This window comes from Erinaceus europaeus, chromosome 15 (genome assembly GCF_950295315.1).
Source record: "Erinaceus europaeus chromosome 15, mEriEur2.1, whole genome shotgun sequence".
In the NCBI taxonomy this organism is placed as follows: Eukaryota; Metazoa; Chordata; class Mammalia; order Eulipotyphla; family Erinaceidae; genus Erinaceus; species Erinaceus europaeus.
The window spans coordinates 26,233,015-26,285,967 of NC_080176.1; the positions used below are offsets into that span (position 1 = coordinate 26,233,015).

Genomic DNA, 52,953 nt, shown 5'->3' on the forward strand with positions numbered 1-52,953 from the left:
TTCTGGTGGTTCTGGGGGACTGAATTGGGGACTTTGAAGGCTCAGTTCTAGCATATAGTGGTGCTGAGGATCCCACCTAGGGCCTCTGGGGTCTCAGGCAGGCAAGTCTGGTGTTACCTCCCCACCCCTTTAAGTAGATTTTTTGTAGTAGTTAGAGTGGAGAATCAGTTTTCTTTTTTAATTTTTTATACTTATTTATTTAAAAAAATATTTATTTCCTTTTTGTTGTCCTTTTTTTTTTGTTGTTTTTACTGTTGTTATAGTTATTATTGTTGATGTCGCCATTGTTGGATAGGATAGAGAGAAATGTAGAGGAGGGGAAGACAGAGGGGGAGAGAAAGCTAGACATCTGCAGACCTGCTTCACCATCTGTGAAGCGACTCCCCTGCAGGTGGGGAGCGGGAACTTGAACCAGGATCCTTAAGCCAGTCCTTGCACTTTGCGCCACGTGCACTTAACCTGCTGCGCTACCACTGGACTCCCCTTTTTTAAAATTTTTTTTTATATATATTTTTTAAATATTTATTTTATTTATTTATTCCCTTTTGTTGCCCTTGTTGTTTTATTGTTGTAGTTATTATTGTTGTCGTTGTTGGATAGGACAGAGAGAAATGGAGAGAGGAGGGGAAGACAGAGAGGAGGAGAGAAAGATAGACACCTGCAGACCTGCTTCACCGCCTGTGCAGCGACTCCCCTGCAGGTGGGGAGCCGGGGTTCGAACTGGGATCCTTATGCCGGTCCTTGTGCTTTGCGCCACCTGTGCTTAACCCGCTGCGCTACAGCCCGACTCCCTGGACTCCCCTTTTTTATATTTATTTATTCCCTTTTGTTGTCCTTGTTGTTTTATTATTGTTGTCGTTGTTGGATAGGACAGAGAGAAATGGAGAGAGGAGGGGAAGACAGAGATGGGGAGAGAAAGATAAGACACCTGCAGACCTGCTTCACCGCTTGTGAAGTGACTCCCCTGCAGGTGGGGAGCTGGGGGCTCGAACCGGGATCCTTATGCTGTCCTTGCCCTTTGCACCACCTGCGCTTAATTCACTCGCTGCGCTCCGCCTGACTCCTGGAGAATCAGTTTTCTGTGGCTGCTGTAATATTTATCACAAACTTAGCAGCTCAAAAGAACACAAATTGGGGCTGGGTAAAGCACAGGCCTTCGAACACTTGAGGCCCTGGGCTCAATCCCAGCAGCACGTGGGAGCACCATGGACAGACAGCACCAAGGGACTGGTGCTTCTCCAGACAGAACTGAACTTTGGTATCTCTCCCTCACTCTCTCCCTTTCTAGTCTATAGAAATATGGACTAATGTGGCCAGGGTGGTGGCACAGTGGATTAAATCAATGGGCTCTCAAGCATGAGGTCCCAAATTCAGTTCCTTGCAATACATGTGCCAGAGTGGTGCTCTGGTTCTTTCTCTCCTTCTAGTTCTCTCTAGAGAATAACTAACATCTTAAAAGAAAGACTGATGTGGCCTGGGAGTTGGCACAGCAGCTGGAGCACAAAATCCCTAGTCTATCTTGGGCGCTGCATTTGCCAGAAGGATGCCTGGCTCTCGTATTTATAGATACATCAGAGAGGAAGAGAGGGACACTGAAAGTCTGGTAAGGGAGGCGGCTTAGAAAAAAAAGACTGAAGGGGCCAGGCAGTGGCATAGCCGGTTGAGTGCACACATTACAGTGCACAAGGACCCGGGTTCCCATCCCCACCTACGGGGGAAGCAGGCCTGCAGGTGTCTCCCTGTCTCTACATAGATAAATAAATAAAATAAAATAGAGGGCCAGGTGGTGGTGTACCCAGTTAAGCTCACATAGTACTAAGTGCAAGGACTTGAAAGGATCTGGGTTCAAGCTCCTGGCTCCCCATCTGCAGGGGGAACATTTCACAAGCGGTAAAGCAGGTCTGCAGGTATCTTTCTCTCTCCCTCTGTATCTTCCCCTCCTCTCTCAGTTTCTCTCTGTCCTTTGTAATAAAATGGAAAAAATGACCACCAGGATCAGTGGATTCATAGTGCTGGCACCAAGCACCAGCGATAACCCTGAAGGCAAAAATAAACGAATTGAATAATAATTAAAAAAACCTCAAAAATACCTAGACAGGTTGAAAGATTGTGAAAGAAAGGAAAAGGAAGGAACTCTGTGTGTGTTTTCTTTTTTTTTTAAATTTTTTAAAATATTAATTTTATTTATTTATTCCCTTTTGTTGCCCTTGTTTTATTGTTGTAGTTATTATTGTTGTTGTCGTTGTTGGGTAGGACAGAGAGAAATGGAGAGAGGAGAGGAAGACAGAGAGGAGGAGAGAAAGATAGACACCTGCAGACCTGCTTCACCGCCTGTGAAGCGACTCCCCTGCAGGTGGGGAGCCCGGGTTCGAACCGGGATCCTTATGCCGGTCCTTGCGCTTTGTGCCACCTGCTCTTAACCCGCTGCGCTACAGCCCGACTCCCGTGTGTGTGTTTTCTATGAGTAAGAAGCTCTGCACTTTATTTTCCCCAAGCTTCACCACTCTGGGCTGACTTTTTCAGAGAGACAGATCATCAAGATCCCACAGCACCAGAGCTTCTGCTAAAGCAGTGGTGGCCAGGCTGGCACCTGGATGGAGCGCGGGTGAGTCAGGCCCACTACCCAAGTGAGCTGTCATGAGCATCGAGACCCTGCAAAGCCAGTGGCTAAGCCCTCATCCCAGAGGTTATCCAGCAGCCCCCAGCCCATGCTGGTGTTGGAGAAAGGGCCCTCCCTCTTTAGGCGCTTATGGAGGCAAAGGGCACTGGGTGTTTTCTTTAATGAGGTCCAGACCTCTCCAAAGGCCACCTGCTGCCACAGGCTTTCGCTCCCAGGGCTCTTGCACCACCTGATCCATCCAAGAGGTCCAGGGGCTGTGCTGACAGCGTGACCCCGGGTCACCAGTCCTTCCTAGCCTGTAGGGCCAGGGGTGTGGCTTCCTGTGGGCCGTGTGGACCCCCCCCCCCCGGGTTTTTAAATTTTTTTGGAGGGAGGCTCAGAAATTGTTATCGATGTTCCAAACGTCCCCGCTGAGTGCGTTGGCTGCCCCCTGCAGCGTCCAGGTGAGCAGGGCCAGCTGGCGCCGGAAGCGGCCCTCCTGGAAGTCCAGGCCGGGCACCTGCCTGGAGGAGGCGGTCTTGGGGTCTCTGGCGCCCCCCGAGCGCAGCAGCCGCGCGTGGTCCAGCAGGGCGCCTAGTGTGTGGTCCCCGTGGCCCAGGAAGATGTGGCGGAACGGCGAGTCGGCCGGTGACACGTACTGAGACAGGAAGTAGAACTCTACCTGCGTGGAGAAGGGCATCAGGTCAGGGCGAAGCCCCAAACTGCAAGTAGCCCAGCCAGGACCTAGTACATGCTCTGTAAAGGCGGGTGCAGCTTGAAGCCCCGCCCCTGGAGACCCAATTGGGAACGGCCTCTCGGTGACGTCACCCGTCGCTGGGCTGGCTGGGGGCTCCAGCTGGGTTCAGGATTCTAGGGCAGGGAACCCCCCCCCCACCTGTCCTGCTGTCACTCTTGATGCCAGTCTTTCCACCCCTAGTTCTTCTGCCTCAATTCCCACCCTCACGTCCACGGTAGAGTCAAAAGTCAAAGGGACAGCTCAGTCCTAATGAAACACGGACGGTCTTCCCAGAGGTGGCATCACCCCCAGCACTCTTCTTCCACCTTCCCATGAACCTCCAGTTCCTTCGGCTCCCACCCGCTGTTTTCCTCCCTTCCTCTTTCTGTTTCTGACCTGGCCCCTCTCACGTGCAAACCTAGTCAACGAATCCACAAATTTTCAGCCCTGGCTGCCTATTAGATCGAATCACTTGCTGACGGGTTTGAAATGGCCACTTAGTGGGGGAACTAGAATAATGGTGCCGCAAAAAGACTCATGCTCTAGACTCTGAAGTCCATGGTTCAACCCCCCCCCCCCTAATCACCACCACCACTAGCCAGAGCTGAGCAGTGCTCTGGAGTCTTTCTCTCTCATGAAAAAAATAAACCAATAAAATATATTTAGGCTGGGTAGTGGCACATCTGTCAGAGAGCTCACGTCACATGTGCAAGGTCCTGCTTCAAATCCCTGATCCCCATTTGAGGGGGAAGCTTCAGAAGCAGTGAAGCAGGTCTGCAGGAGTCTCTCACCCTATTTCCCCACCCCTTTCAATTTCTCTGTCCCATCAAATATAAGGAAAAAATAAGGGCCAAGTGGTGGTGCACCTGGTTGAGCACACGTTTCCAACTTAAAGGACCCGAGTTCAAGTCCCCGGTCCCCACCCGCAGGGGGAAAGCTTTGCGAGTGGTGAAGCAGTACTGCAGGCGACTCTCTGTCTCTCTCCCTCTCACCCCTTCCCTCTTGATTTCTGGTTGTCTCTTTCCAATAAGTAAAGCTAATTTTAAAAATCTGAAATAAATAAAGCAAAAAAATACTTTAAAAATAAAAGAATTTTAAAAAATGCCATTCATTGCTTGGGCACCCCCCAGCATCAGAGGTGACTACCACACTCCTGTCTTGGAAGCCTCCATCATTTATTGGCTTCAGTTAGGCTCTCTTAGAGGCAGTTGCCAAGTCTACCTCGAGATCTCCCACAGGCAGCCTGCCCTCCAGTTTGGGGACTCCAGGGTACCCCCAAGACCAGCCTGGAAGGTAAGTGACAGGGTGAGCACAGGCCACACATCTAGCCTGGCATCTGGGACACCCCATGTTTGAGCCCTGCCCTAGTCTCTGGTGCCTGTCTTCCTTCCTCTGTTGGGCTGTGCTGGTCCATACCTGCCCCTAAGATTGGGCTGATCTCACCACCACACCCCAATACTCAGAACCTTTGCCCCAAAATCTCCCTTTTGTAGCACCCCAAGTTCTGCTCATCCCTGAAGATCCATCGCAGAATCTAAAGCAGGGGTCAGCAAACCCTTCCGGCAAAAAGCCAGAGAGTAAATCAATCTTTCCAGGCTTTTCTGTCATAGCCAATCAACTTGAAAAACAGCCACAGGTGGTCCGGGAGGTGGCACAGTGGATAAGGCATCAGACTCTCAAGCATGAGGTCCTGAGTTTGATCCCCGGCAGCACATGTACCAGAGTGATGTCTGGTTCTTTCTCTCTCTCCTCCTATCTTCCTCATCAATAAATAAATAAAACCTTTTAAAAACAAGAATTTTTTTAAAAAAAGAAAAACAGCCACAGAAGTGGCACACAGTTTGTGGCTGTGTGCCAATAAAACCTTATTTACAGAATTGGCAGCAGGGCCACCTTGGCCTCTGGCCTCAAGTTTACTGACACCTGGTTGAGAGTCATATGTTCCCTGCATCTGGCTGGCCCTGTGTGTCAGTCTAGAAGTTCCATGTCTGAATCTCGCCCCTTACACACAGATCCCTCCACCCCTGGGGGTGGGAGTATGTTGGGGTGCATGTGCACCCCAGGAGTCTGGCACAGCAGGGCACACACGGGACTCTGTGGGCAGAACTCTGTGGGTGCCCCTCTCTCCTCTCGTGCAAAGTCTCCTGCATCTCAGAGAAGGGGACTGAAAGAAGAGGAGTGATGAGGGGGATGGAGAGGAGATGAGGGCATTAAGGAAAAAGAAGGGGGCATTACCATGCAAGAGGACGCAGGTTCGAGCCCCCACTTACCACTGGCAGAGGGATGCTTCACAAGAATGAAGCAAGTCTGTTGGTGTCTCTCTTTATCTCTAACTCCTCTCCTCTCTCAATTTCTCTCTGTCCTATCAGATAAATAGATTTTAAAAATGAGAGAGAAGTGGTCCAGGAGGTGGCGCAGTGATAAAGCTTTGGACTCTCAAGCATGAGGTCCCGAGTTTGATCCCCGGCAGCACATGTGCCAGAGTGATACCTGGTTCTTCTCTCTCCTCCTATCTTTCTCATAAATAAATAAAACATTTTTTAAAAAATGAGAAAAGGGACTGAGAAGTCAGGAGCAGCAGAGCAAGAGGGATGTGTCTACAAGCAGGGATTCCAGGGGGAAAGGAACGAGGGACCCGTGGTGGAGAAACTACATGAAAACAAACAGGGGCCTGCAGGGGCAGCTGTGCGCCCCCAAAAGGAGCCCATGAGCACTTAGGGCTCGCTGCCCACGGCCCACCTTGGAGTTTTGCCCCGTAGACCTCTTCCCATGCCCACAACCCCCACCCTTACATCCCCCCCAGTCTTGTGTGGTTGAATTCTTGGCAGAAAGAACTGAAAGGGAAGGGAGGGGCTGGAAGTGGAGGTGCGAAGTGGGTGGGAAAGTATCCTGAGCTAAGCAGGCGGGTTAGGCAAGTAAATACTATCTTGACTTGGCCACGCCACCTCCTCCAAGCAGTCTTACGGGACTTCATCCATCTCACTAGCAGAAGGGAGCTCTCCTCTCCCTAAACATCTTAAGAAGCCTTGTGCACCGCCTTGTACTGCAGGCCAGCCCTGCAGTGTTCTGTCCAGAGGGGTATGGAGATGGTGTGAGGGATGACACCCAGGGTACAGTTATCCCATCCTCCCACGCGCAGGCCAGGGAACTGTGCCCAAAGAACTGGCCTCCCTATCCGTCCCTTCGATAGCTCAGCTGGTAGAGCGGTGGACTGTAGAACTGGCCTCCCTGTCCATCGCCTCCCATGGCTGGTCCTGCCTCAGTGGTCAGAGTACGGAGCATTCCCAGAACAAGGCCCAAGGATAGCAGGGCGCATGCGCGGTGCCCAATGGAGGCGGGGCGAGAGGCGGGGCTTAGAGGTAAGGGGCGTGGTCGCGCGGGGATGGGCCTCACCCTCATGATGCGCACATTGTACATGCGCATCAGTCTCTCGTCACTCTCCTCGGAGCTGTAGATCTCCTTCCGCAGCTTCTCCGCTGCACGGATGTAGTCCCCCCGCGCCGAGTACACCCACTGCAGGGTCAGCCCACGGGCCTGAGGGCAGAGGGGTAGATTGGGGGAGCAGCGTTTGTACCCTCCCCCAAGCCTGGCAGGAGTGAGGAAGTCCAGGGTGGGAGGGAAGGGGGGGGTGCATAATACAGGGCGGGTGGAATGAATAGGGTGGCACCTCCTTTAGGTAGTCTGCCTGAATTTCATCTGCCTCATTGTCAATGCACTCCCCGATCGATCTGAATTGCTCAATAGGCCTGGGAAGTCCTGGGCCGTAGGGTGAGAGGGAGTACCAGCTGGATCCTAGGGGCTCAAGAGGACCTAGACCCCAGGGGAGACAGCCCCACCCCAGAAGCGGGGAGGCAGCGGGCAGGCGCAGACCTTGAGGTCCCCCGAGAACTCGTTGAGGCTGCCCATGTGGCGCAGCACCTCGTCCCCGTAGCGGCTGAAGTCGAGGGGCAGCAGGTGGTCATGGCTGAGCCGGATGAGCAGCTGGCCAGCCAGCTGGGCCACGGCCTGGGCCACGGCGGGCAGGCGGCCACGCAGTGCCCGGTGCAGGTTCTCGTAAGTGTCGTCCTTGGTGTGCAGGAACGGGTAGGCCTGGCCGTCCTGGGGGACCAGGGACAGCGAAGCTGGCGCAGGACCACCCGGGGCGGGGGGGGGGGGGTTGGCCTCGGGGCTGAGGAGGGAGGGGGCTCACCTCCAGGAAGGAGAACTCCACTGCAGGGACCCCCGCGAAGGCCGTGAAGGAGTAAGCGCTGCTGTCCATGGGCAGCGGGCGGACCCTGGGGGGGGCAGGTGGAGTGGTCTGGCGGGGCTAGGCTCCTGCACCCCACTCCCTGGTCGCCCCCACTTACACCTCCGCGTCCCAGCTCTGGTTGTGGGACACCACGTGCTCGAACAGGGTCTGCCCGCTGTGGTTGGGGGAGTCCACCTGGGGTGGCGGGGGAAGAGGGGTGCCGGTCAGGCTCTGCACCCCCAGCTTTTCTACACCCCTTCCCCATTCCCTCCCCCTTGCCTGCTTCAGAATGTTCTCGATGAGGCTGATCAGGAGGGGGCTGGTCTTGGCGTGGAACTTGTCGTCCCCTGCAGGGAAGGAGCAGGGAGTGACGCCAGGCTGGGGTGGGGGCTCACCCCAGTGATGTCCCGGGAACCTAGTGGGGATCTCCCTCACCCAGCACAGCGTTGTCCAGGCTGACGTAGACCACCGCCTTGAGGTGCAGCACACTGAGGTAGCCCTGCGAGCAGGGATGTGGAGTGTAAGACCCCCACCCCCAAGGACCCTGCACCCCACCCTGGGGACCCCACGTCACCTCCAGCCACTCGGTGGAGCCCACGCTCCCGAAGTCGCCTCCGTCCCAGCTGATGAAGAGAAGGCTTCTGCGGGGCCTGAAGCCTGGGGCAGAAGGGGAAGGGCGGGCTCTGCTGGGGACCAGCGGGGAGGCCCCCAGTATCCACTTCTCCTCTGATCCGCTAATCTCCCCTACCTGGCACCCAGCCCCCTCCCTCAGCCTTACTATCTGGTACCAGGTACAGGGACCCCCAAGTGGGGCCTCCTGCCTGAGCTTCATTGCAGCTGCACTGTTCTTACACTTCTATACTTTCTCCCTCCTTTACTTTTTTCATTTGATAGGACAGAGAGAAATGAAGGTCCCTACAGGTGGGGACCAAAGGCTTGAACCAGGCTTCTTGCACATGGTAATGTGTGCACTCAACCAGGTACACCACCACCACCATTTCTATTTATTTATTTATTTTCTCTCTCTCTTTCTCTCATTGCCATCAGGGTTATTGCTGGGGCTCGATGCCAGCATTACACAAACCCACTGCTCCTGGTGGCCATTTCTCTCTTTCTTTCTTTCTTTTTAAATATTATTCCCTTTTGTTGCCCTTTTTGTTTTACTGTTGCAGTTATTATCGTTGTTGTTATTGATGTCGTCATTGTTGGATAGGACAGAGAGAAATGGAGAGAGGAGGGGAATACAGAGGGGGAGAGAAAGACAGACACCTGCAGACCTGCTTCACTGCCTGTGAAGCGACTCCCCTGCAGGTGGGGTTCTCTCTTTCTTTCTATTTTTACTAAATAAGAAAGAAATTGATGCACCCAAGTAAAAGACTCTGGGGGGGCGTGGGGGGAGAATACAGGTCCATGATGGATGATACATGACATAGTGGGGGTTGTATTGTTAAATGGGAAACTGGGGAATGTTCTGCATGTACAAACTATTGTATTTACTGTTGAATGTAAAACATTAATTCCCCAATAAAGAAATAAATTTAAAAAAGAAAGAAAGAAAGAAAGAAATTGAGAGGGGAGTGGGGGATACAGAGGGAGCGAGAAAGACACCTGCAGACCTATTTCACTGATGGTGAAGTGTCCCCTGTTGAGGCTGGGAGCAGGGGCTCAAACCCAGGTTCTTTTGCATACTTAACTGGGTGCTCCATCTCTGGGCCCCCTTCCTTTCTTAAGCCCTGCTCAGCTCTGGCTTCTGGTGGTTCTGGGGATTGAACCTGGGACCTCAGCACCTCAGGCAGGAGAGTCTTTTGTAGAACTATTATGCTATCTCCTTCCTCCCCTCCCCTCTCGTTTTAAAGAATTTATTCATGAGAAAAATAGGCAGAGAAATAACCAGATATCACTCTCATGCATGTGCTGCTGGGGATTGAACTAGGTTCATGGTGGAGAATACAAGGCTTTATCCACTGTGCCACCTCTGGGACCACACAACCTTTTTTTTTTTTGCCTCCAGGGTTATCGCTGGGGCTTGATGCTAGCAAAACGAATCCACTGCTCCTCAAGGCCACTTTTCCCCCATTTATTTTATTGGCTAGAACAGAGAGAAATTGAGAGAGAAGGGGTGGGGGTACAGCATAATGGTCATGCAAAGAGACTTTCATGCCTGAGGCTCTCAAGTCCCAGGTTCAATCCCCTACACTCCCATAAGCCAGAGCTGAGCAGTGCTCTGGTTAAAAAAAAAAAAAGATAAAAAAAAAAAACTGAGAGAGAAGGGGAAGATAGAGAGGGAGAGACTGAAAGACACCTGCAGATCTGCTTTACTACTTGTGAAATGACCCCCGTGCAGGTGGGGAATGGGTGCCTGAACCTGGATCCTTGATCTGGTCCTTGCACTTCATACTTTGCAGGTTTAACCAGGCGTGCCACTGCCCCTCCCTCAGCTCTCTCAACTTTTCATTAAAGAGAAAAGCATTGTCTCCCCAGGGGGCAAGGAGGAATGAACCTGGGGCCTCCCCCAGTCGATTTTTCTCATTCTTTAATTTAGAAAGAGAGGGAGAGACTGAAAGGGGAGAGACACTACAGCACTGCTCTGCCATCCATGGAGCTCCCCCAGTGCCACCCACGGTGCTCCCATGTGATGCCAGGGCTCCAGCCCAAGGCCTCCTGCACGGTCAAGGGGGTGCCCTTCTGGTTGATCTTCCCGCCCCACCAAGCCAGATTTCCAGCTCTGGAGGAAGAAACAGAATAGATGAGGTATCTTGAGTGCCCAGGGCCACACAGCCAGGATGGAACTGCAGGCTTTTGTCTGGGGGAGCACTACCCTGCTGGCCCCAGTCTCAGGCCCCGCACCATCTGGCCCCGGTCCCACCTGGGCTGGCCCCCACCTTACCTTTGCTCACCATTGAGGAGAAGGTCCGAACCAGCTCCAGCAGGATGGCTGTGCCCACAGCCGACTTGGCCGCTCCTGGGCCCCACGCGTCCCTCTGTGCTCCGATGACAACATAGTGATCTGTGAGGGAGTGTTCAGGGGGGTTGCAGAGATGTTCAGGATTCACCTCTGACCCTAGGGGCAACTCCCTGAACTCTGGAAGAGTAGGTACTCAGAGGGTCCGTTCTCCAGGGGGAACTAATCACTGACTGACCCATCTCACTGGCCCCCAGGCTTCCCCTTCTAAATCTCTCACTCCCACTCCAGGATCTCAACCTTTCTGTGCCTCTCTCTCAGTGGGAATGGTCATGTAGGTGATCTGGCCTCTATTTATTTATTTATTTACTTACTTATTTAATTGCCACCAGGATTATCACTAGGGCTTGGTGCTGGCACGATTAACCCACTTTTCCTGGAGGCCTTTTTCCCCCTCCCTTCTCTTCTTTTTTCTTTGATAGGACAGATAGAAAATGAGAGGGGGGATGTCAGGTGGTAGCGCAGCAGGTCAAGTGCATGTGGTACGAAGCGAAAGGACTGGCATAAGGATCCCAGTTCGAGCCCCCAGCTCCCCACCTGCAGGGGAGTCACTTCACAAGTGGTGAAGCAGGTCTGCAGGTGTCTTATCTTTCTCTCCCCTTCTCTGTCTTGCCCTCCTCTCTCCATTTCTCTCTGTCCTAGCCAACAACGACAACATCAGTAATAACTACAACAATAAAACAACAAGGGCAATAGAAGGAAATAAATATTAAAAACAATATGAGAGGGGAAGGGAAGATATAGGGAAAGAGACACAGAGACACCTGCAGAACTGCTTCACCGCTCCTGAAGTGAGATGCTCGCTCCCTGCAGGTGAGGAGCAGTGTGTGCCATGGCTCAGCCCCCTCCTCTCATGTTTTAAACATCATGCGCATGCTTGATCCTCCCTGGAGCCGGCAAACTCACTAGCATGCAGAGCTGACCCACCTGCCTCCAGGTGGGACTGACCTCTCTGGCCATCACCCCTTGGGTTTAGCTCCCTGGCTCTCGGGCCTTCCACTGCAGCCCCAGCTCTGTCAGTCCCAGGAGCGGTGCCCTTGCAGGCCATGGGCAGGGCTGGCGGCTGCCCACCTGGCTCGGAGCGGCCCTCAATGCAACCAAAGATGTTACTGATGGGCGTGGAGACCCGGTGGTTGTTGACCGTCAAGCGCAGGCCTGGCCCGGGGCCCAGGCGGTAAGGGGAGTGGGGGAGGCGCCCCTGCCACTCCTGGGGGGCCTCTGGACCTTGGAGCTTCCTGCAGAGAGGGGTGAAGAGGCCCAGGCTGCAGAAGGGCCCAAAGACCCCTGGGCTCATCCCTCTCTCCTGCCCTCTGGCTCTCCGGGGGCTGCTTGGGATGGTTGAATAGATTGCCCACTGCTCACCCCTGAAGAAGGGTCACCTTCCCTGGCCCACCCAAAGGCAAAGGGCCCCTTACCTCAGCAGCTGCAAGGCGATGTCGGCGCTAATGGGCTGGGCCAGGATGCTGGGGAGCCCAGAGGACTGGACTGGAGGGAACTGGGTTTGATTGAAGGAAGGGAAACCCGGCGTGTAGGGGTCCCCTGTCCCCAAGTGCACCTGTGGGGAGAGGGGCAGCCACCTGGAAGCTGAGCAGGCTCCTGAGGACAGTACACCAGCCTCTTTGGGGGTTAGGGGGAGGCACCCTCAGACTCACGTGTCCATACACAGCACGGTGGCTGGGCAGCTCAGGTTTGTGGGGGTCCTGGGAGAGGTCTGCAGGGTCCGGGTATATGAGTACTCCCAGGGCCCCGAAGTCCTGTGCACTGGCCACCTGGGGGCATCAAGCAGTTGGCTAAGGGGCTCCTGGGCGGAGGGGCTGTGGGCAGTGTCTTCCTGCCCTTTCCCCACCCCACTTGCCTGTGCCTGCTCCCCACCCTCTCGATCCCACGTGGTTTGTCCTCTTCCCTGAAGGCGGACCCTCAGGGCTCCCCCCAGGGCACCCTCACCTTCTGCGCGAAACTGATGGCTCCCAGGCGCATCAGCAGGAGGCGCCCGGCCGGCTCCACGCCCAGCGAGCGCAGGTGCTGCAGGTCCCCAGGCCGCCCGTAGTGGGCGTACACCAGCGCCCCCTGCGGAGGGGGGCGTGAGGGGCTCCCCACGCTGCCCGCCCTGTCCAGGCCCCTTGTCCCCCCCTTAGTACCCCCGCGCTGCCCCCCCTTCCCGTCCAGACCCCACGCTGCCCCTCATTGTCCAGGTCCCTTGACCCTCCTTCCCCCCATGCTACACCCTCCCCATCCGGGCCCCTTACTCTCCCCCGCTGACCCCTCCCCGTCCAGACCCCCACTCCCCCCCCCCCCCCGCGTTGCCCCCTCCCGGTCAAAGCTCTACGTCCCCTTCCTGCTGCTCCCCTCCCCATCCAGGCCCCGTGTCCCCATGTCCACCTTTCCGTCCAGGTCGTTACATCTGCCCCTTCCCCGTCCAGGATCTGTGCGCCACCCCCCACCCCAGGCCCGAGGCTCACCGTGGCGTTGCCGGTGGCACTGTAGGGACAGTACACGTCTGGGTCCTCCAGCCGCAGTTGCCCCCCTGCTTCATCCACCCAGTGCAGGGTGTTGGGGTGAGCCCTGAGGAGCAGAGGTGGTCAGCATCCCCCCACCCGCTCCTGTCCGGTGGCCCTGCACCTGCGCACTCACGGGTCTGGAAACTGCAGCCCCACGTAGTGCGTGTCCATCCACACGTGGTCCAACTTCTGGCGGGACAGGGCCTGGCGGATGTCCCCAGCCAGGGCGGCCATCCCAGCGGAGCCCGCCACCCGCTCCCGAAGGCTGGTCTGTCTGGGCAGGGGGAGACAAGAAGAGACACCTCAGCCCCTCTTCTGGGTGTGGGGCTCCCACGTGGTGCAGGGGCTAGAACCGGGGTCCCTGCACACCAAAAAAAGGCTGCAGTTACCAAGTGAACCAATTCCCAGCGCCCCACGCTTATTTATTTGATCCAGAACATCACTCTGGCACATGTACTGCTGGGGATTGAACTCAGAACCTCATGCTTGAGGGCCCAGTGTTTTTATTTTATTTATTTTCTTATTTTATAAGACAGAGGATAATTGATAGGGGAGTAAGAGATAAAGAGATACCTGCAGCCCTGCTTCTCCACTCATGAAGCTTCCACTTCCTGCTGAAGACCCAGGGCTTGAACCTGGGTCCTTGTGCACTGTGATGTGTGCGCTCAAACAGGTGCAGCACCACCCAGCCCCAAGAGAAAGCCCAGTGTTTTAAGCCCCTCTGCCACCTCCAGGGCCTCTCATGTCCTTGTCCATTGAGGCCTTTGGTTCCTGGCTCATTTTCCTCTGCACATCAGGGTCCATGCTGCTCGAATCTCAGCTCTGGGCCAGGTGGTGGCACACATCAGCATGTGGAAAGACTTTGGTTCAAACCCCTGCTCTCCACCTGCAGAAGGGAGGCTTCACCTCTAGCAAATAAAGTCTCTCTCTCTTTTAAGTAGTAACAGGCAGAGAGAGATACAGAGAGACCACAATACTGCTTTGTGTACGTGGCAAAGCTGTGTACTATCCAAGTTAAAATAAATCTTCAAAGATAAAAAACAAAGTAAGGCCAGAGGTATAGCTCAGCAGTGAGGGAACATGTGGTATCTCTCCTCTCTCTGTCTCTGAAAATTAACAGCCCGAGAGTGACAGAACCTCACCTGAGTGAGACAAGGATCAGCAAGAATAAAATCAGGGAGTCGGACGGTAGCACAGTGGGTTAAGCACACATGGTGCAAAGCGCAAGGACTGGAGTATGGATCCCAGTTTGAGTCCCTGGCACCCCACCTGAAGGGGGTTCGCTTCACAGGCGGTGAAGGAGGTCTGCAGGTCTTTCTCTCCCCTCTCTGTCTTCCCCACCTCTCTCAATTTCTTTCTGTCCTATCCAACAACAATGACAGCAATAACAACAACAACAATGATAAAACAAGGGCAACAAAAAGAAAAAATAAATAAATAAAAAGAATAAAATCAAAGTAACCAGTATGTCAACCCAACCAAAGAAAGGCCCTCCATGGCCTGCTGTCTCCAGCCCTCTCAGCTCTTCCCTGCTTCCCCTGCTCCTAGTCCATCCCTGACTCAGCTTCATTGCTGGTCTGTCACCTCCAAGCTCAGGGCCACAGCCCAGCCCCAGACCTGTCAGACCTGCCAGCTGCTCAGCCTGCACCCAGCCAACTAAGACTTGCTCAAGAAACTCCTTGAAGGGGCACTGGCGCACACACATTACAGTACACAAGGACCCAGGTTCAAGCTCCCAGCCCCCACCTGCAGGGGGAAAGCTTCATGAGCAGTGAAGCAGAGCTGCAGGTGTCTGTTTCTCTCCATATCACCTCCCCTCAATTTCTCTCTGCTGCCTTCTCACATCAAATCAACATATAAAAAGGTAATTTGGGGGGCTGGGTGGTAGTGCAGCAGGTTAAGCGCACATGGTGTGAAGTGGAAGGACTGGCGTAAGCCCGGTTCAAGCCCCCGGCTCCCCATCTGTGTGTGGGGGGGGTCACTTCACAAACAGTGAAGCAGATCTGTCTTCCTCTCCTCTCTCAGTTTCTCTCTGTCCTATCCAAAACAATGACAGCAATAAAAAGGGCAACAAAGTAGAAAAAACGGCCTTCAGGAGCAGTGGATTTGTAGTGCAGGCACTGAGCCCCAGCAATAACCCTGGAGGCCAAGAAAAAAAAAAGTAATTTCACTAAAAAAAAAAAAAAGAAAGAAAAGAATCTTCTAGAGCCTTGACTGTTGTGGATGGTGTATGTGTCGGGGCGGCGGGGGGGGGGGGGGGGGGCTTCTAGTGCAGCTGGCCAGCAGGGAATCGGAGCGCTAACACATCCTGATCAGTCCAGCCTTGCTCTCCTGAAGCCCAGGAGTATAGAGATCAAATCACAGCATAAGATTCAGAGAAGAAATCATGTGTTCATCACGGTACACTCTGGAGGAATGTCTGCAAAGAAACATTCTCAGGGCTATCTAGATAGCATAATGGCTACGCAAAAAGGAGGAGGAGGAAAACTGGGGAATGATATGCATGTACAAACTATTGTATTTACTGTTGAATATAAAACATTAATTCCCCAATAAAGAAAAAACAAAGAATGAGGAAGAGAAAGTGGAGGAGGAGGGGAGAGGGAAGGGGGGAGGGAAGGAAAAAGATTGACTCAGTCAATGAATTGGACTCATAAGCCTGAGGTCCTGAGTTGGACCCCAGATATAACATGAATAAGAGGGGTGTTCTAATTCTCTCCCTCCTCCTCTTTCTCATAAAGAAATAAAATCTTTTTAAAGTAGCCCAGGAGGGAGTGCACTGGATAAAGAATTGGACTCAAGCATGAGGTCCTGAGTTCAATCCCAGGCATTGCACTTACCAGTAATATTGTAGCTCTAGTTCTCTCCCTATCTCCTTCTCATTAATGAATAAATGAATTTTAAAAATATTTATTTATTTCCTTTTGTTGCCCTTGTTGTTTTATTGTAGTCATTATTGTTGTTGTTATTGATGTCATGGTTTTTGGATAGGACAGAAATGGAGAGAGGAGAGGAAGACAGAGAAGGGGAGAGAAAGATACACACCTGCAGACCTGTTTCACCGCCTGTGAAGCGACTCCCCTGCAGGTGGGGAGCCGGGGGCTCGAACCAGGATCCTTACGCCTGTCCTTGCGCTTTGCGCCACTTGCGCTTAACCCACTGTTCTACCGCCCAACTCCATAAATGAATTTTTTTTTAATTCTATATCTGGGGTAGAGGAGACAGGATAATGGTGATGCAAAGAGACTCTCATTCCCTGAGGCATCAAAGTCCTAGGTTCAATCCCCCACATCACTGAAGCCAGAGCTGAACAGGGGTCTGGTGTGTGTGTGTGGTGTATGTATGTGTGTGTGTGTGTGTGTGTGTGTGTCTATCTTTCTCTCTGTATCTCTCATTAAAAAAATAAAAATATTTTTTAAAAATTCCATATCTGTTTCTCCTTTCTTGATGGTTAAAAAAAGAATCAGCCTCAGAAAGCTAGGAAAGGAGCGACCTTCTTGTGGCTGCTGCTGGTGGTGGCGGCGGTGGGGAGCAATCAAACTCAGGGCCTTGGGGTATGAGGTCCTGAGTTCAACCCCGCACTGCGTGTGCTCCAATCTTGCCCTGCTTTCATCCCTTCCTCTCTCTCCTTCTCTCATTAATAGATCAGCGCTTTTAACTGTGTGTGTGTTTAAAAAAAATAATTTATTTACTAATTTATTCATGAGAAAGACAGGTAGAGAGAGAGAGAGAACCAGGTATTATTCTGGTACATGTGCTGCTGGGGACTGGACTCAGAACCTCATGGTTGAGAACCCAATGCTTTATCCACTGTGCCACCTCCAGACCACTCTTTCAAAAAAATTTTTTTAATCTTTATTTATTTATTGGCTAGAGAAAGAAATTGAAAGAAAGGGGAGATAGAGAGGGAGAGAGACAGAGAGACACCTGCAGCCCTGCTTCACCACTTGGAAGCTTTCCCTGTGCAGCAGGTGGGGATTGGTGTGTTGAACCTGGGTCCTTGTGCACTGTAACATGTGCATGCAACCGAGTGTGCCTCCACCCAGCCCCATCTAACTGTGCTTTTCAATACTTATTTTGTTTATTGCTATTCGAGTTCCACGTGGGGCTGAGAAAAGGAGAAAAAGATGGGCCAGGTTGTGGCGCACCTGGTTGAGCACACATACTACAATGCCCAAGGACCTGGGTTCAAGGCCCCAGTCCCACCTGCAGAGGGAAAGCTTCACGAGTAGTGATGCAGTGTTGGTAGTGACTTTCTGTTTCTTTCCCTCTCTATTGCCCCCTCCCCTCTCAATTTCTGGCTCTCTTTATCCAATAAATAAATAAAAATAATTTTAAAAAATTTCTTAAAAGAGTAGGAGAGAAAGAGAGAGAAGCCAGACCCCACCCTGGGGGACCGAACCAGCGCCCTCAGCCGTGAAAGTGTGGTATTCTACTAGTCGAGCTGTTTCTCCTGTCATTAACTTTTTTTTTTTTTTACCTCCCTCCCTTGATTTTAGGTGTTTCATGCCTGCTTGATTCTACTGCTTAGACTTTTTTTTCTCTTTTTTTATATTTATTTTATTTATTTATTCCCTTTTGTTGCCCTTGTTGTTTTATTGTTGTTGTCATTGTTGGATAGGACAGAGAGAAATGGAGAGAGGGAGGGGAAGACAGAGAGGAGGAGAGAAAGATAGACATCTGCAGACCTGCTTCACCACCTGTGAAGCGACTCCCCTGCAGGTGGGGAGCTGGGGTTCGAACAGGGATCCTTATGTCGGTCTTTGTACTTTGCGCCACCTGCGCTTAGCCCGCTGCACTACAGCCCGACTCTCCTGCTTAGACTTTTTAGGTTGTTTTTCTTTCAGTTTCAGAGAGAGAAAGAGAGGCACCACCTCACTACTCCATCACTCATGCATCTTTCCCTGTACATGATACTGCCCTGTGGTGGCAGAGGCTCAGACCCAGGTCCTTGCACATGACATGGTTTACCAGGTGACTATCTCCTGGCCCCCTCTCGACTCCATTGGCATCACTGTCATCGTGACCATTATTTTACCAGAGAACTGCTCAGCTCACAGCCTGTCATGAGAGTCTTTTGAGTAACTATATGCCATCTCCCATGTCCTCAATCCTGCCTTAAAAATATTTATTTAAGGGCAGGGGTAGATAGCATAATGGTTATGCAAAGAGACTCTCATACCTGAGGTTCCAAAGTCCCAGGTTCAATCCCCTGCACCACCAAAGCCAGAGCTGAGCAGTGCTCTGGTAAAGTAAAAAAAAAAAAAAAAAAAAAATTTTTTTTAAATATCTATTTATGAATGACAGCGAGAAAGAAAGAAAGAGAAGCAGGGGGTTCCGGCGGTAGTGCAGTGGGTTAAGCTCACATGGCGCCAAGTGCAAGGACTGGCGTAAGGATCCCGGTTTGAGCTCCCAGCTCCCCACCTGCAGGGGAGTCGCTTCACAGGCGGTGAAGCAGGTCTGCAGGTGTCTATCCTTCTCTCCCCCTCTCTGTCTTCCCCTCCTCTCTTAATTTCTCTCTGTCCTATCCAACAACGACAACATCAATAACAACAATAATAACCACAACAACGATAAAACAACAAGGGCAACAAAATGGAAACAATAGCCTACAGGAGAGGGCACCAAGTCCCAGCAATAACCCTACAGGCAAAAAGAGATAGAGAGAGAGAAAGAGAGAGAGAGAGAGGGAGAGAGAGAGGGAGAGAAGCAGTGAGGACCAGGTGGTGGTGCACCTGGTTAAGGGTATATATCACCATACACAAGGAACCAGACTCAAGCACCCAGCCTCACCTGCAGGGGGAAAGCTTCATGAGTGGTGAAGCAGGACTGCAGGTGTCTCTCTGTCTTTCTCCCTAACTCTCGTTCCATCCCTCTCAATTTCTCTTTGTTCCATCAAATAAAATAAACAAATTTTTTAAAAGAGAGAGGCAGAAAGAGAAGCAGAGTATCACACCGACACACGCCAGGCTAGGAATCAAACCCGGGACCTCATGCTTATAGTTTCATCACTCTAAGAACTGCACCATTTCCTGGGCTGCCTCTTAACTCCACTTTAAAGATGTATATATTTTTACTATTCATTTCATAGGAGATGGAGAGACAGTTTCATGGGAGAAAGAGCGGAGAGAGGAGCCAGAGCCCCACTCTGGCTCAAGTAGTGCTAGGGCTCGAACTGAGGGCCTCCAGCATGCATTCTGGAGGCTAAGCTGTCCCCCAGGCCCATTCTTCATTCACCCTCCTGGGGCCTCTGATGGGGGAACAGGTAGGAGGATCATGAGGGGGCATGGACACCAGGATCTGTATGGGGGAGGGGGCTGAGTCTGGAAGGGGGGGCAAGGGGACAGGCTGCCCCTTACCTGATGGCCTCCTCCAGGCAGCCCTCCCCCAGGAGCCGCAGAAACAAGGCCTGGAGGTCACTCCAGTACATGGTGCCCTGCTGGGTCTCAGGTCCCGGCTCATAGTTCACGTCCTCGCTCACCACCAGTACGTCATCCCCACAGGCCTGGCAGGACCCCCGGAAGGCCACATAGCCCAGCAGGAAGGCTGATGGGGGAGGGGGGACACACGGAGCTAGTCCCTGGGGCCCAGGCGTCACCCCTGCCCAGCCCAGGCCTGTCCTGGGGTTGGGGTGCCTTACCCCCAGTGAAGATCAGCAAGGCCATCAGGACCAGGTAGGGGGCAGCCCGCCGGCCAGCTGATGCCCAGAGGCCCAGGCTCTGCCGCCCAGTGAAGGAGAGCCGGGGCTCCGGCCCCCGAAGCTTCATGGGGCAGAAGGGGACCGGGGGCTCGGGCCCCTCCTCCCGGTCCTCCTCTTCCTCCTCCAGGCGGCCCTGCTGGGTGCCTTCCACCGGCTTGTAGATGGTCTGGGAGGGCCTCGGAGACAAGCTTTGCTGGAGAGGGGGGCATGGTGCTCATGAGATTTGGGGGGGGGTCTTGCAGGACAGAGGTCCCGAAAGGAAGGGACAGATGGGGGGGGCGCAGGTGTTGTCTTACCGCTCTCTGGAGTAGACCCCACAGCCGTTCCATGCTGGCTGGCGCCCCCTCCTGCAGACTGCCCCCCCCAGTGATAAACCGTTTGTGGGAGCCCCAGAAGGCCCCTTATCGGTTCCAGCAGGCAGCCTGAGATCAGGCCTTGCTTGCCCCCTCCCCCTCTAGGCTGGGGGCACAGTCCTGGCCTCAGTCCAACCTTCTTAACAAGTCCCCCCCCCCCAACCACGCTCCACCCCCAGGGCAGAGGAGGAGGGGCTCTGCCCGCCCCGTTTCCTGCCTCTTCATTGCAAAACAATCAATTTTTGACCTTGGGAGAGACTTTGACCTCCTAGTTACCAGCAGGGGTGGGGGAGGATGGGGGCCTTCCTCGCCTCCCTGTGTCCTTGGTGGACCCTGCCTGAGCCCCCCAAAATCCCACCATGAAGACCTCTTCTGACTCGCAGAACCCCAAGGCCCAGACTACCTTCCCTGCCCTGGTTGCTGCTCCCAGTGGGACTAAGCCATGTGGATGTCTGTAACTAGAATCAGGCTAAAGGGGGTGCTGGGGTGGCAGGAGCAGGGAGACAAGCCATAGTCAGGCAGGAGCTCAGGGTGCTCCAGGAGGGGCGTCCCAGGTCTGGGAGCTGTGGGTCGAGCCCGCCAGGCACTGGTGAGCAGAGCTAGGTGACCTTGGACAAGTACTGGTCCACCCCCACCCCCCAACTCACTTCTGTGGTCAGCGAACACCTCAAGCCACGGGTCTAGCTCTTTGAAGCTTGGGGACCTTGGGGACATGCTGGCTCGCATCTCACTCCGCCTTCCCCACAGGGTCATGTAGGCAGTTCACCAGGGCCCTGGGGCAAGCATGGAATAGGGGTGGGGGTCTCCCCTGGGAAACCTCAACTCAATGAAAGAGAAAGCCTGAGCTGCTGAGATTGGGGTGGCCCAGTCCCCACCCCACTTTCGTCTCCCCAAGAGCCAGAGGAAGGAAGGCTTCAAGGCTTACTCACCTGAGGGACAGGTCTAGGGGTGCCCCAGAGTCTCCTTGGCAGTCTAAGCCCCGCCCACACTTGGGACCACGCCCACTAACCAGTCACCAGTGGGCGTGGCCGGTACTTGGTTCGGATCCTGCCGCTGTTACCCCGCCCTAACCCCTTCCTCGGCCGGACTGAGGTTCGCAGCCCTTTCCGGGCATCCAGATGGACGCCTTCTCCCCACCCCCAACACACACAGCTCCAAGAAAGCCAAACTTTGACATTTTCTCAAAACATCTTTACTCCTTCCAACCCAGAAACATCACTGTCTAAGAGGACCAAGCGGGGAGGGAATGAGAAGAGGGAGGCGTTGGGGGGACGGGTCAGGGGACTTCGGGGGCGCTTGCGGAGGCGGGGTCCGGGATCCCCTCTTCAGCATCTCCTCCCCCACTGCTTGGAGGGCACGAAGGGGCGCCCTCAGGGGCACTTCCTCTCCACGCACTGCTTTCCGCCCTCCTCGTATTCCTGCTTGGAGATCCACATCTGCTGGAACGTGCCCTTGGATGGGGGGGGGGGACGGACACAAGTTGGGGGTGCAGAAAGATGCTCCCACACACCACTCCTGAGGCCCCACAGTCGCCTTGGACTTCCTGCTTCTTCCAGATCCACAATCCTCTTGATATACACAGGACTAATGTCATCCATCCATCCATCCATCCATCCATCCATCCATCCATCCACTCATTCATTCACAGAGCACCCATCTGCCCTGTGTCATGCAGGCACTGTTCGTAGTTGGAGTGGTGGAGACCAGACACTGACCTCCCCCATAAACCCCCTCACATCTTCTTAGCATATTTTTAAAAAATATATTTATTTTTGGCTACTAGGGTTATCGTTGGGACTTGGTGCTGGCACTAGGAATCCACCACTTTCTTTCTTTTTGAAAATACATATTTTTTCTTTATGGGGGATTAATGTTTTACATTCAACAATAAATGTTTTCTTTCTTTTTTCTTTTTTGTCCTTTCTATTTTTAATATTTATTTTATTTATATTTATTCTCTTTTGTTGCCCTTATTGTTTTAGTTGTAGTTATTGTTGTTGTTATTGATGTTGCTGTTGGATAGGACAGAGAGAAATGGAGAGAGGAGGGGGAGACAGAGAAAAAGAGACACCTGCAGACCTGCTTCACCACCTATGAAGTGACTCCCCTGCAGGTGGGGAGCCAGAAGCTCGAACTGGAATCCTTACACTGGTCCTTGTGCTTTGCGCCACTTGTGCTTAACCCACTGTGCTACCACAACTACCTGTCCTTTCTATTTTATTTGATAGGACTGAGACAGAGAAATTGAAAGGGGAGGTGAAGATAGAGAGGGAGAGAGAGACCTGCATTGGTAGCTCATTAAATGACACCCTTGCAGGTGGGGGGCAAGGATTCGAACCTGAGTCCTTGAGAATGGTATTGTGTCCACTCAATTGGGTATGCCACTACCTGGCCCCTATTTCATTTAGTTGACACAGACAGAAATTGAAAGGGAAGGGGGAGAGAGAGCTTCAGGACTGTTCCACCCCTCATGAAGCTTCCCATCTGCATGTGGGGGTGGGGTGGGGTGGGGCTTGAACTCTGGTCCTTTTACCCTGTGTGTGCGCTACCAGGTGCACCATCACTCAATCCCACCTTCTAGACCCACCTTCTAGAATCTTTTAAAATTTAATTTATGGGAGTCGGGCTGTAGCGCAGTGGGTTAAGCACAGGTGGCACAAAGCACAAGGACCGGCATAAGGATCCCGGTTCGAACCCCAGCTCCCCACCTGCAGGGGAGTCGCTTCACAGGCGGTGAAGCAGGTCTGCAGGTGTCTATCTTTCTCTCCTCCTCTCTGTCTTCCCCTCCTCTCTCCATTTCTCTCTGTCCTATCCAACAACAATGACAACAACAATAATAACTACAACAATAAAACAGCAAGGGCAACAAAAGGGAATAAATAAAATAAATATTTTTTAAAAATTTAATTTATAATATTAATGAAAATATCAGAGCTTGAATTTAAAGCCTCAGGCTTCTAAAGCCAGCACTCAGGTCACTCTGCCATCCTCTGGGCTGTTCCTCTGGGCATCTTATCCCCTCATTAAACCTTACAAGCACACCAAGTCTCGCGAGGTTTCTGCTCCTGTGCTAAAGCCGGCTTGGATCACAGCACAGACCTGGCACCCAGGTCCAAATGCTCAGCTGTCCTTAGACAGAGTCTTCTGCAGTGTCACTCGGAACCCCACACCCAGCATGTCCCCTGTCTGTCTCCCCTACTCCTCCAGCACCACCCTTCCCCCAAGAAAGCCTGACCCAAACCTGCTGCTGCTTTGAGATGGGTGGGTGGATGGCTGAATGGGTGGGTGGAGGGTAGATGAACGGACAGGTGAGTGAGTTAATAGGTTTATGGGTGAATGCATGTGAAATGGATGCGAGAAGGATGAAGGGGTAGTATACATGGATGACTGGATGGATGAATGGGTGAGTGGATGGATGACTGGATGGATGAATGGGTGAGTGGATGGATGGGTGAGAAGACAGATGGGTTTATGGATGTGAAATGGGTAGGAGAAGAATGAATGATGGGTGAATGGTGGATGATTGCATGGAGAATGGGTGTGTGAATGGATGGTTTATGGAATGGAGAGAAGATGAAGGGATGGTGTATACGAATGAATGGATGGATGGATGAATGGGTGGATGGATGGATGGATAATTGGGGAGGCAGGACTGTCCTCTCTGCTCACCAGGGAGGCCAGGATGGAGCCCCCGATCCAGGGGCTGAACTTGCGCTCCATGGTGCTGTTGCTGGCGATCAGCTTGAGGCGCATGCTCTGTGGGGAGGGGGGGGTAGGAGGCTGGGGAGGCAGAGCTGGGGCTGGGAGGGGGTGGCTTTGGTGACCCCGAGACACACAAGAGACAGGGGAGAAGCTGGGACTGGGGACAGGTGCTCCTACCGGCGGGGTCTTCTGGGAGAGCTCTCGGTTGAGCCTGTCGGTGAAGCCCTGCAGTAGCGTGTTGCCTCCTGTGACAATGACACTGCCGTACAGGCCCTGGGGGCAGGTGGGGAGCTGTAAGCTGGGCACCCTCTCTGTACCCCCCTCCCTCTCCAGTCCCCCAAGCCACAGCCTCACCGGGCGGATGTCAATGTCACACATGCCAATGCTGGTGGTCACCACGTGGCCCACACCCAGCATGGTGTTTCCTGACAGGCCCTGTGGAGAAACAGGGTGATTGGATGCTCGGACTCCTAGCTCCAAGGCCTCTAGGCAGCCTGTGCCCTTGAGTGCCCCGCCTGTCTGACCTTGACGTTGGAGGGGTCGAACAGGCCCTCAGGGATGCGCAGGCGCTCCGCACCGTAGTCTGTGTTGTAGCCGTTGGGCATCTCGTAGTGGACAGTGGGCATCTGCGCCGCCACCCTGCCCAAGAGGAGAGCCCAGACTCTGCCTGTGGTGCCCAAGAACACCCCCACCCCCTACCCTGCACCCCACCCCAGAACCCCACTCACTGCTCGTCGTAGGGCGAGTCAGAGACCTGCAGCACGGAGGCCTGGAAGTCCTGAATCACCTCCTGCAGGAGGGCAAATGAGCCTTCCTCCTCCACACCCCCAAACGCCACCTGATGGGCCTCCGCCCTGCCCCATCTAGTCACGGCAGGGGGGTGGGGGAAACCCCGGACCTCACATTGCACATGTAGTTATGCCAGGATTTGGAGACTTGGGGGAGCTTCTCCTTCTTCTTCCAGTTTGGGGGGGCACCCTCCCGGACAGGCTCCTGCAGGAGTAGGGCAGGGACATGTGAGCCCCCACATAAGATGGGGTCCCCCGGATGTGCACAAGTCCACAGCCACTCTCAAAGATCCCAGGTAAGCCCAGGGCACTGGGAACACAGAGTGTGGGGGATATGAGGGAAGGAGGACACCAGAAGCTCAGTGACATCTCCTTGCCCTGAGCTGCCCCCCACCAGGGGAATCTGAGCTGGGGAGCTCCAGGGAGACCCAGCCGAGGGGAGAGCTGGTTGAGTCAGTGGGACCCTGGCTGAGTTTCATCTGTCTGCAGCCCCAGTGCTGAGTTGGCCAAGGGAAGAACAAGACCTGCAGGCCTGGGGCCTCTCCCTGCACCCCCCCCCCCCCCCCGTTTCTCCTACCTTGGCAGCAATCATGTAGGGTGGGATAATGTCAATGGCCATCTCCTGGAATAGCTCTCGGCACTGCATGGAGATGAAGTCCCCGGCCAGGGGTGACTTCACTATGCCTGGGGGTGGGGTGGGGTGTCAGGGCCAGCACCCCCTCCCCAGGACCACCCCTAGCCCCCAGCCCCAGCCTCCTGGGCCCCACCTTGCTGCAGGACGTAGCCGTCGTGCACAGGGATGGCAGTGGTGTGAGTGGCCCCACTGTCCAGCACCAGGCCAGTGGAGCGGCCATTGGCAAAGCTTCGAGGGTGAGGGTCAAGGAGGGTGGGGGTGCCCTGGCCTGTGATCCACTGTCTCCCCAAGGGTGTGAGGCTCTGTTCCCACTGTGTTCCTGCCCCTCGGAGCCTCCACTTCATCCTCTGTTCCTTCCTTCTGTTCCCAGCCGCCTTGGTTCCTGCTTCTGGCTCCCAGGGGCGCCCTGAAACCAGAGCCTGACTCTCCCTGGTGCCTAGCATGGGGCTCAAGACAAAGAGGATCTTTCAAAAGATAAACATAGCGGCTGGGGAGGCAACTTCATGGTGAAGCTCTTAGGGCCCAGGTTCAATCCTCAGCACCACCATCAGCCAGAGCTGAGAGGTACTTTGGTGAAAGAAGGAAAGAACAAAGAAAGGAAACAAAACAAAGATGTAGTCCTGGGGACACAGCTCAACTGATTAAAGCACACACGCACAGGTGTGAGATCCCAGAGGCTGCAGGTTCAATCCCTGGCGCCACTATATGCCAGAACTGAGTAGAATTGTGGGTCAGGCGGTAGTGCAGCAGGTAAGCACAGGTGGCACAAAGTGCAAGGACTGGCACAAAGATCCCAGTTTGAGCCCCCGACTCCCCACCTGCAGGGGAGTCGCTTCACAAGCAGCGAAGCAGGTCTGCAGGTGTTTTTCTCTCTCCTCTCTGTCTCCCCCTTCTCTCACCATTTCTTTTTTAATTTCTTTATTGGGGAATTAATGTTTTACATTCAACAGTAAATACAATAGTTTGTACATGCATAATATTCCCCAGTTTCCCATATAACAATATAACCCCCACTAGGTCCTCTGTCATCCTTCTTGGACCTGTATTCTCCTCACCCACCCACCCCAGAGTCTTTTACTTTGTTGTGATACGCCAATTCCATTTCAGGTTCCTCTCTCCATTTCTCTCTGTCTTATCCAATAACGACAACAGCAATAATAACTGCAACAATAAAACAACAAGGGCAACAAAAGGAAATAAATAAATATTTTTAAAATAAAAAAATGAACTGAGTAGAATTATTCTCTCTCTCTCTCCTTCCTCTTTTGTTCTCTAAGTTCATTAATTTGGCCAGGGAGACAGCTCAGCCAGTAGAGTTCAGAACTTGTATGCCCAGGGCTGCGATTCAATCCTCCGTACATGTGCTGTGGTGCTGTCCTGGCTTCTCTCTTTCTCTGTCTCTCACATGAAGCTCTTCAGCCGATAAAATAAGCAAACCTTAGGGAGTTAAGCGCAGAGTGGCGGGAAGCAGCTCATCAGCCAGCATGCTGGGTCTGCATGTGTCAAACAGCTGGCTGGATCCCCCGCAGCACATATGCCAGAGTGATGCTCCAGCGTGTCTCTCTTTCTCTGTGTGTCTTAGGAAATATCCCCTCATATGTATAAATAAAAGAAAAGGATAGGGAGTCGGGCGGTAGCACAGCGGGTTAAGCGCAGGTGGCCCGAAGCACAAGGACCGGTGTAAGGGTCCCAGTTCGAGTCCCCAGCTCCCCACCTGCAGGAGGGTCACTTCACAGGTGGTGAAGCAGGTCTGCAGGTGTCTGTCTTTCTCTCCCCCTCTCTGTCTTCCCCTCCTCTCTCCATTTCTCTCTGTCCTATCCAACAACCACATCAATAACAACAACAATAATAACTACAACGATAAAACAACAAGGGTAACCAAAGGGAATAAATAAATAAATAGTAAAAAAAAAAAAAAAAGAAAGAAAAGAAAAGGATAAGTGTAGTGGCCCTGGAGATGACTGTTGGACTTTTGCTCTCTCCATATCTCTATCTCTTTCTCTGTATATATGGAATCTTAAAAAAAAAAAAAAAAAAGAGGGTAGGGGTGGGTGGTGGTACACATGTTAAGTGCACGTTACCTGGTTAAGTGCACATGTTACCATGCACAAGGACCCAGGTTCAAGCTCCTGGTCCCTGATCCCTGGTCCCCACCTGCAGGGGGAAAGCTTTGCAAGTGATTAAGCCTGCTGCAGGTGTCCCTCTGTCTCCTCCCTTCATGTTTTCTGTCTCTAGCCAATAAATAAATAAAGATAGTAAGGAGAGAGAGAGGGAGAGATGAGCAGGGTCAGGTGACGGTTTACCTGGTTTAGCACATGTATTACAATGTGCAAGGACCCAGGTTCAAGCCCCTAATTCCCATGTGTGGAGGGAAAGCTTCACAAGTAGTGAAGCAGTACTGCAGCCCCCCCCCCCCCTTCTCTCTTTCCTGTTCCTCTTGATTTTTTCCACCATTGTTATTGCTGGGGCTTGGTACCTACACTAAGGACCCACAGATCTCAGAGACTATTTTTCCCATTTTATTTTTATTTATTGTTTTTATTTATTTTAAAGATTTTATTTATTTTATTAATGAGAAAGATAGGAGGAGAAAGAGCCAGACATCACTCTGCCACATGTGCTGCCAGGGATTGAACTCAGGACTTCATGCTTGAAAGTCCAGTTCCTTAGCCACTGCGCCACCTCCTAGACCACTATTTTATTTATTTTAAATTTTTTTCCCTTTTGTTGCCCTTGTTTATCATCATTGTTGTTGTTATTATTGTTATTGCTGTTGTTGTTGTTGGGTAGGACAGAGAGGAGGGGAGACAGAGAGGGGGAGAGAAAGATAGACACCTGCAGATCTTTTTCACCACCTGTGAAGCGACCCCCCTGTAGGTGGGGATCCGGGGGCTCAAACCGGGATCCTTACACTGGTCCTTGTGCTTTACACCATGTGTGCTTAACCCGCTGTGCCACTGCCTGGCTGCCTGTTTGCTTTGTTTTGAGAGAGATGCAGAGAGAGAAACACCAGAGCATTGCTCAGCTCTGGCCTGTGGTACTGTGGAGGACTGAACCTGGGACTTTGGAGCTTCAGGCATGAGAGTTTGTTTGCAGAGCCACAAATGCTACCTCCCCACCCCCATTTTATTTTGTTTTGTTTTGTTTTTATTTTATAGGACAGAGAGAAACTGAGAGGGGAGGAGGAAACAGAGAAGGAGAGAAAAAGAGAGACACCTGCTGACCTGCTTTACCCCTCATGCTGAACCGGGTGCACCACCGCTTGTCCCCAATTTCTCTGTCTTTATCAGATAAATAGTATTTCCTTAAAAATGTTTTTTTTAAAAGATGAACGCGGCTAACTGGGAAGAAACTGCTGTCCCCAGCCCAGCTCTGCTCTCTACTCCACCCATTTGTCTGCCCAGCCTCCTCCATGGAACAGGAAAGGGCCACTGCTTTGCCCCCACCCCAGGATTCAAGGCACGCAACCCACTGGGGGGACCCAGGTGTGGAGGGCGTTCAGGGAGGTGCCTGCCCATCTGGGACACCTATCTCCCTAGATCAGGTCCATGCACCCTACCCCAGGGAGCGGCTTCAGTAAAGGATACGCTGTGAGCACAGCTGTCTTGCACAAGAAGAAGGCTGGAATGTTGTACTGCTCGAACATCAGCTCAGTCAGCTTCTCCCGCTTGGCCCGCGTGTTCCACTGAAGAGAAAGTGTCAGGGGGGAGTGCAGGGGTTTCAGGGAGGAAGAGGCCCAGACCTGGGTGCACCCCACAGGCTCCCAGACCCCCCAGCCAGCCCTGGGACCCACTTAGACTTTCTATTATTTATTTATTCCCTTTTGTTGCCCTTGTTGTTTTATTGTTGTGGTTATTATTGTTGTTGTTGTTGTTGTTGATGTCATCATTGTTGGATAGGATAGAGAGAAATGGAGAGAGGAGGGGAAGACAGAGGGGGGAGAGAAAGATAGACACCTGCAGACCTACTTCACCACCTGTGAAGTGACTCCCCTGCAGGTGGGGAGCCAGGGGCTTGAACCGGCATCCTTCTGCCGGTTCTTACACTTTGCGCCACATTCGCTTAGTCTGCTGCGCTACCACCCGACTCACATACCTTCTCTTTTATATACCTTCCAGCTTCTTGGACTCCAGTACATTTCTCTCACTCCAGGGAAGACAACTTCTGAGTAAAAAATGGTAGATTGGGGACTAAAGAGACAGCATAATAGTGATGCTAAAAGATTTTCCAAGGTGTTGGGGTGGGGGAGATACCATAATGGTTATGCAAGAAGACTCTCATTCCTGGGCCTCCAAAGTCCCAGGTTCAATCCCCTGCACCAGAGCCAGAGCTGAGCAGTGCTTTGGGGGAATCAAAAAACTAAATTAAAAAAGTAAATAAATATAAATTGTTCCCAGACTCCAGACTCCAGCAAAACTATCAGACAAGGACAAAGTCCACCAGAGAAGAAACCCCACGGGGGCAGGGCAGTGGTCGCCTGATTAAGCGCACACAGTACTTTGTGCAAGGACCCACAGAAGGATGCAGTTTTCAGCCCCTGGTTTGAGCCCCTGCAGGTGGGGACACTTCGCAGGCCTTCAGGTACCTGTCTTTCTCCTTCTCTATCTCCCCCTCCTCTCTCAATTTCTCTCTGTCCTATCCAATAGAATGGGTGGGGGGAGGTCACCAGGAGCAGTGGGTTCACAGTGCTGGCACTGAGCCCCAGCGATAAACCTGGAGGCAAAAAGAAGAGGAAGAGGAAGAAAAAGGAGAAGAAGAAGAAGGAGGAGGAGGAGGAGGAGGAGGAGGAGGAGGAGGAGGAGAAGGAGAAGAAGGAGAAGGAGAAGAAAAGGAAAAGGAAGAGGAAGAGGAAGGAGAAGGAGAAGGAGAAGGAGGAGGAGGAGGAGGAGGAGGAGGAGGAGGAGGAGGAGGAGAAGGAGAAGAAGGAGAAGAAGGAGAAGAAGGAGAAGGAGAAGAAAAGGAAAAGGAAGAGGAAGAGGAAGGAGAAGGAGAAGGAGAAGGAGAAGAAGAAGAAGATGATGATGATGAAGGAGGAGGAGGAGGAGAAGGAGAAGGAGAAGAAGCAGCAGCTCTACAGCCTCAGGCTTCAGAGAAATGCAAATCAAAGCTACAGAAAGGTCCCACCCCTGGGTGTCGAGGTTCTCATTCCAGAGACAAACAGAAATCATAAGCATGGCAGCTGTGGCAAGACCTTGGCGATGGGGCAGTGACACTGGACTCATGGAGGAAGGGGACCTTGGGCTGTAGTGGGAGAAATGGGTGGATGTTGTGTCAACATACAAAGGGAGAGGTGGAGATTGCCCTCCTGAACACATCCAAGAGATAGGCACTCTGTGGCCAGGAGATAGCTCACTCAGCAGAGTGCATGCCTTAGCATGTGCAAGGGTCTGGGGTCAAATTCCAGCACCACATGCTATAGTGTCTCCCTTTCTCTGCCTGTCTCCCCACCCCCAACATGTCCCTAAAATAAATGTTCAGTCAAGGAAGGCCACTCAGTGATGCACTATGTGCGCCAAGCCCTTGGTTTATTCCCTGTACTGTGAAAATCAATACATTGTCTCAGGGAGCTAGCTCACCCAGTAGAGTGCTCGCTTTACTATGTGCAGAGGCCCTGGGTTGCAGCCCCCAGTCACTCCATGGGAGCAACATGCAAAAGGGGAAGCTTCAAGAGACGGAGCAGCGTTGTGGTGTCTCTCTTTTTTACTCTATCTCTCACTCCCTCTCTTTTTTTTACCCTCTATCTAAAAAGCAAAAAGCCAGAGCCCACTGGGAGTGGTGGAGGGTACAGGCATAAATTCCCAGAGAAAACCTTGGTCATGAAAAAAGAGAACAGAAAAAAAAAAAAACAGGTATGCCCACAAATTCTTGTACTCAGCTGCTCAGAGCAATATTACCACAGCAGCGACAAGTGGATTAAGCCCAGCCTCCACATGTGAGTAGTTGGAAACACAGATGGTGGCGGATCGCACAATGGAATATGACCAGGATGTAATGAAGTGCAAACACATGCTAAGGGGTGGCTGAACCCTGAAAACATTATGCTGAGAGAAAGAAAACAGACACAAAGAGTCACATGTTTTATGATTCCTTTATATACAAGATCCAGAATAGATGTTGAGGCAGACAGCAGGCCGGTGGTTGCCGTGAGCCACAGGCAAAGGAAGTGGAGAGAAACTGCTAAGCCAGGCCGTTCATCCGGTTGTGATGAAAATGCTTTGGAAGCAGACAGGGGTCCGCTTGCTCAACACTGGGCTGTACCGAGTGTGAACCTTACATAGGTTGGCTTTGTGAGATGTGGACCTGACGAAGAGAAACCCTCGAGGCTTGGAAATAAGAAAAAGGAGAAACTAGCGACAACGAGCTGAAGACTGGTGGTCAGACAGGTGGGTGTGAAGAACCCTAGCAGATTCAAGAATGTGGATTCCTGAACCAGTAGCAGAAAATCAATCAATCAATCAATCAGCACAAGCCAAGCTAAGTCACAGCAACCTCAAAGAGACTGGGGGTTGGCAGCCTAAGGTACTGCAGAAGTGGAGGGAAAGGGGCACACGTGGCAGAGAGCACACATCACAGTGCACGAGGGCGTGGGTTCAAGTCCCCGGTGCCTGCCAGCGGAAGCTTTACTAGCGGAGAAGCAGGTCTGCCGGTGTCTCTACTTCTCTCCCTCCTTTTTTATTATTTATTTATTTTACATTTTTTTTATTTATAAAAAGGAAACACTGTCAAAACCATAGGATAAGAGGGGTACAATTCCACACAATTCCCACCACCAGAACTCCGTATCCCATCCCTTCCCCTGATAGCTTTCCTATTCTGTATCCCTCTGGGAGTATGGACCCAGGATCATTGTGGGATGCAGAAGGTGGAAGGTCTGGCTTCTGTAATTGCTTCCCTGCTGAACATGGGCGCTGACAGGTCCACCCATACTGCCAGCCTGCCTCTCTCTTTCCCTAGTGGATCTCTCCCCCTTTCTATCTCCCCCTTCCCTCTATGACTTTTCTCTGTCTCTATCCAAAGCAACTAAATAAAATGTATGCATTTTTAAAGAGCTACAATAAGACTCTAGAACAGGCAGGGGGTGGGGTCATGGCATAGTTTATCTGGTTGAATGAACTATTTCATGCTTTACCATGCTTAAGGACACGGGTCCGAGCCCCAGTCACCACATGGAAGTACCATGCATAGTGGAAGCTTCTGTGGAGCAGTACAGTGATGTCTCTCCTATCTCTCACCTTCTATTTGGACAAAAAAAGGGGGGGGGAGCGGAGAATAAAAATAAAAGAGTCCACTAGGAACAGTGGAACTATGTAAACAGGAAGCTCTAGGGACAAAAATAACAAATAAATAGACACAAGCAAAGAAAAATTCAACAGGGGACTTGAAAATAAGTTGAGTGGCCTGGGGGGGGGGTGGCACTGTAGATAAGATGTGAGGTCCCAAGCTTGACTCCTGGCATCACATATACCAGACTGATAATCTGATTCCCTCTGTTTCCCTCTCAGAAAGAAAGGAAGGAAGGGAGGGAGGGAGGAAGGAAGGAAGGAAGGAAGGAAGGAATCTTTTTTAAAAAGAGAGAAACATCTGCACCCCATAATGACCCTGGGTGCATACTCCCAGAGGGTTAAAGAATAGGAAAGCTATCAGGGGAGGAGAAGGGATGTGCAGTTCTGTTGGTGGGAATTGTGTGGAATTGTATCCCTCTTACCCTATGGTCTTATTAATGTTTCCATTTTTTTTTAATTTTTAAAAAATTTTTTTAAATATTTTATTTTATTTATTTATTCCCTTTTGTTGCCCTTGTTGTTTTATTGTTGTAGTTATTATTGTTGTTGTCATTGTTGTTGGATAGGACAGAGAGAAATGGAGAGAGGAGGGGAAGACAGAGAGGAGGAGAGAAAGACAGACACCTGCAGACCTGCTTCACCACCTGTGAAGCGACTCCCCTGCAGGTGGGGAGCCGGGGTTCGAACCGGGATCCTTATGCCGGTCCTTGTGCTTTGCACCACCTGTGCTTAACCCTAATGTTTCCATTTTTAAAAAAACATTTTTTTTATTTATTAATTAGAGGGATAGGAGAGAGAAAAGGAACCAGACATCACTCTGGTACATGTGCTGCCTGGGATTGAACTCAGGACCTCATGCCTGAGAGACCAACATTTTATCCACTGCGCCACTTTCCGGACCACAATGCTTCCATTTTATAAATAAAAATTATAAAATGTAAAAGAGAGAGAGAGAGAGAGAAACACTCTCCCCCCAAGAAAAGAAAAAAACAAGTTTGTGATCCAGAGTTATGTCTGGTTCTTTCTCTATATATCCTCCTATCTTTCTCATAAATAAATAAATAAAATATTTTTTTAAAAAAGAAAGAAAAACCAACTTTGAGAGAAAATCTTAAATTTAGAAGAAAAGAGGTAGGAAATGTGAGAGATAGCATTAGGAGGAACGAAACACTGAGGAGGAACAAAATTAAAAAGAAAAAAAAGGATTTCTCCCCAAAGAGAAAACTAACATAATTAAATTGAATAATACTTGAATTATATGTCTACTCAATTGAAAGAGACAAGTTTCTGGATTGATGGGGGCAGCCTGATGTCTAGAGTAATGGATGAAAATAAGTTTGTATGGTATTGTGAGGATAGAGTTAAAATTCCATCAACTTTCTGAGATAATTCAGTTACAGTAGAGGGAAGTGACTGAGTGCAAAGAGTGTAGGACTTGCAGGGGCCAGGCCCTGAGTGTGATCCCCCGCACAGCAGTGGGGAGTTGATCTCTCATTTGTAAAATAAAGAAGTGGCTCAGGAGTTTGCACAGCACCTAAGACTCTGGATATGCAGGCACTAGGTCCAGGGTTCAATCCCTAATATTGCAAGTGCCACAGTGGTGTTCTGGCTCTCTCGATTTTTCTCTGTCATTAAAATAAATAACTGACAAATTACTAAATAAATAAAAAATGTAAAAATCTAGTCTAATTATCACAAATTAAATGGGTTCAGTTTTCTAGAAGGTAACAACAAAGTTTGAAAGACAGTGGAGTGACCAGGGAGGTGGTGCTGTGGATTAAGTGTTGGGCCCTCAAGTATGAGGTCCCAAGTTTGACCTCTAGCATCACATATGCCAGTGTGACACTATGATTCTCTGTTTCTTTCTTCTCTTTCTGTCTTTAAATTTTTTATTATGCTTATATATCTATTGAATAGAGACATCCAGAAATCAAGAGGGAAAGGGAATGATAGAGAGACACTGGCAACACTGTTTCACCACTTGCAAAGCTTTTTCCCTGCAGGTAGGGACTGGGGGCTCTAACCCAAATCTTTGCACACTGTAACATGTGCACTCAACCAGGTGTGCCACCACCCAGCCCCCTTTCTCCTTCTTCCTTCTCTCTCATAGATAAGAAAGAAAGGAAGGACAACAAGGGCAACAAAAGGGAAAATAAATAAATATAATTTTAAAAAAAGAAAGAAAGAAAGAAAGGGAAGAAAACACACAATAGAGAAGTGTCTTCAAAATTCTGAAGTAAAAAGATTTCCAGCCAGGAGTATTTTGCCTAGCTAAACTACCAACGTCGTAAGGTCTCAAAATGTTATTTCCCATGATCTTTCAAAGGCAGTCACTGGACACTGTGCTCCATGAATACAAGAGAGGGAATCAAGAAAAAGAGACAAGACCCAGGAAACAGGACTTCTGCCTAGTAAAAGATGTCAGCATGGCACCAAGTCCTCATCCTAAAAGGCACCTAGTCAACATGGAACAAATCAACAGGGTCCTGGAGAGATCTCTTCAAGAAAACTTTTTTTTTTTTGTCTTGTCAAAGCACTGCTCTGCTCTGGTTTATGGTGGTGCTGGGGATTGAACCTAAGAATGTCTCAGGAGGGTGTCGAGCGGTAGCGCAGTCGGTTAAACACAAATGGCTCAAAGCACAAGGACCTACGCAAGAATTCGAGTTGGAGCCCCCATCTGCAGGGGGGTCGCTTCACAAGCGATGATGCAGGTCTGCAGGTGTCTGTCTTTCTCTCCCCCATCTGTTTTTCCTTCCTCTCTCTATTTCTCTCCGTCCTACCGAACAACAACGACATCAATAACAACAACAACAATAATAACCACAACAACAATAAAACAACAAGGGCAACAAAAGGGAAAAAAATAGCTTTCAGGAACAGTGGATTTGTGGTAGAGGTACCAAGCCCCAGCAATAACTTGGAGGAAAAAAAAAAAACAACAGAAAAAAATAAAAAAAGAATGTCTCAGGAATGAAAGTTTTTTATATAACCATTATGCTATGTCCCCAGCCTCAGAAGACAAATATGATAGAAAACCTATAGAAGTTTAATGTCTTGAGAAGAGAGAACAGTAACTGATGAAGAGTTCAAGGCCACAGAATAAAGGCCAAGACAAATTTGCGCCAAAGGGAAAAATTATCCTAGCCTACTGCCTGGTTCAAGCCTGATTAGCATGCATAATATGAACATGTAAACACTGAATATGTTCTGGGGGAAAAAGAAAGAAGAAAAAGCAAAGCAAAGCAATGAATCCTGATGGTTAAAAAATAAAAATAAGTGGTCCGGGAGGTGGCGCAGTGATAAAGCTTTGGACTCTCAAGCATGAGGTCCCGAGTTCGATCCCCGGCCACACATGTGCCAGAGTGATGTCTGGTTCTTTCTCTCTCTTCCTATCTTTCTCATAAATAAATAAAATCTTAAAAATATATACAGATAATAAAATTAAAAATAAATAAATAATGAAACTAAAGGGAGTTGGGCGGTAGCGCAGCGGGTTAAGTACGGGTGGCTCAAAGTTCAAGGACTGACAGAAAGATCCGGGTTTGAGCCCTCGGGTCCCCACCTACAAGGGGGTCGCTTCACAAGCGGTGAAGCAGGTCTGCAGGTGTCTGTGTTTCTTTTTCTTTCTTTTGTTTAAATTTATTTTCCCTTTTGTTGCCCTTGTTTTCATTGTTGTTGTAGTAGTAGTAGTAGTTGTTGTTGTTAGACAGGACAGAGAGAAATTGAGAGAGGAGGGGAAGACAGAGAGTGGGAGAGAAAGACAGACACCTGCAGACCTGTTTCACCGCTTGTGAAGCCACTCCCCTGCAGGTGGGGAGCCGGAGGCTGGAACTGGGATCCTTTCGCGGGTCCTTGCGCTTTGCACCACGTGCGCTTAACCCTCTGCGCTACCACCCGACTCCCGTGTCTATGTTTCTCTCCCCCTTTCTGTCTTCCCCTCCTCTCTCCATTTCTCCCTGTCCTTTCCAACAACGACGACATCAATAACAACAACAGTAATAACTACAACAATAAAACAACAAGGGCAACAAAAAGGAATAAATAAACAAATATTTAAAATTAATTAATTAATTAATTAATTAATAAAACTAAAGTGCTCTGAGAAGTGGCACCGAGGGTAGGGTGCATGGTCTTTGGGCATGTGGTCCCAAGTTTGGTCTCCAGCACATGCCGGAGTGAGCTCTGGTTCTCTTTATTTCTCATGCTCCTAAAACTAAAATACAACTTAAAGTTAAAGAGTGAAAAGAGAGAGAGAGAGAGAGAGAGTGTGTGTGTGTGTGTGTGTGTGTGTGTGTGTGTGTGTGAGAGAGAGAGAGAGAGAGAGAGAGATTTGGACTGTGGGGGGGTGGCTAAATGCTCATTTTCTAAAGCATGCAATCCAAAGATGATGCGGAAAAAAAAAAAAAAAGAAGAAGAAGAAGAAGAAGAAGTGGGGCTGGGTGGTGGCGCACCTGGTTAAGTGCATGTATTACAATGCGCAAGGACCCAGGTTTGAGCCCCCGGTCCCCACCTGCAGGGGGAAAGCTTTACAAGTGGTGAAGCAGGGCTGCAGGTGTCTCTCTGTCTCTCTCCCTCTCTATCACCCCCTTCCCTCTTGATTTCTGGCTGTCTCTATCCAATAAATAAAGATAATTTAAAAAAAAAGAAGAAGAAAGAAAGAAAGAAAAAGCAACAGCAGCACTTTAATGTGATATTGAGAAACAAGGAAGAAAATGACCCCCAAAAATAGCTAAAAAGAAAGAAAAAGTGATTGCCTTTGGAAAAAAGAAATAGCTGCCATCTGGGAGGTGGCACAGTAGATAAAGCATCAGACTCTTAAGCATGGGGTCCTGAGTTCAATCCCTGGCAGCACGTGTACCAGGGTAATGTCTGGTTCTTTCTCTCTCTCCTCCTATCTTTCTGATGGATAAATAAATAAAATATTTTTTAAAAAGAAAAAGAAAAAAGAAATAGCTGGAAGAGAGTATGAAGGACAGTGTTTTCTTTTTTCCTTTAACTTGCTTTACAAAGAGCAAATTGAGGGCTGGGGAGACAGCATAACGGTGATGGAAAAGACTTTCATATCTGAGGCTCTGAGGTCTCAGGTTCAATTCCCAACATGACCATAAACCAGAGCTGAGTAGCACTTATGAGTAAATAAAATACTTGTGAAAAAAAATAGAACGACATCCCTGGTAGTGGTCCATTACCATGCTCAAGGACCCACGTTCAACCCCCCAGTCCTTACCTGCAGCTGTCTTCACTTTCATCAGTGATAAAGCAGTGCTATAGGCATCTCTCTCTTTGTTTCTTTCTCTCTATATGTCTCTCATTAAAACAAGTATATAGGGAGTCAGGCGGTAATGCAGCAGGTCAAAAGCATGTGGCACAAAGCACAAGGACCGGCATAAGGTGGTGAAGCAGGTCTGCAGGTGTCTATCTTTCTCTCCCCCTCTGCCTTCCCCTCCTCTCTCCATTTCTCTCTGTCCTATCTAACAACATGACATCAATAACAACAAAAATAATAACTATAATGAAAAAAAGGGCAACAAAAGGGAAAATAAAGAAATATTTAAAAAAATTAAAATATGTAAATAAAATATTTGTGAAAAATAAAACAAATTGGTTCTTTATATGTGTATATGTCCTATTGACAATCTGGTTAGGAGGCTAAAAAGGACTTCGGGGTGGAGAAGGCATCATACAAGGCCAGCTGGCTGAGAGTGAGTAGCAGGAGCAGTTGAGAGACGGAGGCCTGGAGGCCAAGCCAGGGAGGAAGGGACCTGGTTGAAGATGTGGGGCAAGTCTGCACAGTCAGGTGGAGTAACAGAGGGCAGTGACGCCAAGCAGAGAGAGGTGAGGTTGAGGAGGACAGGGAGCCTGGGGATGGGCAGGGCACTTACCGGGGCCTCAGACATGAGCACTGGGTGCAGGTTGGGCTCAGACTTGACATGTTTGCTGTACGTATGATCCAGGATGGCTCGGAAGCACTCCCAGTCCTCGACTGGAGACAGGGGTGGACAGGCAGGTGGTGAGGACAGGACGTGAGGGAAAAAAGGGGGCCAAGTGCAGGGAAGTAGAAATGAGACCAGCCCCAGCAGAAATCCCCCCTTAGGGGCTGGGCAGTGGCACACTAGGTTAGGGGCAGATGTTATGCACAAGGACCCTGGTTCAAATCCCCACTTCCCACCTGCAGGGAGGAAACTTCACGAGCAGTGAAGCAGGGCTGCAGGTCTTTCTCTTCCTCTCTATCTCCTACACCCCTTTAATTTTCTCTCTGTCCTTTCCAATATAAATAAATATTAAAAGAGGAAACCCCCTCCCTTTCCAAGGAATCTGATGGGCCCTGGGCAGAGGACCAAGCAGGCAGCTGTGAGACTCCAGGAGGCCACCCCTGGGAGCTGGTTAGCTGCAAAGAGGCTGGAGGATGTGGGGTCTGAGTCTGCGGGGGTGTGTGTAGGGGCTTACTCATGCCATTCTTGAGGGGTGACATGACCTCAGCTCCATCTCGAGGCACGTGCAGAGCGTTGGTGTCGATGTGGAAGATCTTCCCTTTCTTCTCCTTCTCCCCCTCCAGCTCCAGGCCTCCCCCTTCCTCCGCAGCCAGCAACCCCACCGTGGTGGGGAAGTCCGCCTGGAGCAGAGTGGACAGGCGTGGAGAAGGATCAGCTTCTTGCCCCCACCCATGTCTGGACCCAGGGCAGGGTCCTGAGCCTGTCCACCCCCCCCTACACACACAAATTCTCCACTCGGCAGGAGAATCTAGGGGTGGGGTGGGGTGTCACTGGAGGACTCTTAGGGCTTGGGGAGGGGGGTGGCCAGGCTCACCTTGGGACAGTCCTCCCCAGCATACCCAGCGCGGACTGAGAAGGAGCCGATGTCAAATACCAGCGCCCCCACCTCATCTGTGTGGGGAGACAGGCGTGTGAGGGCGACCCTCTCCCCCAGACATTCCAAGTTCTCGCCCGGGGAGAGGAGGTCAGGCCGGAGCTCCAGTGTCACCAGCTGCAAAGGGGGTGTGCAGGTGGAGCTGGGCCTGAGGTTCGGGAGGCTGGGGGGCAGGTAGGCAAGGGTCTGGAGTCCCCCCTCCCAGTGCCCAGTGGCCTAGTCCAGCGGGGAAGGGGCTGGAGCGCAGGACCCAGGCCCGGGCCCGGGTGACTGTCCCCGGCGAGCCCGTAGCGCGGGGCAGCGGCAGCCGGGGGTCGGCTCACCTCCGCCATAGACGCCCCCGCTCATAGTGCCCGTTCGCTCTGCGCTGCCCGCGGCCGGTGGGCGGCGGCGGTGGATCAGCACCGGGGCGGCCGGACAGCTCCGCGATCCCGGGAGGGGCGGGGCGCGCCGCGGCCAATCAGGAGGCCTGATCTCCCTCGCCTGCAGCGGCGCCGCCCATTGGCTGTGCGCGCGGGACAATAACCCGGCCGGGGGCAGCCGCCTTAAAGGAACAGGCATCCCCACCTCCAGGCGGCGGGGAGACCAGGCAGGTAGAGAACCGGCAGCATGGGGAAGACCCCCGGGACCTGGGCCCTCCGGGGACTGGGACTCTAGGGAGACTGATAGGGGCCTTTGCCCCCCTCACTTTTCAATTTGAGGGTCTTGATGAGGATGCCCTGGGGAGCCCTCCATTCTCAGGGTTGGTTCAGCCTTCCCTGGGCCAGAAGTCAATAAAGCAGGGGAGGGGAGAAGGCAGGAGAGCTGTGGAGGGGGTGTGTCCCTCCTTCTCCCCATCTCTTTGCACACCCTGATTGTCCTCTCTTTTCCTGTCTTGGCCCTGCCTGGCCTCATGATCACCCAAGCTCATCATCTCTCTCCCTCTCTCTTGCTGTCTGTTGTCCCCAGCAGGCAGCTATCAAGCAAACAGGGCTCCTGCTAGTAGATCCACAGGCTCTGCAGGCTCCTGACGTGGCGTGACACCACCTCCGCAGCAGCTTTGACAAGCCCAGCAAAGGAGCAGCTGTGACAGGCGCTGAGCTGAGACTCAAGTGAGCACTTGGTGGAGGTGTGTGTCCCTGTTATCTGCAGTGTGCATGTACGTGTGTGTATGTGTGTGTGTGTGTGTGTGTGTGTGTGTGTGTGTGTGTGTGTGTAGGGCCTTTCACCTCCTCATTAAGACACGAAATGGCAGAAGAAGGGGAGTGATGTGTGATGCCCTCCCCCCCTCCAAGGTTCTCTGTTCACCAGCTGCCAACGCTGGAAGGGATGCCAGCCATCCGTCCCCAGCCAAAGGACAGATGGTCTGAGCTGGCTCCAGCGTTCCCCACTGGCTGGCAACACTGGCATTTCACATGCTCAGGGTGGGTTCCAAGTCCAGGCCTGGCTTCCCAGACTGGTGGGGCCCAGGTTTCTGTGGGTGCCGAAGGGCTGATTTAAGAGCTGGGGAGTTGAATTATTTCTAAGCAAGTCTAGGGGGTAGGGGTCAGCCTCTGGCCTCTGTAAATGAAAAGCTGGTTGAACTGGCTGAGACCTTTAGGGTTTCTGAGCCCAGAACTGATTCATCTTTCAAAATACTGACATGAGGTTAAAGAGACATGGGGATGGGGGGAACCCCTGTTCCTAGCCTGTCTGCCTCCTGTTGACGCATGATGCCTTTGTTCCTGTGAGGCTGGCCCGTAACTCCCCCCACCCCACATGCTGAGTGGCTCTGATCCAGCTGGGAGGAGCTCTAGTGGTCCTGGCTCCAAGCCTGCATCTGACTGTTTCCCTCTTTGGACAGAGGTAGGGGGTCCTGTCTGATCCGGCAGCCCTCAGAGCAGAGCCAGGACTAGAACTCACACCTCTTATAAGCCAGAGGACAGATGGCCTTGTTCCATGAGGTCACCTCTGTGTTTGTCTCATCTGTGGGGCGTCTGGTGGTGAGGATTGGATCTCACGCCAGAATCAAATGCCTGGCTGAGAGCTGGACACTCAGGATGCCAACTGGCTCCCAAGAATGTCCCTAGGGGAGTTGTTGAGGATTTGCGACTATTATTGATGTTATTATTTGCATCACATCACCAAGGCCTTACTCAGATAGAGAGAAATAGACAGAAACAGAGAGACACCATGGCTCTGTTCCGGTATCTGTGATCATCCCTTGGTGATGGCACCATGGTGCTTCCATGGGGTACTAGGGTTTAACCTGTGGTTTCACACTTGATAAGCTTCAAGTTCTACCATGTAAGCTATCCCCTGTCCCTCTTTTAATTTTATTTTTTTAAGTTATCATCATCATCACCATCATCACGGGGCTTCACTGCTGCAGGCTGATTTTTTCAGATAGAAAAAAGAGTGAGGGAGAAGCATCATGGTACTAAAGCTCCCCCTCTGCCCATGCAGAAGTACTCCCACATGGTGTGTCTGTGGGGTGCCTAGGAGGTGCTCTTTCAGGTGAGCTACCTTGCCAGCCCCCACCAGACCTACCTGTTTTTAATTTAATTTCATTTTTTAAAGAAGTTTGAGGCCAGGTGGTGATGCACCCAGTTAAGCACAAGGACTCAGGTTTGGGCCCCGGCTGCCCACCTACAGGGGGAATGCTTCACAAGTGACAAAGAAGGTCTGCAGGTGTCTATTTTACTCTCTCCCTTTCTATCTCCCCTCCTCTTCCTCTCTCAAATTCCCCTCTGTCCTATCTAATAAAGAATTATAATTTTTTTTAAAAAGGGAAACATTGGCCATCATGAGTGGTGGATTCGTAGTGCCAGCACCAAGCCCGAGAAGAAAACAGAAGAAGAATTTATTCATTTGGGCTGGCAAAACAGCTCACCTGGACAGTGTGCTGATATGTGTGACCCAGGTTTGAGCCCAGTCTCTACTGCATTGGAGGAAGCTTCTATGCTGTGGACACTTTCACTCTTTCTACCTCTAACTAAAAATCATATTTGTTTGAATTTTATTGTTTATTTAAATTTTTTTTTTAATTTTTAAAAAATCATCTTTATTTATTGGATAGAGACAGCCAGAAATTGAGAAACAGAGGGAGATAAGAGGGGGAGAGACAGAGAGACACCTGCAGCACTGCTTCACCACTTGTGAAGTTTTTCCCTTGTAGGTGGGGACTGAGGGGCTGAACCTGGGTCCTTGCACACTGCAGCATGTGTTCTCAACCAGGTGTGCTACCACCTGGCCCCTTGAATTTTGTTTGTTTATTAAATTATGATAGAGACAGAGAGAAATGGAGAGGGAGAAGGAGAGAGAGACAGACAGACAGACCCACAGCACTGCTTCACCACTCATGAAGCTTCCTTCCCCCTATTGGTGGGGACTGGATACTTGAACCTGGGTCCTTGTGCATGGTCACTTATGTTTGCAAGTCTTGTGCTCCACTGCTGAGTCATCTCCCCAACTCCAGCCTAGGAAAATGATTTATACCTGCCTTAGAAACCTGACACCTTTCTTGCAGGGAGAGGTGAGTTCCATTTTTCTTGTTGGGGGTGAGGCTGCAGCTGTCTAACTGCAGGGCTGGACTTGGGTTTTTCTCTCAGTTAGCTAACCATGGTGGATTTCTCTGAGTCCTGGGGTCCGGCAGGAGAGTGTGCTAGACTCGGGAAGAGGTTATGGTAACAGCCATTGGAATAGTTTGTGCTCCCACGCCCGGAGCCAACAAATAAATGTCTCTTATGCCCACCGCGGCCCAGCCGTTGCTGGAGTCCTGACTGTGGGAATATGAGGTACATAGAAAGTACCCCTGTTCCTGCTCCCGAGACACTGTGGCTCAGACATACAGAAAAATGGAGTGAAATGGAGCCCCCCATGGATGGAGGCAGCTGCCTCGAAGAGCCCAGGGAAGCATGTAGATATGAAGCTTGACTTGAATTGTGAAGGATGAAGACTGAATCCCTGGGGAACAGAAGGGGGGATTTGGTGTCTTGAGGACCATTTCTTCCTCGTACAGCCCCACCTCACACAGGAGCAATCTCGTAACTCCTGGGTTAGTTTTTGTACTCAGCTAGAAAGACTGCACAGCTCCAGAGCCTCTCCTGATGTTGTAGTTCCCTCCATGAGGTGCTGAAGCTCAAATCTGACATCAGCTTCCAAAGTGAGTGTGTATGGTGGTTTCCCTGTGCCAGTTTGGAAATCCCAGATGCCAGCATCCAACCCCACTAACATTTTTTATTTTATTTATTTATTTATTTATTTATTTATTTATTTATTTATTTTAAGTTTATTTCTTTATTGGGGAATTAATGTTTTACATTCAACAGTAAATACAATAGTTTGTACATGCATAACATTCCCAACATTTTTTATTTTTTATTTATAAAAAGGAAACACTGACAAAAACCATAGGATAAGAGGGGTACAATTCCACACAATTCCCACCACCAGAATTCCATATCCCATCCCCTCCCCTGATAGCTTTCCTATTCTGTATCCCTCTGGGAGTATGGACCCAGGGTCATTATAGGATGCAGAAGGTGGAAGGTCTGGCTTCTGTAATTGCTTCCCCGCTGAACATGGGCGTTGGAGGGTCGATCCATACTCCCAGCCTGCCTCTCTCTTTCCCTAGTGGGGCAGGGCTCTGGGGAAGCAGGGCTCCAGGACACATTGATGGGGTCATCTGTCCAAGGAAAGTCCAGTTGACATCATGTTAGCATCTGGTACCTGGTGGCTGAAAAAAGAGTTAACATATAAAGCCAAACAAATTGTTGACTAATCATGAACCTAAAGGCTGGAAAAGTTCATATGAAGAGTTGGGGGGTCTCCATTTTGTAGATAGTAGGCCTATTTTAGTTATATTCCAAAGCCCACTAACATTTTAACTATTTATTTATTAATTAATGAGTGAGAGGAGAGAAACAAAGCATCACTCTGACACATGTGATGCAAGGGCTTGAACTCAGGACTTCATGCATGAGAGTCCAGTGCTTTATCCACTGTGCTATGCTTTTTAAGTCTTTCTTTCTCCTTTCCTTCCTTTTGTTCTCTCCCTTCCTTCCTTCCTTTCTTCTTCCTTCTTTCCTCCCTCCCTCCCTCTTCCTTCCTCCCTCCCTCCCTCCCTCCCTCCCTTCCTTCCTTTCTCTCTTTCTTTCTTTCTTTCTTTCTATCTCTCATCTTCTTTCCTCATAAGAGCACTGACCAGTTCTGGCTTATGGTGGTGCTGGAGATTAAACCTGGGACCTTTGGTGCCTCGGGCATGAAGGTCTTTGTGTAACCATTGTGCTTTCTCCTCAGCCTTTGTTTTGTTTTGTTTTTTGACCAGAGTGGTGCTCCACTCTGGCTTCTTATGGTGGTGCTGAGGGTCAACACCGGGACTTTGGAATGTCGGGCATGAGAACCTGTTGTGTAAACCACTGTGATATCTCCCCAGCCCCCAATATTTTGACCCTTGGTTTTTAACAGATTTCTGGATCAGAGCACTGCTAGGTGCTGCCTATTCCTGGTACTAGGACTTGAACCTGGGACCTCTTGCATGCAAGTCCTATGCTCTATAGCTGCTTGTCTGCCCCTCCCTGGCACTCAGCTACCCAGAGAAAGCACCTGATGGCAGAGCTAAGGGCCCCCACTCCCAGCCACCATGCCCTGCTCAGACTGCAGGCGCTGCTCATCATCTGAGGCTCCCAGCAGCCCCCCTCAGGCTCAGGCCCCAGACAGGTGGCTTCCTCACTAGCACCCCCATCTGCCACAGCTAAGAGTTCACAGATGGATGGAGGGAGGTGTGGGGCCACGTCTGGCAAGGGGGTATCTGTCTTTGGAGGACTTGGAGAATGACTTTAAATCTTTGTTGTTCTTTATTTTTTATGTTTTTTTTTTTTACCACAACATTGCTCAGTTTTTTTTTTAATACTTTTTTTTTTAATATTTATTTATTTATTTTTGCCCTTGTTGTTTTATTGTTGTAGTCATTATTGTTGTTGTTATTGATGCCTTTGTTGTTGGATAGGACAGAGAGAAATGGAGAGAGGAGGGGGAGACAGGGAGAGAGAAAGATAGACACCTGCAGACCTGCTTCACCGCTTGTGAAGCGACTCCCCTGCAGGTGGGGAGCCAGGGGCTTGAACCGAGACCCTTATGCCGGTCCTTGTGCTTTGCGCCACCTGCGCTTAACCGCTGCACTACCGCCCGACTTCCTATTGCTCAGTTTTCTGGTAGTGCTGAGAATTGAGCCAGGGGCTTTGGAGCCTCAGGCATGAGTCTCTTTGCATGGCTATTGTGCTATATATCCTGCGCTTATTTATTTATTTATTATCTTATTTTATTAGTATTATTTTACCAGAGTACTGCTCAGCTTTGGCTGGTGGTTGTGCTGGGGATTGAACTCAGGACCTCAGAACCTCAGGCATGAAAATCTTTTGCATCACCATTATGCTGTCTCCCCCACTGGTGGCGCACCTGGTTAAATGTACATGCTACAATGCACAGGGACCTGGATTCAAGACCTCAGTCCCCACCTGCAGGGGGAAAGCCTTGTGGGTGTTGAAGCAGCGCTGCAGGTGTCTCTCTGTCTCCCTTCCTATCTCCTCCTTCCCTCTTGATTTCTAGCTGTCTCTATCCAATAAATAAAGATAAAATTTATATATATTGCTACCAGGGTTGTCCCTGGGGCTTGATGCCAGCACTATGAATCCACCACTTCCAATGACCATTTTTTCCTTTTCTTTACATCTATTTTATTTGATAGAACAGAGAGAAATTGAAAGGGAGGACTAGACAAAGAAGGAGAGAGAAAGAAAGATACCTGCAGGCCTGCCTGACTGCTTCTCCCTGTAATGGGGAGCTGGGGCTTGAACCCAAGTCTTTCAGCATGGTATTGTGTGTGCCAGGTGTGCCATCACCCAGCTTCCTAAAGACTTGTTTATTAATGAGAAAGAGAGAGAGCATGAGCATCCAGGCAGTGATGCACCTGGGTAAGCACACATAGTACTAAGTGCAAGGACTCTCACAAGGATCAGAGTTTGAGCACCACGGCTCCCCACCTGCAGGGGAGAATGCTTCACAAGCGGTGAAGCAGGTCAGCAGGTGTCTTTCTTTCTCTCTTCCTCTCTATCTCCCCCTCCCCTCTCAATTTCTCTCTGTCCTATCCAATAAAATGGAAATAAATGGCCACTGGGAGCAGTGGATTTGTATTACAGGCACCGAGCCCCAGTGGTAACCCTGGAGACAGACAGAGAGAGAGAGAGAGAGAGAGAGAGAGAGAATGCACCAGAGCATCACTCTAGTACATGCAGTACCAAGGATAGAGCACAGGACCCCAGGCTTACAAGTCTAGTGCTTTATCCACTATGCTACCTCCTGGACTGCTCCTTTGCCATTATTATTATTTATTTGTTTGTTTGTTTGTTTATTTATTTATTTATTTATTAACATCAGAGGAACAAGGGGGAGAGAGAGAGAGAGATTGAGAGAAAGAGAATCAGAGCATCACTGCTGAATGTGTTGCCGGGGATGGAACTCAGGACCTCATGCTTGAGAATCCAGTGCTTTAACCACTGCATCACCTCCTCACCCCATGGAAGTTCATGGAGGCTTTATTACTAAGAAATCAAGACATGATTGAATAGCTCACAGGCCCTCAGAGACTGATTCAGCCTTTGGTCTCTCAGCCCTCCCCAGAAATGAGAAGGGGATGGAAGTTCCCAACTCTATTCTTGGCTGGTTTCCTTGGTAACCATTCCCCATCCTCAGGTGTTTTCTTTGCTAACACAGACCTGGCTTGTGGTGCAGAGGGGCTTCTAAAGAATAACAACTGGGCAAGGCAGGGGAGACAGCATAATGGTGAGGCAAAGACTCTCCTATCTGAAGTTCTAAAGTCCCAGGTTCAGTTCCCTGCACCACCATCATCAGCCAGAGCTGAGGGGAGGTCTGATAAAAATAAAAATATATAGAAAACAGTTTTAGGTGGAGGCTAGATTGCATAATGGTTATGCAAACAGACTCTCATGCCTGAAGTTCCAACATCCCAGGTTCAGTCCCCCGCAACACCATAAGCCAGAACTGAACAGTGTTCTGGTAAACAAACAAAAAGTTTTAAAAAGAATAAACAGGAAGATAGCATCATTAGTATTACAGTAGTTTTTTTTTTTTTTTTTACCAGAACAAAAGTGAGGGCTGGGTGGTAGCTCACTTGGTTAAGTGCAGACGTTACTAAGTACAAGGGTTTGAGCCTCCCCTTGCCAACTGTAAGGGGAAAGCTTCATGAGCAGTGAAGTAAGTACTGCAGGTGTCTCTCTGACTCCCTCCCTCATGCCTCTCAACTTCTCTCTATCCTACCAAATAAAGGGGGTGTGGGCGGGATGGCCACTGGGAGTGGTAGGCACTCATGTTGCAGGCATCAAGTCCCAGTGCTAAACGTGGTGGTTATAAAAAAATAAGAAACAGGGGGTCAGGTGGTAGTGCAGTAGGTTAAATGCACATAGTACAAAGCACAAGGACGGGCATAAGGATCCTGGTTCGAGCCCCCAGCTCCCCACCTGTAGGGGAGTCGCTTCACAGGCGGTGAAGCAGGTCTGCAGGTGTCTTTCTCTCCCCCTCTGTCTTCCCCTCCTCTCTCCATTTCTCTCTGTCCTATCCAACAGCAACAACAATAATAATAACCACAACGATGATAAAACAACAAGGGCAACAAAAGGGGAAAAATAGCCTCCAGGAGCAGTGAATTCTAGTGCAGGCACTGAGCCTCAGCAATAACCCTGGAGGCAAAAAGGAAAGAAAGAAAGAAAGAAAGAAAGAAAGAAAGAAAGAAAGAAAGAAAGAAAGAAAGACACAGAGACAGGTCTGGGAGATGGGTCACTTGATACAGCACACTCTGCAATGCCCAAGGACCCAGGTTCGAGTCCCCACACCACATAGGGGCACCACGCACAAAGAGAAAGTGTTACAGGCAATGGAGCAGTGTTGCAGTGTCTCTCCTTCTCTGTCTGCCTCTCACTCCCTACTTAAAAAGAAGAAGAAGAATAAATAGACACATGGCGGTGAACACCCCGAGACTTCACCCCAGTGCAAAAACAAACAGAGAGAAACCCACTTCAGGGAAGTCATCTGAGGGGCTCCAGTCTAGGCCATGGCCAAGCTAGCCACACCGAGCTCTGTCAGGGACACTGAAGATGACAGGGCCAGGACCTCCAAACCCTGCATCTGGACTGCCTGAGGACCGAGCTGTCGCCCAGTGTGGGTGCCTTGGCCTCCTGTGGGTGACTATCACCCAGAAAGAATGCAGCCCAGAAGAGGCTGGGGAGGCCTGGAGCCGTAGACCAAGAATGGCCCCAGGCTCCTGTGCTGACCAGGAAGCAGGGGCTTCTGGGAAGAAGGTAGTGTGATGCCAGCCCTGTGACAGCCAAGGGGGGTTGAGCCTTCTCATGGGCACGTGGGGAGGGTAGGTTATAAGGTCCTATTTGCATTGCTGGGGAGATATCTCTGGAAATTTCTAACAGAGAGAGATTAACCTGGAGGCAGGAAATGGGCAGGGACCAAGGTGAAGGCAGCTGGCACAGCATAGAGGGGCCGGAGCTAAGGACGGACAGACGGTCACCGCCAGAGCCGGGATAGCTGGACTTCACACCCTGTGTGTCTCCCTTCTTCCTGTCTTATTAACTTACTTACATCAACTCAGTCCAATGGTGGAGCTGGGGATTGAACCTGGGCCCTTAGAGCCTCAGGCAGGAGTCTGTTTGCAGAACCATTATGATATCTCCCTTCACCCACGTGTCTTGTTAGTTTTCATTTATTATTTTTTCTCCAGTTTATTGGGGGGGGTTGATGGTAAAGTTGACACATAGGTACAATCTCATCTCCCGTGATAGGTGTCTGCAAAACACTCTCCCCCGACCTAGCTCCTTTCTCATCATCAGGCCGCAGGACTCCAGCACGCTCCATCTCGCCCCATCCCTGCTTCCCCAGGGTTCTGTCCTTTGGTGCCATATGTCATATATTTTTTTCCCACCAGGGTTATCACTGGGGCTTGGCACCAGCACTGTGAATCCACCACTCCGGCAGTCATTCCCTCTTTTTTTTTCTGCTTTCTTTTAAAAATATTTTTATTTGGGAGTCGGGCAGTAGCGCAGCGGGTTAAGCGCACATGGCACAAAGCGCAAGGACCAGCGTAAGCATCCTGGTTCGAGCCCCTGGCTCCCCACCTGCAGGGGAGTCCTTCACAGGTGGTGAAGCAGGTCTCTTCCCCTCTGTCTTCCCCTCCTCTCTCCATTTCTCTCTGTCCTATCCAACAACGATGACACCAATAACAACTACAACAATAAAACAACAAGGGCAACAAAAGAGAGTAAATAAATTATTATTTTTATTTTTTTATTATTTTTTTCATTACTTTCTTTTTTTTAATAATTTATTTCTTTATTGGGGAATTAATGTTTTACATTCAACAGTAAATATAATAGTTTGTACATGCATAACATTCCCCAGATTCCCATTTAACAATACAACCCCCACTATGTCATTCATCATCTTTCATGGACCTGTATTCTCCCCACCCACCCACCCACCCCAGAGTCTTTTACTTTGGTGCAATACTCCAATTCCATTTCTATTTTTTTAATTTACTATTAGATAGAGACAGAGAGAAATTGAGAGGGGAAAGATAGGGAAAGAGACAGAGAGACACCTGCACCCCTGCTTCACCACTCATGAAGCTTTCACCCTGCAGGGGGGTGCCGGACCAGGGGCTTGACCATTTTTATTTTCTCCCTATTTTATTTCATAGAGACAGAGAGAAATTAAGAGGAGAAGGGGAGGTAGAAAGGGAGAGAAAGAGAGACAGCTGCAAACGTGCTTCACTATTCTTGAAGCTTCTCCCCTGCAGGTAGGGAGCAGAGGCTCAAACCCGGCTTCTTCCACATGGTACCATGTGCACTCAAATCAGGCGCACCAGCACCCAGCCCCCACATCCTATATTTTTTATAGATTTATTTGTTAATGAGCGAGAGAGAAGCTGTGAGTCTCGTGCATATATAACTTTACCACTCTGGGATGCTTTTTCATTCAACTAGAGAGACAGCAAGAGACAAAAGAGAGGGAGAAAAACCACAGTACCAGAACTCCCTCCAGTGCCATGGCATCTCCCATGTGGTGCCAGGGCTTGAGCCTGGACCTTGAGTTCAAGGAGGCCAGACAGCCTACCTGGTGAGCTAGCCTTCCAATCTTACTGTTAGCTGTTAGTTTTCTTTCTTTCTTTTGATAGGACAGAGATAGGTCATTGTTAAGGACGTTTTATCTGGGTACATGGCCAGAGATCACATGCCCATCTGGCACAACTTCTAAGCAGAAGTTAGTGGGGTTTTGTTTTTTGTTGTTTGTTTTTGCAAAGTGCCATGGTCTCAGGCATGAGAGTCTTTTGCATTACTATTACCTGTCTTCCCAGACCCATTCATTTATGTTTATAAGTGAAATGGGGGGGGGGGGAATGAGAGATTGAGAGAGACCAGAGTACAGTTCAGTTCCAGCATACATGGCAGCAGGAAATGCACCTGAGGCCACCCTCTGGCTGGCAGGTCCTGTGCTCAGTTGCTAAGCTGTCTCCCCAGCCACCTTGTCAGCTTGGCACATCAGTCTGATAGGTGCAGATGAACTTCTTACTCCTCTCTGTGATGAGACCAGGCTACAAGAGGGCTCTGGAGGCTTAAGGATGCCAGGTAGGAGATGGGCGTCACCACTAGAGACAGCACCAAGAGAGAGGGCTCAGGAAGTTGGTGTTAAGCGGGGAAGGGAGGGCCCAAAAGGGTGCTACACACATTCCCATGTGCAAGGACGCAGGTTCAAGTCCCCAGGCCCCACCTGCAGGGTGGAAGATTCACTAGTAGTGAAGCAGGGCTACAGATGTCTCTCTCTCCCTCTTCTCTCTCTCTTCCTTTCTATCTCCCCCCTTTCAATTTCGATCTGTCCTATTAAATAAACAATAATGTAAAAATAAACAGGGAAGACTGACTGGGGAGATAACTTGACTGGCAGAACATCAGACTTGGTGTGCCTGAGGTTCCTGGTTCGATCCCTGACACTGCATGTACCAGAGTTGTACACTAGTTCCCCTCTTTCCCTCTCCTCTTTGGTTCATGTGAAACTCTCTCTTTCTCATATCTAATAAGTAAATCAGTCTGAATAAGTAAACAGGGAAGAACTTGTGCCCCCACGTCCACTGCTCCCCCTTCTCCGGTGAGGTTCAGCTATGGGGTGAGTGCTTCCTGGCCAGCACTGGACTTGGAGAGGGAGAGGACATGCTGAGGAAGACATGTACCTTCCCTCTGGGTGTCACTTAAACACTGCATTAAATACTGAGGGACTCTTACAGCTAGGTCCATAATGGTGTTATCTGGACCAAAAGGACTAAAAAAAGGGGTCAGGTTGGCCAGAGTGGGATACAGCAGAAGATATTATTATTGTTGTTGTTACCAGGGTTATCAATGGAATTTGGTGACTGTATATTGAATCTACTGCTCCCAATGATCAGTTTGATTTTTTTGGCTGTTTGTTTGGTTTTTTTTTACCTACACGGTTATCGCTGGGGCTCAGTGCCTGCACTACGAAACCACTGCTCCTGGTGGCCATTTTGTTGTTGTTGTTGTTGGATAGGACAAAGAAATCAAGAGAGGGGGGAAGACAGAGGGGGAGAGAAAGATAGACACCTGCAGACCTGCTTCACTGCTTGTGAAGCGACCCTCTTGCAAGTGGGGAGCTGGGGCTTGAACTGGGATCCTTCTGCTGGTCCTTCTTGTCCTTTGCACTATTTGCACTTAACCTGCTGCACTACCACTAAGCTCCACCCAATGGTCAGTTCTTTATTTATTTATTTTTTGTTTTGGAAGAGGAAGAGAGAAAGATAAATTGGGGCAGGGGTAGACAGCATAATGGTTGTGCAAGGAGACTCTTGTGCATGAAGCTTCAAAGTCCCAGGTTCAATCCCCTGCACCACCATAAACAAGAGCTGAGCAGGGCTCTGGTATCTCTCCCCACCCCTTTGTATCTTTCTCTCTCTGCCCCTCTCTTTCATTATAAATAAATAAAAATAATACAAAAGAAATAAAGAAAGAGAGACCTAGATATGCTTCATTGCTTGTGAAGCTTCCCCCTTGCATGTGGGGACCAGGGACTTGAACCTGGGTCCTTGCACACCATAATGTGTGAGCTCTACTGGAGTGCACCACAATCCAGTCCTAAAGAAGAAGGTTAATTAGAATATATATATTATTATGGGGGGAGGTACAGACAGAGACAACCACAACCCTGCTGTGGCATATATGGTGCTGGTGATCAAATCGGGAGGGACTTCGTGCCTGCAAATCCCTTGCTCTAGCCGCTGCAGTTTTCTGGGCTGCAATTATTTTTTTTTCAATTTTATTTCTTTATTCGTGAGAAAGACAGGAGGAGAGAGAGAAAGAACCAGACATCACTCTGGTACATGTGCTGCTAGGCATTGAAATCAGGACCTCATGCTTCAGAGTCCAATGCTTTATCCACCGCACCACCTCCTGGACCACAGGGCTGTTATCTTTTTTTAATGCTCTGCTGGGAATGAAACCTAGAGCCTCACACACATGCACCACTGCTGAGCTGCCTCCCTGGGCCAATTTCCATA

General features: G+C 50.4%; 2 protein-coding genes across 6 annotated transcripts; both read right to left on the bottom strand.

The window, feature by feature from the left end:
• Window positions 1–2,763: 2,763 nt before the first annotated feature.
• Window positions 2,764–21,135, bottom strand: TFR2 (transferrin receptor 2). Of its 3 annotated transcripts, none has more exons than XM_060173423.1 (18): window positions 21,006–21,135; window positions 19,664–19,916; window positions 19,383–19,569; window positions 13,157–13,297; window positions 12,985–13,087; window positions 12,470–12,592; window positions 12,178–12,294; window positions 11,941–12,080; window positions 11,597–11,760; window positions 10,451–10,570; window positions 8,138–8,220; window positions 7,999–8,062; window positions 7,843–7,910; window positions 7,682–7,758; window positions 7,525–7,609; window positions 7,206–7,433; window positions 6,729–6,869; window positions 2,764–3,281 (listed from the first exon to the last, which is right to left on the bottom strand). In XM_060173423.1, the coding sequence occupies exons 2-18, from the start codon at window positions 19,788–19,790 to the stop codon at window positions 2,997–2,999; spliced, it is 2,253 nt and encodes a 750-aa protein (XP_060029406.1). In that variant the 5' UTR covers window positions 19,791–19,916; window positions 21,006–21,135; the 3' UTR covers window positions 2,764–2,996. The 3 variants fall into 3 exon arrangements, with proteins under 3 accessions (XP_060029406.1, XP_060029405.1, XP_060029407.1); XM_060173422.1 differs by lacking the exon at window positions 21,006–21,135 and adding an exon at window positions 20,020–20,984; XM_060173424.1 differs by lacking the exons at window positions 11,597–11,760; window positions 21,006–21,135 and adding an exon at window positions 20,020–20,986 and having other exon boundaries at window positions 10,461–10,570.
• A 110-nt stretch (window positions 21,136–21,245) lies between these two features.
• Window positions 21,246–39,805, bottom strand: ACTL6B (actin like 6B). 3 transcript variants are annotated; one of them, XR_009545026.1, is made up of 14 exons: window positions 39,674–39,787; window positions 39,291–39,367; window positions 38,931–39,096; window positions 38,366–38,466; window positions 28,788–28,885; window positions 25,334–25,428; window positions 25,144–25,250; window positions 24,682–24,771; window positions 24,507–24,568; window positions 24,303–24,417; window positions 24,133–24,213; window positions 23,956–24,051; window positions 23,746–23,876; window positions 21,246–21,527 (listed from the first exon to the last, which is right to left on the bottom strand). XR_009545026.1 is itself a non-coding variant. In XM_007534808.3 (14 exons), exons 1-14 carry the CDS (start codon window positions 39,696–39,698, stop codon window positions 21,447–21,449), a joined length of 1,281 nt encoding a protein of 426 aa, XP_007534870.1. In that variant the 5' UTR covers window positions 39,699–39,805; the 3' UTR covers window positions 21,246–21,446. The 3 variants fall into 3 exon arrangements, 2 of the variants coding, with proteins under 2 accessions (XP_007534870.1, XP_060029408.1); XM_007534808.3 differs by having other exon boundaries at window positions 23,746–23,832; window positions 39,674–39,805; XM_060173425.1 differs by lacking the exon at window positions 23,746–23,876.
• Window positions 39,806–52,953: the final 13,148 nt, after the last annotated feature.

Coding starts and splice junctions, on each gene's coding strand:
- TFR2 (XM_060173422.1), bottom strand. CDS start 20,052: ATGGAACGGCTGTGGGGTCTACTCCAGAGAGCG. Junction 7,434..7,524: donor TGGAGTTCTCCTTCCTGGAG/GTGAGCCCCCTC, acceptor CTGGTCCCCCAG/GACGGCCAGGCCTACCCGTT. Junction 6,870..7,205: donor AGTTCTCGGGGGACCTCAAG/GTCTGCGCCTGC, acceptor CTCTGCCCTCAG/GCCCGTGGGCTGACCCTGCA.
- ACTL6B (XM_007534808.3), bottom strand. CDS start 39,698: ATGAGCGGGGGCGTCTATGGCGGAG. Junction 39,097..39,290: donor CTGGGGAGGACTGTCCCAAG/GTGAGCCTGGCC, acceptor ACTCTGCTCCAG/GCGGACTTCCCCACCACGGT. Junction 24,772..25,143: donor CCTACATGATTGCTGCCAAG/GTAGGAGAAACG, acceptor CTACTCCTGCAG/GAGCCTGTCCGGGAGGGTGC.